At 44.8% G+C, this 72,089-nt stretch overlaps 1 protein-coding gene, 1 non-coding gene and 1 pseudogene across 3 annotated transcripts; all 3 read right to left on the bottom strand.

Moving 5' to 3' along the window:
* Window positions 1–14,986: 14,986 nt before the first annotated feature.
* On the bottom strand, window positions 14,987–15,742 carry LOC142790205 (uncharacterized; annotated as a pseudogene).
* Window positions 15,743–20,808: 5,066 nt separating this feature from the next.
* Window positions 20,809–21,585, bottom strand: LOC119169834 (uncharacterized). The gene has a single exon (XR_012889398.1). It is a non-coding gene; the product is annotated as an uncharacterized LOC119169834 (transcript).
* An 18,441-nt stretch (window positions 21,586–40,026) lies between these two features.
* Window positions 40,027–61,052, bottom strand: LOC119169455 (uncharacterized). 2 transcript variants are annotated; one of them, XM_037420519.2, is made up of 5 exons: window positions 60,430–61,052; window positions 57,829–57,966; window positions 47,399–47,617; window positions 45,549–45,686; window positions 40,027–40,330 (listed from the first exon to the last, which is right to left on the bottom strand). In XM_037420519.2, exons 1-5 carry the CDS (start codon window positions 60,793–60,795, stop codon window positions 40,226–40,228), a joined length of 966 nt encoding a protein of 321 aa, XP_037276416.2. In that variant the 5' UTR covers window positions 60,796–61,052; the 3' UTR covers window positions 40,027–40,225. The 2 variants fall into 2 exon arrangements, with proteins under 2 accessions (XP_037276416.2, XP_037276417.2); XM_037420520.2 differs by having other exon boundaries at window positions 45,617–45,686.
* Window positions 61,053–72,089: the final 11,037 nt, after the last annotated feature.

Genomic DNA, 72,089 nt, shown 5'->3' with positions numbered 1-72,089 from the left:
CCGTATTAATCACACTTGCGGTCACTCGCAGGTGGGTCAGCTGGGCGAAAGCCGCTTGTTTGTTTTTCAACTCGGCAACCCGTACGGCAGTAATAGCGACCGCCAACGTGTGCACGAAGGGTCCGCCTTCAGGGTACATCATCAAATCTGCGTGCTCACCTAATTTAGGTCCATTCGACAACGACGGCGTGGACTAGCGTCCTGTTTCTGCCGTCTCCACGAAGCTTCGCTTCTTTTTTTGCTCCTTATGCCGCTGTACAGGTGCTTGTTCAAGTGCAAAGTGGCATCGTTCCCAAAGGAGCAACAGTACCCAGAGTAATCTGAGCCAGGGATGCCTGTGAGGTGCTCCAGGGCGACACGGCTCAATCGGTGGCACTGAACGGACAACACAAGGTGAGCTTGGACCATTCGTAAAGCCTAAACCTATACGTGATCTTTCTTATCTAGAATGTGAATTCTGCTGGATTTCAATGACATAGCTCCCAGCGAACAGTGCGCAGCGGTTCGATCGTTCATCTGCCTCTTAATACCAGACCGATGGTGGTCGAGGCTGATTGCTAAGTGGGAACGATAATAGGGGTAGAGACATTGATTACATTCGACGTCACCCGTATGAGGGCTTGATTTTGCAATCTCTTGCCCATAAATTTGAAACCGATGCCAGAGTATTCTTCACATCTAGTTGATGACAGGCTTACAGCAAACACGTACTGTAAACCTCAAGATAGAAATAAAGGGCAAAGTGCCACATGTTTGCGGCAATATATTCGTTAACGTTTATCATTTTAACAGACGTATACCTCATTTACTTGCAAAATGATCGCATTGAGCACATATCTTAGAGTTATTGAAATAATCGCATAGGCTCTTGGTCATGCTGCTAAATTTTGTCGGCATAAATGCCCCATTTCTTTTCCCATGTTGTAATGCTCGCACTGTGAACTTGTTATTGCGACGAAGGCGGCTAATTCCAATGGCGTGTTAAAATGCGTTTTCCCACGCTTCTCCTACGCAAGACAGCGCGATTGCGCTTTGCTGCTTTTTTTGCCATGAATGAGGTGCAGCAATTAAAGGTTGGTCGTGGTTTACCAGCGACACTATGTATTTTTTTGCTGCCAGTCAGCTATCGTCGTGTTACAGAAATGAACATTGCGTTGGACGGCTTTATTTCTTCTTCGCTCTTGTTCTAAATGCGGCTAGTCTGATCCTCCCGATAAAGGCGGTGCGGTTGTCACCGGATACGATAATGCTTGTGTTTAGCTCCCTCTTATCCACAATGTGATTCGCGTTTGAAAATTTTCGAAACGAGCGTCCGTTCGCCACTGGTTTTGTCTGTAGGCAACAAAGAAACTATAGATTAGCTGCTTTTGATATGCGGGGTTTAACGTCCCAGAACCACCATATGATGAGCGACGCCATAGTGAAGGGCTCCGGAAATTTCGACCACCTGGGGTTGCTTTAACGTGCACGCACTTCTGAGTACACCAGCCCGCATTTCCGCCTCTATGAGAAATGCAGCCGCCGAAGCCGGGATTTCATCCCGCGACTTGCGGGTCAGCAGCCGAGTAGCTTAGCCACTAGGTGGTCGAAATTTCTGGAGCCCTCCACTAAGGCGTCTCTCATACTCATAAGGTGGTTTTGGGAAGCTAAACCCCACATGCCAAAAAATAAATTGCACTTCTGCCGAAAAGAACTGCCGACGTCCCTCTTCGGTTGACGGGACTAAAAATGAGATACAAGTACCCTTATTCGAGCATCTTGTGTCAAGGTAAAAACAAACAAGCTTCAGGCTGACCTCTCACATCTTAGGCAGGATTGCTTGCTACATGTTCTTTCGAAATAGTCAAATCGCGACTGAAGCTTATCGTCCTCACTCGGCGCCTCCTCTATTTTATCAATGCTAGCCAGATGCGCCTGATACTGATGTTCACCACTCTTTCCTCTTGCCCTTCCCTGTTCTTGTTGATAGCCTAGTCTGTGCGCGTGTGCTTTGCTGTCAAGGGGGAGGCAGCCCCTTTATGCAGTACCTCAGGCCGCAAATCATACGAAGTAATTTTCGTTTAGTTGGGTGCAGATGCGTGGGGTGGCGTCTTGCATTCCTCGTGCTCACTGTGTTGGCGGTCACGCTGCCTCTGTATGAGATAAGGTGTTCAAAGATAGCGCTATGCAGCCGATATTTAAAGCGCGACAATAGAACGACGATAAAGCGACAAGACGTCGTTCTGTTCTCGCACTATAGCTTTCTGTGACGACTGAAAATAGCGCAAAAAAACGGGGACACAAGACGAGGACACACGGCACAGGCGCTAATTTCCAACATAATGTTTAGTACCACCGCACGCTCGCCTATATCACCAAGAAAAATAACATCACATGACATGAATGATGCGCACAAAAAATTATTTCTTAGAAAATACAATTCTTTATCCCTGAGCGTAAGAAAGGGAGTGCTGACGCACTTAGACCCCAGTGAAGCGATAGCCTCAGCCTCAATAATCTCTCTAGTAAGCTTGTCAAACATTCTCTTGATAACTGTGCATCCATTGAATATCGGCGCGCAGCCGCAGGATTTACAATGTATGGCCAACCAACTCCCCTGGCCGTTTTTTACATTATTACAATGTTCTCTTAATCGATTATTAAGGCAACGGCCCGTCTGTCCAATTACTCTTTACCACAAGAAAGCGGGATACGATAAACAACGCATATGATACAGAGAACATAAACAGTTCGATGCTTCTTAGTACAACCTTTGGGTTTTCCGTCACGGTCATGAAGGCCAAAAAGGCTGACCAACTTCTTGGAAGCTGAAAAGACAACCCTAACTTCGGAGCGCTTAGCTAATTTCTTTAAGTTGTGCGATATCTTGCGATAGTATGGTATGACGACTAGGTGCTTCGGTTTCTCGGAATCACGACTCGCTGTACATCCTGGGTTGCGAAGCGTACGAAGCAAGCCTTCTGCAACTGAAGTTTGGACGTGCATAGGATAACCTGCTTTCAACAAACGGTCTGACTGATTGTGAAAACTATTGGCTATTTCGTGCTCACAAGATTTGCTTAAAGCATGACGAAAAGAATGACTGATGATGCCTCTTTTCACTAGTTTGGAGTGAGCTGATTGGTAAGAAAGGACCGGTTTGTTCATACGTGGTTGGTATGCCCAACATATGCCCCGCAGGGGCGCCTGTTAAAGCAGGCGTTTGGTGTGTAGCGACACCACGGACCCGAGCTAACGGGGGAGTTTCTACTCCCTCCCACGCCTAGTCGTGCGTGGCTTTGCCATGTCCGGGGAAAAGGGGATCCTGGGGGTTGAGCTGACACTGGGTGATTGGAACTTTAAGGCCCCCCGGCAGAGGCAACACACCCCTTTGGCCCCGGCTTCACGTAGACGGCTTCCCTGGGCTGACCCCCCCAGGGGAAATCGGTAGTCGCCTTTTCCTATTTCTCTCTCTCTCTACATCTTAGTCTTTTCTCGTCTTTAAATCTATCCTGTCTTCTTCTCTCTTCCATTTACTTCCGATTTTTCCTGGCGGCAAGTGTTGACCTTGTGTATGTGCTCTGTCTTGGGCACAATACATTTGGTTATAGCGGCTGTGTACAGCTGACGTTGACATGCCTCATATATATTTAGGACTTGTCACGTCCCCGTGTTGGGCTCCATGGTGGGCGGCTGGCATGGCTGCCGAACTCACATTTAGTTTATGGCTTTTTCTTCTCTCCCTCCATTGCATGATCGTCCTCTCCCGAAGAGAGGGCGCACCGAAGAATTTTGCAAGTATTTCAGCAAACCGAAAGAAACCTTTCCCCGCTAACATGTAATCCATTGTGAAACCGCTGAAAAGAACGCCAGAACTATTTCGCCTTTCGTTGTTTCCAAATGCCCCACCACTACACTTGGACCAGGTTACCAGGCTACAAGAATGGCCAGTGGGGATCTCCTCCTCGAGGTAAAAAGTCAGAGCCAGTACGAAAACCTTTCAAAACTAGAATCGTTTGGAAACATACCTATCTCAATTACACCACACCGCTCACTCAACACTTCCCGAGGCGTTGTATCTGATCAAGACTTGCTTGACCTGACTGAAGGTGAGCTCCTCGAGGGCTGGAAGGACCAGCAGGTGACACAAGTACAAAGAATCAAAATTAGGCGTGATAAGAAGGAAATCCCAACAAAACACATAATTGTGACATTTTGCACCAGCACCCTGCCTGAACATCTTGAAACAGGATACTTGAAGTTGAATGTGAGACCTTACATTCCCAACCCACGACGTTGCTTCAAATGCCAGCGTTTTGGTCACGGCTCTCAGAGTTGCCGCGGCCAACTCACCTGCGGAAAGTGTGCCACCACAGGACACGCTACAGACGAGTGTAAGGTGGAGGATGGGGCCCACTGCGCAAACTGCGATGGTGCCCATCCCGCATACTCCCGAACCTGTCCAACATGGAAAAAGGAAAAAGAAATTGTTACAATCAAAGTCACACAAAACATTACTTTCCGAGAAGCCCGTCAACAAGTATCTGGGCTTTTCACAAACAAACCATCGTTTTCCGATGTAGTGCAACAGGGGGCAGCACTACAACGGCCTGCGGCAACTGGCCATGCCAGGCACAGTGTGCCCAGGCGGTCGCCAATGCCCCCACCTACGGCGGGAACAGCCAAGGCTGCCCTGCCCCTCGTCCCCACGGCGAAAACCAAGACCGCTGCAAGCTCTTGCAGCGGCCAGGGTATCCCAGCACCAAAGGAGGTTCCTTCGACCTCTAGCCCAAGAGGACCGAAGGTTTCGCCCCCCGAGGTGAAGGAGACCCCAGGGTCGGCCGATATGAAGGCCTCGTCTTACCAGGCGAGGTCCCAAGCCCAAAACATCAGCTCGCAAATGCGGGCATGCAGTGCCTCTGAGGAGGCAATGGACACCACGGCACCCCTGGTGCAGAAAGATCGGCGTAGCTCCCTGGAGCGCGCCAAACGAAATAAAAAGCCAATAACTGGGCCCGGCGACGGCCCTGTTCTTTGAGTCTTAACGCTTAGCTTAAGAAGCAGACACACCCATTGTTCCTTACACACAGCACTACGTTACCTCCAATATGGCAACACAAATAATACATTGGAACGTCAGAGGACTCCTCAGAAACCTCGATGATGTTCAAGAGCTCTTTTGCAAACATTCGCCGAAAGTGCTGTGTGTACAGGAAACTCATTTAAAATCTAAAAACACGAATTTTTTGCGTCGGTATGTTCTCTTCCGAAAGAACAAAGATGATGCTGCGGCATCATCCGGCGGTGTAGCCATTATTGTTAATCAAAAAGTAGCATGCACACATTTACCACTGCAAACAACACTAGAGGCAGTGGCTGTTCGAGCAGTTCTTTTCAACAAGCTCGTCACCATCTGCTCTCTGTACATACCCCCACACCACCGTCTTAGAAAACGAGAATTCGAGTCCTTAATAGACCAACTACCCGAGCCTTATCTGGTCCTTGGTGACCTGAATGCTCATAGCAGTCTATGGGGTGATTCTCGCTGCGACGCACAAGGTCGTCTCATTGAACAGTTCCTTTTTTCCTCCGGCGCCTGTCTGTTGAATAGGAAAGAGGCAACATATTATAACCTTGCCAACAAAACCTACTCTTCCATAGATCTCAGCATCGCATCTCCGTCACTTGTACCATTACTCCAATGGAAAGTTCTAAATAATCCCTACAGAAGCGACCATTTTCCTGTCGTTTTGAGTACACAAACATCATACGAATATCCTCCACGAGTTCCCAAAGGCTTATACACAAAGCCGACTGGGAACAGTTTCATAACAAAGCTCACTTATCTTGGACTGACATATGTACGCTAAGCATAGATGAAGCTGTGCAGTACTTCACAGCTCTCCTTATTAACACAGCAGCCAAATGCATCCCACAAACATCTGGACAGCCCGGCAAGCGACACGTCCTATGGTGGAACACAGAGTGTCGTAATGCGCGAAAGGAACAGAACAGGGCATGGAGGTTGCTGCGCAACTCGCCGACAGCGGAAAACCTTGAGAACTTTAAGAAAATAAAGTCTCAAGGCAGGAGAACGCGTCGGCAGGCCAAAAGAGAAAGCTGGCAGAAGTTTTTGTCAGGGATCACTTCATACACACAGGAGGCTAAAGTCTGGAACATGATCGGTAGGATAGCAGGAAAACAAGTACACACTATTCCACTCGTAAACACTCAGGGTGATACCTTGGAAAATCAAGCAAACTTCCTCGGTGCACACTTTGAACGGGTATCCAGCTCGTCCCACTATACTGACACTTTCCAAAAATACAGAACAAGAATAGAAAAGCAGAAACTAGAACATAAATCTACTAAATACGAGGCATATAACCAAGCTTTAGGTCTAGCTGAGCTCCGAACATCTCTAAACTCCTGCAGTACTTCTGCCCCAGGTTCTGACCGTGTGGTGTATGAAATGTTAAAAAACCTACCAGCCGAAACACGAAAAACCTTACTTTGTTTATACAATGCTCTCTGGTTAACTGGCACTATCCCTACCTCCTGGAAAGAGGCTATTATTATTCCCATTTTGAAAGAGGGCAAGGACCCTTCTTTAGCTTCAAGTTATAGGCCTATTGCACTTACAAGCTGCTTGTGCAAAGTATTCGAAAAAAATGATAAACTGCTGACTTCTACATATTCTTGAAACAAACAATTTGCTCAAACCATTTCAGTGCGGGTTTCGAGAAAGTAGATCCACGACAGACCACCTCGTTCGTATCGAGGCACAGATAAGAGACGCCTTCGTCCATAAACAATATTTTCTCTCTGTGGTCCTCGATATCGAAAAGGCGTATGATACAACATGGCGTTTCGGAATTCTAAGAGACCTGTCCCACCTTGGTGTGCGCGGAAGAATGTTTCATATAATCGAAAGTTACCTGTCAAACCGGACATTCCGTGTCCGTCTAGGCAGTGTGCTCTCCCAAACATTTGTTCAGGAAACAGGCGTGCCACAAGGTGGTGTGCTTCGTTGCACACTTTTTATCATCAAAATGAATTCTTTGCACTTGTCCATTCCCCGCATGATGTTCTATTGTACATATGTCGACGACGTTCAGCTTGGCTTCAAGTCATGCAACTTAGCCTTGTGTGAGCGGCAGGTTCAGATGGGTTTAAATAAGGTCTCCAAATGGGCAGACGAAAACGGATTTGGACTTAACGCACAAAAAAGCACGTGTGTCTTGTTCTCTCGAAAGAGAGGCATGCACTCGGAACCTGACATTCGGCTGAACGGGCAACGTCTGTCCGTCAAAGCCGAGCATAAATTCTTAGGCTTAATCTTGGACAACAAGTGGACCTTCGTACCGCACATGAAGTATTTAAAAACAAAATGTTTAAAAGCCATGAATGTTATGAAGGTGTTGTCACGTACTACGTGAGGTAGTGATAGGCAATGCCTCATGAACCTCTATAGAAGCCTTATTCGTACCCGCTTAGATTATGGGGCCGTTGTCTATCAGTCTGCCACTCAAAGTGCCTTGAAGATGCTTGACCCCGTGCACCATTTGGGCATCCGCCTTTCAACGGGTGCTTTTCGCACCAGCCCCGTAGAAAGCCTTTACGTTGAGTCAATTGAGTGGTCGCTTCATCTGCAGAGAACTTACATGTCCTTTGTTTATTTCCTTAAGGTGAAAGCAGACAAGAAGCGCCCCTCATACTCTACAATGATTTGTCGAGCACAACTCTGTTTCAAAACAGGCCTTCGATGAGGCAGCCCTTCTCAATTCGCCTGAAGTGTCCAGCTGAAGAAACTGAAGTGTCACTTGAACACAGTTTAATGGCTCCTGTAGCATACCCGCCACCGTGGCAGTGGCAGACTAGAGTGCGATGTGTCTTTCCTAGAGGTTACAAAACATGCACCTATTGCCCATATCCGAACATACTTTCTGGAACTTCAACACAAATACACATGTCCTGAGTTTTTCACAGATGCCTCCAAGACTGACTCCTCTGTGTCCTACGCTGCTGTCGGCCCATCCTTTTCGGATGCTGGCCCTCTACATCCACGCACAAGTATCTTCACAGCGGAAGCTTACGCGATACTGGTGGCAGCTAAACACATCAAACAATTACAAATACAAAAAGCAGTAATTTATACAGACTCCCTCAGTGTGGTAACGGCTCTGCACAGTCTTAAAAAACAAAAAAACCCAGTCCTTGTCTCACTTTACTCCATTTTGTGCACACTCTACACGCACAAACAACATGTTGTAGTGTGCTGGGTGCCAGGGCACCGTGAGATCCAAGGCAACGTGAGGGCGGATCAGCTCACTGCATCCGTCCATGAGAGCACCACCATTACATCCATATCAATCCCGGCCCTTGATCTTAAGCCGTCTCTCAAACTAAACCTCAGGGACTACTGGCTGAGCGAGTGGGATACACACACACAAAACAAACTACACGTTATCAAGCCACACCTCGACCATTGGCCACCAGTATCAAAATCACGTCTAACAGAGGTAACACTAACAAGACTCAGGATAGGGCACACATACACGACACACACACATCTTTTATCCGGTGGTGATCCACCATTGTGTGATAAATGTGGTGAGGTTTTAACAGTTCTTCACGTTTTAATCCAATGTAAACAGTAAGACACTCTAAGAAGACAACACTTCCCATTACCCGACCGACAACATATACCTTTACACCCTGCAATGTTTGTCGGTAGGGAAACACGTTTCACCCATAAATCATTGTTAGCTTTTTTAAGAGATGTTAATTTTTACCATGTATTATACCCAGGCATTGCGTAGCGTGACCTCTCAAGAGAGGTCGCTGCTGCTGTGATTACATTTAAAAGCACTTGCCTCGCAGCCCTTGGACACAAGGGCACTGATGAGGCAAGTGTGCTAGTGCCAAATATTTTTACATGTTTTTATTATCAAAACCTTTGTCACCATTTTTAATATGCATATCACGCCACTGTCATGTCTTTACTACTTATGTTTTTACCCGCATTATCGCGAGGAATTTTAAGGCCCCTATACAGCCACGCAACATATCAATGTCCGCATCTCTATACTCATTGAAATGGCGCTCTTTGGCCATCAATTGGCCCTTGCGCCATAAAACACCACACATCATCATCATCATGCCCAACATATGCGGTTAGGATGAAAGGTGAAGAGGACATCGAGGAATTTTATGACATTGCTCTCAGGCAGTTTGTGTGTGAGAGTTAAGGGTTTAAAACACTTAGAAAAATGTGAAATTATTTTTGCCATGGTGATGGTGCTTCCGACTCAACATAAGCTAGCTGAACAGTGCACCACCGATAGTCTTCAGACCATTTATTCTTTGTTTTTTTATTTATTAGGTACAACAAGAAATATATACATATATGTAAAACGTGCCCGCTCTACTGCAGGCCAGGTGGTGAAGAGGGGGGCACAGTGGCAATGGTGTTGTCAAGGCTCTGGCCACTGTGGCTGGGCAGGAAGCCAGCTGCCGCGAGCAGCCGATAATCTCCACTCTCAGAGAGGGGATCATCGGGCTGATCGACAACAAATTCTTCCCTGAACCGCTGCATCCTGCCCCATAGCGGTCACCAGACCCTGGCAGCCGCCTTTTTATGAAGTTGAGGGCCTTCACCTGGTCGCACCCTGCCTTGTGGCAGATGACAACTGCATACAAGAACATAAACACCTCAGTACACATGAAGCGCTGCAGTACAGAGAATACACAAAGATACACTCACATAAAACAATAAACAAGTCTAACCTGTCACTAATTTGCAGAGCCTCAGGTTCACAAAGGCCCTTGCCTTTTCTGCCATAAAGACTGTACGGCACTTGTACGTCATGTGCCAATACATCCTTCATGGCATTGGTGCCAACTTCTCGGAGGCCTTGTCCCCCAATTCGCAGGGGGTGCTTGCGCTGTAAAAAAATGCAAGAAGCATAGATGGGGTAAACACAACAGCACATCGACCACATCGAAATGTTTTCATGATAAAAATCTGTAACAAGAGGAAACTGAAAACAACTTGAATTTTAGGGCGTCGTAGCATTTTAATGTTGTTACGCTAACTTCAACTCACTTAACCTAAAATGATTTCCACATCATCCCTTTCACACTCAGTGTGAGAACCTTTCAGAGTCCTTCTCTGTTATGCATACTTTAGCTGTTATGAAATCAAATACAACACCGTTATAACCCTCAATAAATATTAATTCTAGCTATGAATTAGTATAATTACTTTGTACGCTGCTCAAATTCCAATGCACTTTTCTTCGAGGTTTACAATGTCTTTGCCTGAATGTTGACCAGGAATAGCTTCTACAGGTGAAAAACGATAAAATATGTTGACTTCAAAAAGAAGCTTGCAGATGTTCTTAATCAATGCATTGTAAGCAGAGCGCGACAAGATAAATGAACATGATCAAGGCGTTTTAAAAGGCAACCTTAGAGCGACCACATCTTGGTCATAGATGAAACTGATAGAAAAATAACGGCCGCACTAGATGGGGACTTCCATTTGTTGTTTATAATTTTCTGTGATAGCCAACAAAGAGGCATGTTGCAATAAAAATGTCATCACATTAAACAAAGGTGCATTTTTCTTCACCCCGCAAAACTTGGTGTATGTTAGATTTTAAAAAGTAAGAAATCACCTAACACAAGGTAGCGTGAACTGCAGCTCAAAGTAGAGAGAGCCGCAGCGGACACGAAATAGGGTGATAAATGAACAAAATTACTGAATGTCTGTTTTAAGGAGGCTATTGCTAGTCACTGCCCATCAAACACACGATGCTGCCTACATCGTCTGCTAGCTTAGGACAGTTCACTTGGTCTTCACAGACCATAGTAAATACCGTCCAATCTCATTTTTTACAACACGCCTAATTCGAACTTTTGGTTAATTCGAACTGACGCTGTGGTCTTATCAAAGCTATGTGTATTTCAATGGGCGAAAACACCCTGTAATTCGAATGCGCAAGCGCTTGTGACCATCAATTCAAACATACCGTGCTCCGAAAATGCTCTCAACACCACACCCAATCCTGAGGCGGCACTTCAGACACCTTATCACTGCGCTTGAAGAAGAAAATGAAGAAAAGGAAATAAAAACTGCGGTGAAATGTTTGCCGTCTCTCAAATGCCGATCTGCGATGTGCCTGTGCCACGCTTCGGCTTTTTCCGTCCCTGCCACATAGAGACCCTTCTCCTGTTAACGCCACGCACGAAGAGAGAGAGGGAAAAAAGCTGTCACAGAGAGTTGGCTCTCTCTATTACCGATTTGCGATGCGCCGGTGCCACGCTTCCCTGTTTTCCGTCCCTGCTATGTAGAGACCCTTCTCCTTTCAACACCGCGCATGAAGAGAAAAAAAAAGGCTGCCGCGGAGTGTTGCTTCTCTCTCGAATGCCGATCTGCTTTTCTCCGGGTAGAGACGTTCCTCCTTTCTCATCATGTGCTGGTCACGCCCCGGCTGCAGCGCAGATGGTAACAGTGGAAACACAGTTGTCGTCTTCGAAAATTGTCAGCACTGCACATTGCCCCGCGCAACTATACTGAAGCCGAAGTACAAATGCTTTGCTAACTGCACGCAAAACTGGTTGACTCGTTGCAAGGCCAGCGTGTACAGACATGTATTGATTACTTTAAACAAAGATGGATGTCCTGTGATTTGTAAATCAAACTTCGCCACGCACATGCACCACTGCATAGTGAGCCCATCGCTCATTTAGCTTTCATTATTTTGAACTTCTTTTAATTTGAACAAATTTTCTGGCCTCTTTGAGTACGAATTATTCATATTCGACTTTAGTGCAGTGACTCGTGAGATTACCTGACTAGTTTGTTTCCCGAAACACAGTATCTTAAAGCAGTACCGAATTTCTGCATGTTACTTAGGCATAATAAAAATCAAGAAATACACACCAAAGCCGCAGCCACAGCTTCACTCTGCACAGCTGCCTCTGCTGCCTCTGCTGCCTCCATTTCTCCAAATGTACCAGCAGGCAGACTGGGAAGGTCAGAAGGGGGCTATGCCGTGCTGAGGCACGAAACAGCTCCCATTGAGAGTCGATAAAACACCCACTCTCTCAGAAAAGAGCCGTAACTCGTGCCTCAGCAGTCCCACCTATTGCTGAACCTCTCTTTGTTGCTGCCGGACGCCGAGTTGGACTCTCAGAATCCGCATCAACACAGCTGAAACATACAAGAGTACATACCATATTTATTCGCACAATTTGCATCCTCACATATTTGCTCACCAATATATATAGCAAGCCAGCTTTACTACAAGAAACCTTTTGCTCACATACTTTGCCTTCCCCAACCAGCCAGAGCCACTTTGCCAGCACACACGCAGAGACATTTGACTTCATCATGCTCTGGTCAGGCACATCTCTTGTCGAGCAGGCGAGTGCAGTCATACACAACATGGGCTCAGTGCAAGGTCCCATCTCCCATTAATATTTATGCTTTCCCCAGAATATCGAACTTGAAAACCGAAACCTGTTTATATGTAGTCCGAAATGCTTGAAGGTTTGCCTCCTATCTTCCCACCTCTTCCAAGGCAAGAATGTATTACTCAGACACAGCACAGAAGTTGGACACGTGCAAGGACCTGTCACATCAACTAGATGAGGCAGGTTCTTTGACTAATTTTCTTTTTTTTCGGTTTTGCCATGTGTGCATAGCGTTTTTACCGTTCCTTTGTGCTAGGCTACAATATTTATATAAGAGGCAGATTGCTCTTAAAAAGCTGACCGAAGAAAACTGAAACCATGCCACCGCCAAGCACATTAGCGTGGAGTTCTTCGACATGCAATACTCAGTATGAGAGCCAGCAGAAGAGTGCTTTGAATAAGACTTAGCATAGAAGCTCGGGTGTGTTGGTTAGATATCGGAGGGAACACAACGCAAGAGAAGATTGGGACAAGGAATGTGGACACACACACATGAAGGGCGACACACACAGCACTGTGTTTGCATCGCGCTTCCTTGTCTGCCTCTTACTTTGCGTTGGGTTCCCTACAATTATTAGAGAATACTTATGTTCTCTGGTATAACCCTGTCGTGGGAACAGGTTTTAGTGAGCAATGTTCGGAATAACTTCAAGAAAATGGGGGCATTTGACCAGGCTTAACAAACAAATGACAATATACTTTGAGACAGCTGTGACAGAGCCTGCAACATATATTCCCTGTTGGGCTTTTTGACCAACGATTCCTACTAGCTTTGCACATAACCGGATCGACAAAAAAGTACGCATAATATGCGAGTATATACCGCATTTGACTCTGTATGACACTTTTATATCGAAGAATGTGCAAAATCTTTTCTCAATCACTCGCAGGTCGCGGGATCGGATTCCGGCTGCGGCGGCTACATTTCCGATGGAGGCGGAAATGTTGTAGGCCCGTGTACTCAGATTTGGGTGCACGTTAAAGAACCCCAGGTGGTTGAAATTTCTGAAGCCCTCCACTACGGCGTCTCTCATATTGATATGGTAGTTTTGGGACGTTAAATCCCACATATCAATCAATCAATTTGATGCACCAGGCAGATACACAAATTTATCCAAAACTTTGTTGATTCCGTTGCAAAAGTATTCAACAAAACAAATTGAGATTTTATTCATGTTACTATATGATTGTGGCAGTTTACTATAGCAGCGTCCCAGGAGGCACACATAGTGCAGCGTCAGTTCACCACTGACTTGTTCACAGTTAATTGCATGCAGTCGGTTGCTCATAGCACCTGACTGCATGCAATGGTGAACATCTCGCATGCTTGCACCACTGTTTCATCATGCTGGCTTCCCCATACGCCTATCAATTGATGTTGATAAAATTGGGAAGATCAAGAAAGATTACACAGTACCCTCTGGCCACCCTACACTCCAAACCTCCAGCCAACAAACAAACAAAACAAACGAAAGTACGCAGATGAATATTAATCCTAATGCAGCTGGAATAAAGTGTAGTTTTCATCAATTGTGTGTGTTAAATCACTGGGAAGTGAGTTAACTCTATAACGTAGCTTTTCTCATAACAGTGTTCACTCTATTGTAACTCAAGGAGTGACTTTATAGCATCTATAAAGAAAAATAGAATCTTCAGTATTTGATTGAAATGTGAGGCTCCACCTTAAGACAACATTGATCTGGAAAAAGAACTCATTACATTAAAAAAAAGGTAGCACAGTGATCCCCTTTAGAAGAGACAGTGATGTAACAGACAAACGGGGATAAGAGGCACCAGTGTGCCTAATGTAAAATACAGGTTGATAAGAAAATGCATATGTAGTACCCTGCTGATGAGATGCCTCATCTAATAGAAAAGAATCGCTCCCCGGTGCATATCTCGGTGTATCGCTCTCAAGTGCAATACCAACTTTGCTGGCTGTCTCGCAGCTACAGCAGGAGCAATAAGTTTTTATGCACAGCAGCAGTATACAACTGGTGATGCTTTGGTACAGTCAAGTTTAACATATCATCAACAATGAAAATGCTTTATTTTTAACTTGCCTGCAAAGATATCACCATGCAAATTATAAATGGCTAAAAATGAATTTTTCCAGCTCTTATTCTACTCAAATATCTAAGGACGGCATTTCAAAAATGGGAACAGACGTTAACATACTTCTCTAAAATACCAGAGTATTGAACTCGGAGCTGCATGGCCAATATATAAGGAACCCCACCTAGATTCTCTCTTTGTTTTTTTGTCATGGCTACAACTGTTTAGGCCATCAGAGGTGCTGCCGACGGTGTAGCAAAACCACAAAAAAATCACTGCATTTCAAGCTGCTTGAAGATAATTATGGGGCGAAGCTTTCGGAGGTGATTATTGTAATTAAATTCGAGATACCTTCACCTGGAGCTATGTCAAAAGTATGCGTACCGTCTACCAATCCACGCTGTGCGCCTTCGTCGTGCAGCATGGTGTGACTCATGGGGTTGAGAGCAATGGCCATTTGCAGTGGGTCCTAGATATCTGTGATTTCGGGTGTTAGTTTGATGTCCTCGGCGCAAGGTATGCCGTCATCGTTATGTTGAGCGAGACGACGCCAATCAGTCTTTATATTTAGGTACTTGTAGAGCGGTGATTCTTCCAGATACTTTAACCACGCATACAGGTTTCGTTTCTTGACCAAGCCGGACTTGTAAGATGGCTTGCTCATCAACTTTCTTTTTATATGCACGTCGATGCCTACGTCGTCTGGTATGTTTCTGGGAAGGTTTTGCACAGTTTCCTGCACGTCTATCGGAACATTAACCACTTGACCTTTGATCCCGTACTGTTCACTACCGTGTGTTAAACGCCTGATGCTCGTCAAGGGGAGCCGCGGAGCAATCAATCTTTCTTCAACGACATTCAAGGCTGCTAAGTCCCTTGGTTTGGGTGGGTATCGATATCCGTGCGTTACACTCATTGCAGGAACCGTCCCGGCTATCAAAAAGTTTTTGCACGTCGAGCAAACCATATACTCACCGTTATCGTCATCTCCAGGGAAATCTTTCTGCAGTAATTCGAGTGCCATTGTGCGCGACTCTTCGCTTCGCACGTTGCTGATCTTGGTTAAAGCGTTGTCGAACCAAATGCAATCACATACTTAGCAGCTGTGCTCGAAACTCCTGTCGAGGAAATCGCGCTGGAACCGAGCGTCAAGCAAAGAGGAGGTTAGAATAATAACCCCTCCGCAGCCCTGTTTCGCCACGCATACCGAAGGACACTGGTGCATGCTAAAGTGGCGTCTTCAAGAAATTCCAATGTGTTGCCACAAGTGCAAGGAATTTGCCTGCCAAGAAACCATGAAAGCATAACCTGCACACAAGCTGAAACGGCTGACTGTGAAGAGTCGAGGTCTGCAAGCACACTTTCCCTGCTAGAGCATGACTTTGCAGATATCAGTGTGTTCTTAACTTAGGTAGTTTGCTACATTGCAGGCTTCATTGTAAGAGGGGTTGTGAGACACCCGCACTGTGATAACTGTGCCGAGCTACTTGTGTCTGACACAAAAGGCACTCTTCTTTTAAACCCGAAGAACAATGGTGGGCTCATTGAGGCATGTGCTTCGTGCAGGCTGCGTTGTATGCAGCTGAGAGATTAGTGCGCCAGGGCACCACAACAGGCCACGTAGAAGTAGAGAAACTTACACTAACAAACTTCCAGACATTCGTGACAAGGCATGTTACCATGGTTAACAACATGAATCACTACCGTGAAGAGCCACAACGTGTAATAGACCTCACTAAGGTTATCCAGAAAAGGTTTGTTGTGCTTCGACTTCGAGTGCTTGCTCGGCGAATCACAGTAACCAACAGAGGCTCGTATGTTTGGCACACACTCACGAAGCGGGTATTGTTTGCACATCAGTTGGCCGAATTGTCCAAGACATGTATTTAACCTTTTGTGCAGCCAAAGTTCTTGCAAGTGCCCGGATGTTTTAGCTCAACAATGTTTTGACAGCTATTGCCAGCACAGAGAGAAAAACTTGAGCATTTTGACTATGAACAAGGTGATTGCTTGGTACCTGACAATGCACTGCTACCGCCATGTTGAGTCAGTGACAGCTACGGACAATGGGCCACAAAGTGTTGAAAGGGATGCCACTTGTAAATATCACCTCATCTTAATTTTTGTTTTCATCTTTTGGCAGCTGCAGCACATAATTGTTGTGGACTTTTTTGTTTATTTAGGTGTGATTGTGCTTCAAATGATGTGTTACTTGAGCAGTTTTTCACACTGCATTCGCTTCATGAGTACGATGCCGCTGCGCAACCATTGTTCAGAACCTCAGCTTATTTTCTTCTACATGTTGTGTCGGTGAATGTCAGCAGTTTCTTACAGAGCATTTGTTTTCTGGGCACAATGTGAATGTGCACTTCTATTTCAAAACATATGTGCGGTTTGTATTTGCTCTTATTTTTTCAAGTGCGTTCACCCTCGGTGCTTCTACGTGTGACTAGTCTATCACATGGATTTGTATTTTGCGCACAAAAGTACTGCTCATGTCTTGCTCCTTTCTGATAACTCAGGCTATGGTATCCGCTGTGCAAACAATGCCATAACAAAGCAGGCAGGTCTTCAGTATTATGCTTGTATCGAAATGTTACAGTTGCCACCTGTGCTCCCTGTCGTTGGTTTTCTCCCTGTGGCACTCTCGGCACTTGGCTCTTACGCTCTCTGCTGTTGTTTCCCTCCCTGTGGCACTCTCGGTAGTTGGCTCTCTTGCGCCTCCCTGCTGTTAATCCCCTCCCTGTGGCACCGTCAGCAGTTGACTCACGCGCTCGAAGCAAAATGCTATGGCCTTTATATTGAAGCCTACAATGAACTCTTTTATGCACATGCATAGTTCGTATGTATAATTGAGCCGAATTTTTAGTCTACTGCTAAATGTTGCTAGACCAATTTGCGTATCGACTCACAAAAAGACACAATAGGAAACGTGCGGCACCTACGGCGCGCTAATGCAGTGCGCCAGCGCGCCGTCAGCGTCACGAGTAACCACTGAGTTGTTAACTGACGTGATACGCATTCTCGTCTCTCCTTCTGCTGCGCCCGCGTTCTGCGGACGTGCGTGCGCGCGATGGCTACTGGTATTATAAAGCGCACCGGCTCCAAGAAAGTAAAGAGCGCAGGTTTTTTCAGAGCCTCGAACGAAATGAAAGGAGGCAAATTATGCCGCAGCAGGCACGTTTTCGACGTGGCTGAAGAGACCACAGTCGGACAGAGTATATTGAAAGGGCGGTGTGTGCGACAAGCCAACGTGAACAAGGAAGCATACGCCGTCATCATCGTGGTTTGTGCGAACGCTTTTTCAAAATTTTCCCTACTGATTACCGAGCAAACGATGACATTAACGTGAGACGTGTGCTGTAGCATGATGTTGTCTTGAAGGCAACCGAGTGCGATCGGCGCTAGTACGTACAATCGCCTACCGTCTCGCATTTAGTGATGCCCTAACAATTGTTCAAACCTTACTATGCTGCAGTTCTGTTTGTAGACGTTGCCCGGGCTGCTTGAGTGATTGAGTAAATCTGTTACGTGTCATCTTTGCAAGTGATATCTTAGCCGTCACGTAGCATAAATAAAAACAGCGTGGCGTGGCACCGCTTGCATGCGCAGCACTGTCAAGGCGCAAATGAAATACAGGTGCATTAAAGATTCGCGTGGTCCCCTGTGCATTGTGCCACACATCCGGCTCTTCTTCTTTACCGTTGCCGTTTACGAACTACGCTGTTTGCTTGTACGCAGGGCGTGTGAGTAACATTTTTTACCTGCAAATGAGCCTGAATGAGTAATGCTCGCCTATAGGCACGTATTAAACTGTCTGAACTACGGTCCGCGTAACAGTAACGCACGTACAGCCAAGCGACGGCGTCCAGTATATTGTATGGTCATCGCCGTGAACTGCGAGATAACTGTTGGTTGATGTACCTTTAAATGCATGCGCTCTGTAATATGCATGTGTGTACTTTTCAGCATTAGTTACTTAAGACAGGTAACACCAAAAACGCGTCTTTTTCAATCGCACTGCCCGTAGACTGGGTGTAACTTGAGTATTCTCTTTTTCAGCTTGATGCAACTAGGCTGATCACCAGAGCTCACTGCAACTGTAGGGGTGGTGTTGAAGGCCACTGCAAACATGCAGCAGCAGTTGTAGTTTTTGTTAACAGTGAAGAGTCTGTCACAAAGACGTCACAACCAAACAAATGGAAGGCGCCCTCAAACAAGCAACTAAAGCTTTACACAAAAGGCGCGTCATTTAAGAAAATGTTCCAACCAAAAGCATCTCCCGCAGTTCTCGCATCATACATACCACAAGATGTCGTGAAAATGAACAGTTCACAAGGACTTATGCTTAGAGCATTTCTAGATTTGAAAGAAAATGCAAAGAGGCTCGAAGAGCTGCTTCCAAAGATTTTGTGTCCATCAGTTTGTTATTATTCACGAGAATGTGAAATAGAAGATGTTACAAACATGGAACACATCATGATTGGCGAGGACAATTGCAGTGCTATAGCTGCTAGGACTATTCAGCAAAGCTTGTGCTCAGAGTGGCACAAACTCAGGAAAGAAAGACTTGCTGCGAGCTCCAAAACACACAGGGTTCGCGTGCGGGAAAAGGATTTTGAGAAGCTCGCGTATGACCTTGTGCACCAGAAGCACTTCTACAATGAATCTTGCAGGTATGAAACTGCAATGGAACCCACTGCAAGAAAGACCTATGAGGCAGAAACAGGCCACACAGTCACCCGCATCGGTCTTGTCATCAGCAAAGTGCAGAGCTGGCTTTTTTGTAGCCTGGATGGCCTATCACAGGATGACGGTGTCATATTAATTGAGATCAAGTGCCCATTTAGATGTCGGGATAAGCCAATTCTTGAAAGTGCAACTCTAGCTGTGGACGACTTGCATGTGGTAAATGAGAATCTGCAACTGAAAGAAAATCATGCATACTATACACAAGTTCAGCTGTCACTGTACGTTTTGAAGCTTGAAATATTTCACTTTGTTGTGTACTCACCACTCCAGCTTGTTCTGATCAAAGTGAAGCGAAATGAAGAATTCTTGAAGTTCATCATTCCTAAGATGGAATGGTTTTATTTTAAATTTTACAAGAATGAGGTAATGAACATTCATTCCCAAGTGTGCTAAATACCTGCAAAGCTAGCTAAACTAATTTGTTACACAATACTGCATTCCCATATCGCTGGGACATGTTTTTTATGCAGCATGGTATTCATGTTACTTCTCTCACTCTAAGTCATTAGTTTTTGCTCACAGTGCAATAAACATATATTGTGTACTCTTGCTTGTGATAACTTACAAAGAATTGATTTGTTGAATTGATTTTATTTCATATTTTACAAAACTGACATAATGAACATTCCGTTCCAAGTATGCCAAAAACCAAGGCCAACCACGCTATTCTGTGATACACCGTTGTGTTCCAATATTTTGACATGTTTTCATGCAGTGTGTTATGTTTTTCCTCTGATTTTAAGTCATTCTTCTCAAAGTTAAATAAACATATATGATGCAGTGCAAATACAATCAGTCTTTTTTTCTATGATGTTGCATGACCAGATGGCCTTGTTGCTCAGTCATCCTCTGTCTTCATCACTACAGTACACGGTGAAGCTCTCACAAGCTCCTACAATTGTTATTATACGATGATGCACTGTTTCTGCAATCAAGACAGCTTTTTAATGTGATAGGTCAATACTTGTGCATTTAAAAACACTAATGAAAAGTTCTAAAATCCAGAAGAGTAAACTGGCTGCTTGACCTAAGTCAAGATTGCTAGGAGTACTAGCGAAGGCCTTTGTTGGTTTGTTAACATGGCATCTTTAAGTAAAGTAAAGAAAGAACCCCCAATGAATGACATAAAAGCAGAAAACTGTGAAACTGTGAATGAACACTATTCCTTGTGTGTACGTCCTACTCTGTATGCTTCACAAGCACAGACAGACCAGCACGTGACCAATTTACAGCTTCATTTCACGCATGCCTGCATTCATATAAGCAGTTACTTTTGTTATAGCTTCCCCAGTGAGACTACAAACATGAATGAATGCATGAAATGCACGAACATTTGACAACAGAAACCATTCTTCCAATCTGTACACACACTATTTAGTTTACAGTAGGACGCAGAAATAGCCCAATAAAAGAAGCAAAAAACATATGCTCCCAAAATTATACGCACGAAAGTACATTTTTGCAGCCTGCAATGTTTCAAATAGGATCAAAAGTGTTGAATATGGTGGCTTTTAGTACCATTGCAAACTCTATATTCCATCACTGCTGAATTTTGAATATTGGCTTTTGCACGTTTGCGAGTCGGCAACAGATGGATACTATCTTGTCAACATGGCTTATAAGTTCTTGTGGTAGCCTTCCTGACAGAATCTTAAACATCTTGATCCTTCAAATACATCTTTCCACTTGAATTCGGTGGCAAGCTATTTTATATGTGCGTGCAACTTCTGGAGCAGTGAACTGTTCATTCATGTGAGCGAAAAGGGGAATACCTAGTCTAACCTTACGATATTCTAAGTCATAGCGAATGTGGGGGAAGCCCTTGTCAACCAACACCAGGTCGTCTTCCTCGAGCAGATCAAGCAGACCACAGTTTGCCGTAATGTAAGTATCGCTAGCGTGGCCACCAAACACTTCAGAAACATATGAAATGAGTTCTGAAGGAGCTACACCAACAACAAACTTGAGTGTGAAGTTGCTCTTGTAACTGCTCCAGCAGTTCACTTGTTCGCTGACCTCTGGTGGCATTTCGATAGGCACCTCCGTTCAGTCTATGATAACCCTACACATCGGGTACTTGTCCTTAAAAGACGGGGGCATTGTTTCCTGTACAACCTCGCGCGGACACCAAACAAGCCAACCTTCAGTCTTGGCATGCAGCAGATCAAGCACAGCATAAAACACACGAGAAGCGGTGGTTCGGTGAACACTGAAGAGGGCACCAAGAGCAGCAAATGTGAGTCCATGCTTCATCTTCATCAAAAAAAGGAGGAGACGGCTTGCAACGGTGATGTCTGTTGCCCCACGAGTCCTCATTTGCATTATACACAAAGTGAATTAACCCGTATTCACTATTACATCCAAAACTCCGCGGAAAGTTTACTTACTACCATAATCATGTTAATTTTTTTCTGCATGACACTGAAGTTGGCAGTGCAGGTTTTTAGACTTGTTTGCTCTTGGCTGTAAATGATGCTATAGTGCTGGAAGAATAGAGAATGTCCTGTTGTCTTTCATGTATTGTTTTTTCAGTGCTGTGGCGTAATTTATGCCTGTAGTTGAGAACTTTATACATGGAAACTTCAGTTATCAACAAACAATGAGCAAGTGTGATGGGCTATGACACTATTTTGAGGTTACCATGTCAGCCCAGGAGATTCACATTTTGTAAAAATAAAAGGGGTTAGACTTACACACTATCAAACAGTCAACATGGTAGCTTTAGTAAACACCTTATTTGACAAGGCCTAAACTGCAAGATGAACAACATATTTGTGCACAAGGCTGATACAAACCATACCTGAGTTAGCATTCCAAGAAGGATGGAAAAGCAGGTAGCTGAGACGCCAGTCAGGTCCTTCAAGACTTAACCATTTTCCTCGCAAGGAGAGAGAGATTTATAGCCACAGAATGCCTTCGGGGAGAACTCGTGCACATTTACAGTACCGGTGCTCTTGTCACAAGATTCACTTTGAGGGACAGGGATGTGACTGCACTGAACACAAGCCTCACAGGCACGACTGTCAAGCAAGCAGCTTAGCGTAACAAACGATGCTGTTATGTGAGAGCAGCTGACCCGCCGCGGTGGTCTAGTGGCTAAGGTACTCGGCTGCTGACCCGCTGGTCGCGGGTTCAAATCCCGGCTGCGGCGGCTGCATTTCCGATGGAGGCGGAAATGTTGTAGGCCCGTGTGCTCAGATTTGGGTGCACGTTAAAGAACCCTAGGTGGTCTAAATTTCCGGAGCCCTCCACTACGGCGTCTCTCATAATCATATAGTGGTTTTGGGACGTTAAACCCCACATATCAAAAAAAATGTGAGAGCAGCTTTCTTCCGTCTGTGTTGAAACCTGAACAAATTGGTGGTTCAGACACACACATTCATCAGGGCAAAACTTAGAGACACACTGTGAAGAAAAAATTACGCTACATACCTTATGCCTCGACAGTTCATTTTCGTCACACTGGGGTGGGACATCTGGTAGTAATTCGACCACTCCGCAATCATCATTTGATGAAATGGAGCTGTCTACAGGCTCAACTTCACTAACATCCTCATGTGAACTGACCTTGCTTGGGTCTGAAATGGCAGGTAAAGCGCGAGTCCTTTTTCTCCACCTGGGGATGGAAAACATCAGGATACACGTTTTGCATCTTCCAAAGACAAGTACCATTTGTAGCACATATGAGATCAAAAGCAGCCAATTGTTATTCATTATGATACAGCACAAGTGGCTGTTGTTGCTACGATACTTTTGGGTCTGCTAAACGTACCAGCCGCATTCAATGCCTATTTCAATGGATGTGGTGTAAGCATCGATTCTATGTACCGTACACATTTCAGTGCAATTTACAAGGCAGTTTCACAAAAGTTTAGTGGTCCCTTTAGAATCATGATTCCTGCTCAGCTGCATAATTCATAACCCAGCAGCAGATAGTGATAGGTGAGTGAAAAGCAAAAGCAGAAAGCACGTAAACACTTCAAATTTATTTCTGCTACACTTCTTAACATGCGCAATACACGGCGGACAAATATATATACAAAAAGCGAGTACTGTTCCTTTATAGTTCTGTTGTTTCATACTCAACCTGTTGGAGACGTGCTGATATAATTCAATACCCAACGCGTGTCGCTTTTGAAAGATACAGGGAAGAAATCCTGCCAATTATTTAACCATGTGACCATTCCCGTTCTACAGAGCCAAACGAGTGACAGTTTCAAAAAAAAGTTATCGCTCTCGAAGCATTCGCGGCGCGCGATATCCACGACGTTGCACAAATCGCGCGGCTTTCCAGCTGCCTGTGCAACAGGCTGAAAGCTTCGCACCTTGTACTTATTGTTGAACGCGGGAAAAGCCTACTGACCTCTCATAGCGCGACCTCTTGTCCTCAGCGATCGCCGAAGTTTAGCGGTACGTTGGCGGAAAAACCGCAGGAGCGTACGAAGGAGAAGCTGGATCCGTTGATCACTTTCCGCCAACAAAATGTGCACTGCAGACCCGAGACAACTTTGCCGGCTGCCACTCGGTTCCGTTTCCACTGTAAAAACTCTGATTCGCTAGCGTGGGGCGTAAATTCAAATCGAACTAGCGACAACACGTACTCCATAACCATGCACAGGATCACTTACTTCACACGGCGTACGCTTCGAATCCACCGTTCCCGCTGGTTTACGAGGCATTGTTGCCCGGAAATCGGAAGAACTTTGTTCCAGGAGGGCATATCTCGTAGCTATTAGCGCAGTTGACGACGCAGCAATTCATGCGCGACATTGGAAAGCTCCTTGACCAGCGTGACACGGCTCGGCTCGTGGAGCGGCTGCTGCACGTATCACGCCACTTCGTTTCGTTCCTTCCCGCGCAGTGGCGCCAATATAACAGCGGTGGTTACATACATGCTGAAAAAAATTACATGGTCAGACACACACAAAGCCCAGTATATTAAGACTGTGTAGTCGAAAGACAACATAACATACACTGATTAATCAAAACAAAGCTAAGCGGCTTTCGGTTTGCATAAACATAAATATAACACACGAGTTTTCAAGTTAGATTATGTGTTTCCTTACCAATTCCTTTGTCGTGCGGTTATTTTTATACCGTCAACATGTTCTCCTGTTCTTCGCGGTCCTGATGGCCTACTGTTTACAATAGTCACTACCGCTTGGCCATTCGTTAATCTACACACGTTAATCTACACTGGCGACGAGAATGAAAGGAAGTTTCATGTAAGTCTTAGTTCCCGCACCATTCTGCCATCTGTTCACCATGCCAAGTTTCGGCAACCTCGAGCCGTTCGAGGGGGGAGGAGACGACTGGCCCTGTTACGTGGACCGGCTCCAAACATTTTTCCTGGTGAATGATGTCGCCCCAGACAGGCGTACTGCTGTGTTCATCAGCTGCTGCGGGCAGAAAACGTACGCTTTGCTCCGCAATTCGGTCAAACCCGCCACGCCCAGTCACAAGACGATGGACGAGATTCTTCAAGTTCTTGGAAGCCATTATTGTTCGAAGCCCTCTGCCGTCGTGCGCGTTTTCGCTTCAACTCGCGCGTTCGCGCGGGAGGGGAATCCGTCAGCAATTTCATCGCAGCACTAAAAAGCTTGTCCGAGCACTGCAACTTCGGGAATGAACTCAAAAACATGCTCCGCGACAGCGTCGTGTGTGGCATAAACAACGTGGATGTCCAGACAAGACGTCTGGCGAAACCAGACCTCTCCTTCAACGACGCCGTTTAGACCGCCCTGGCAATGGAAGCAGCACAAAAAGGACGCATGTGAGATAGCGCAAGCGAACACAAGCAGCACTTTTTCGATTCACCGTGTCTCCTCAGGTTCTGCGGGTGTCACTTGCTGCCGCTGCGGGGACGGACATCTTGCATCAAAATGCAAGCATGTGAAGACAATCTGCAATTACTGCCACAAACGAGGTCATTTGGCGAAGGTGTGCAATTCGAGACGAAGGGACAGCCAAGCCCAAAGCAACAGCCCTACCAAGGCACGTTCATTCTCGGCTTGCAGATCACCGTCGTCGAGTTCACCATCGTCGAGTAACCATGATCGTGTTATTACGGTACGGAAGGAGGACGCCGCTACCACTTCATCTTATGAAGTTTATGACATGTGGCCGGTCGACTACGCCACTCCGCATCCGCCTTTCACCGTCACTGTTGACGTTTGCAGCACGCCGCTCCGCATGTAAGGGGACACGGGGGCAAGTGCCTCTGGATAAGTCGCGTATTCTTCAACTTTTGCCTTCGGTTCCTGTGCAGCCGTCGCAAGTGATCTTGCGAAGCTATTCCGGGGAACTAAAAAAGGTTCAGGGCAAAGCTGACGTCAGTATGAAGTTTCATGGCAGAGAGGCCGACCTACCCATTTTACAAGTATGAATTTGTATACAAACCTGGCAAAGAGCTCGGCCACACTGATGCTTTTAGTAGACTGCCACTATTAACTGACACTACTGCATTACCACGACCTGCTGAAATCTTATTGCTAGAGGAGGCATATCCGAGACTCCTTTAACCAGGTGTTGTGGCCCAAGCCACACGAAATAACCCAGTTCTGGGCTATGTTATTCCTGCTGTTCTGAAAGGAGAAAGCCTCCCAGTAGGACAAGAATGGAACCCTTTCAATACCAGAAGCTCAAAACTCAGTCTCCATGAGGGTCGCCTACTCTGGGGATCAAGAGTAGTGATCCCAAAATCATTGCAGGCCCATGTTCTTGGTGTTCTTCATACTAGCCACCCGGGTATTGAGAAGAGCAAGATGATTGCCAGGAGTCATGTTTGGTGGCCAGGCATTGATAATGACATTGCCAACAGCGTGAAGAGCTGCGCTACGTGCCAGACTCAACATCGAGCTGCACAGCCAGTTCAGCAGACGTCGTGGCCTTTTCCACAGTGACCCTGGTAAGGCTTCACACCGATTGGGGGGGGGGGGAATTCCTAGGTCACACATTCTTGGTTATTGTGGATGCGTTCTCAAAGTGGATAAAAGTCTTTCCTGTGTCTTCTACATCTGCAGAAGCTACCATTTATGCATTGAGAATTGCATTCGCCCAGCATGGCCGGCCTTATGTCATAGTTTCCGACAACAGTCCTGCCTTCACCACTGCCCAGTACCTTTAGTTCTTAACTCGAAATGGAATACGCTGCATTGTTGTACCGTCGTATTACCCTGCCTCAAATGGTGCAGCTCAACGAGTTGTACAAACTGTAAAGAACAAACTCAAAAAGTCTGGTTCTGGGCACTTCCAAACGCAGATCTCCAGGTTTCTGTTCCACTATAGGACCACACCACATGAAGTGACAGGTCGGCCACCATGTGAACTCTTGACAGGAAGAATGTTGAAGACTCCGTTGGATGTCTTCAAGCCAAGCCTGCAGGCATCTGTATTCCTAAAACAACTCAAGCAGAAGTTGTATGCTGACAGCGGGTCCGGGCAGGCTTCATCACTGCAGCCAGGTGATGATGTGTACGCGCGAAACATTCGCAGGGGTACACCCTGGGTGCCTGCCAGTGCCGTGGACGTCACTCCGTCATCAGACAGTGTCTGTTTTGAAGAATGCACCTTGGTAAACCGACACAACAACCACTTGCGCCTTGTGCAGACAGAAACATTAGCCTCTCCGGAAACTGCTATCGCTGCAGCTCCACCACAGTTGGAGCCTCCGCTTCTTCATGCGCCAGCTGTTCCAGAAGTGCCTTATCAGGAACAGCTACCTGGAACTAGCTTCTCTAGGAGTAGCTGTGCCAGGGAGAGTGACGGGACTGCGCTCAACAGTGGTGTGCATGTGAACAGTGACTGTGTCGTGCCTACGCCTAGCACGCCGAAGTTGCGACGTGGCACAACAACTAGGAAACTGGTGAGTAGGTACTCCCCGTAGTCTTCCTCCTAAGATGGGAGGAGTGTAACAATGTTGGCTCAAATGCAGCGCCCCCACGCGGCGCTGATAGTTGTGTTGAGCTGTGCAAGCGTGGCACAGGAATGGTGGCCATTTTGGAAACAATAAAAGACAGTTCGTTCTGAGGCAAAGGGCTCAACATGTTCTTCTGTTCTTCGTGGGCCTAATGGCCTACTGTTTTACGGTAGTCACTAACGCCTGGCCATCCGTTAGTATACACATGTGACACATGCACTTCGTTTTTTATAGATTCCTTATTCCACGCTTATAACTTAATGTTCTTGCACTTCACCAAAGTGCATTCGTCAATTGTTGTTTTTTCCCAAATGAGCCTATAGCTACTGGTCCTCACAGTGACTGCATACTTTGCAAAAAAATGATAGATAAAATTCATTTCAATATATGCCATCTATATGAGACACAAAGTCCCAGCAGTGACTATTCGTACATGTCGTTCATGGCCACGAACCACATCTCACTCTCAGGTTGATATCAGGCCATGCTTATAATGGTTCAAGTACATGACTTTATATATATATATATATATATATATATATATATATATATATATATATATATATATATATATATATATATATATATATATATATATATATATATATATATATATATATATAACTCATCACCGCCATAACAAAATACATCCCGTACAGAGTGGACTGCCTGTTATTCATGATTGTCCTTTTTTTCTGATCTACACTCTACGAATTACACAGTGCTTCAAACAAGGTTCAAGCGCGTGCTTGTCTATTTTTCACCCGTTTGAGCCTAGTATCGCCACTGAACATCTGTGGTGATATTTATATTGTGACAATGGCCTCTGTGCGGCAGCCGACACGTTCGTACTGCAATAGAACAGATGTACCAACGGGTAAGAACCAGCGGAATAGAACGAGAACGATTTGTGCTGCTGTTGTGCTAGAGCCTGTGGCTTTTGCTGACTTTTCACTGCTTGACCGTGTGGTCGTCCTTCATGACTAAACAATCAAATCGCATCAATGAATCTCCATTAATTAACTTTAGTAGAGGCGTACGTCAGTAAACATCATTGTAAAGCCGTCACTCTTTCTTATTATTTTGCTGTGTCTGGACCCCTTCTTGTGGCAAGCTCCTGTTCTGAAAAAGGTGCACTCTTGTGATACCATTATCGGGTGATGCTGATGTTTTCAGAATTTTTTTTTGTGCTAGTCCTCTGAGCAACACCTCACATTTTCAGTGCTTGTTGTGTGTGTACAGGCGATATCTCCTAATGATTCAACTAGGAAAAAATAACAGTCTGAAGCAAAAGTACAAAAGGGCCTGATTTATAAAATAAATACAGCTCTTACAGTTGCCCGCACAAAAAACATGCAGTGCGTTTACTCGTTCTGCTGTCCACCAGATATCCAATTCTATGGCAAATCAAGCACAGGAACAACTCAGTGCAAGGTTACAAGGCATATCTACAGTTTGAGGCCACTTAGCCAATGCAATACTGCTTTACGTTGCAGTAAAATGACAGACAGGAAAATGACATTAGTATCACATTACTTCATGTTTTGTAACAAAGGCGTGCTCACCAACAACTGTTCCACTTCTTCCTGACACATGAAATGCCCCACCCATTGCATTGTTTTATGAGCCCTAACGCAAGGTTTGCAAGACAATGCCCCGCCTTTCTTAGCCATGAAAAAATGTTAAAGTCATCTTTTTATGCTTTCTTTTTCTTCCGATCTCATTGGCGTTGTGACGCTCATTTTACAACTTGTGTATTGCACCCCCTGTGGTGCAATTGCATCGGCTAGAAAGTGTAACCCTGTCATCAAGAGGCCTCTCTCGAGTCTCTCCAATCAGCCTTCATTGCACTAAGTGATTCCAGTCTATACTTGCAGATTTACGAGTTTATTACATTCAATTTAGTGCTCTAGCTGCCTATTCCCCTTTTCCTTTGGCACCTATCCTATGAATAACAAGCCAACAGTCACCTAACCCTGTCCAATACATTGTCCGCAAAGCTAGATAATATATCTGCCGTACAGCACATCACATACAATAATTTATTGTCTAATTTATGCCACTGTGTGCCTATCATTCCTCCTTTCATGATTATCTCAGTGGTATTTCCCTTATCTTCAGGTTTTTACTTTATGCTCTAGTTTCTGCTCTCATGACCACCAACAGAATGCAATGAGTGTATGCTTCCTTCCATGAGGATTTCAATACTTTGTTATTGTTTGCAAGAGCATATGCTTGGATGAGCAAGTGTATGCTTACCACTTGAAACAACGCAGCAAACTCAGTACACACGAAAAAAAAAAAACACGCACACAGCAGTTGTAACGCAGATACTTTATTTACACTTTCACTCTGTTTATCATTAGTATGCCTCGGTTATTGCTTTTGTTCTTTTTCATATTTTCACTATAAAGCAATCAATCTTTGATTGTCTTTTTCTACATCTTTTCATTAACGCCATCATCATTGCAATATTTTAAATGATCAATTTTCGCATACTTTTATGCGTGCCAAGAAAATGCCTTGCATTTAGATGCAAAAAAGAAGTACAGTTCTGTCACTACATCTTTCTGTGTGCTTTGTATTTTTTTGACTTTTAAACATTTAGAACATATTACTTTCTTGAGTTCCTTCTCATGCTTGCTTTGTCATTCCGGGGACGACCTCAGTAATTTAGTTTCGGATAGAGCCTAGACATCAACAATGAATCATGACTTCACGTATTTTGCAAGGTCCTTTAACGTCACTGTTTTTTATGCGGATTAATCTGAGGCTATACACACAGATAAATTAGCCTTTCATTACTTGTAGTTGTCGCGTGAAAAACACAGACTTCTATAAAAAAAACGATGCTTCTTGTCAAGCACTGCTGTTGCCTCACTGAACTGCCACTCATTGTTAGGGTTAACCACCACCCATAGCATTCCTTAGATCGTCTGAGGATTACGCAGTGCAGAAAGCACACATTTCAGAGTCATGCGCCGAATCGCTCACCAGGGCACATGGAACAACCGACCGAGATTGCTTACACACGCGGACATTAAGCCACATAGGGCTCGAACTAAGTTCACGAACGCGAGTCTCCTGCTAATGAAAACGAGGCGGTCTACATGCCGATCGGCCCTGTGCGATTTACGACTGGCTTCACAAAACAGAGTCGCAACCTTTTATAGAATCGGTAGCAAACAGGGTGACGGACTGGGCACCGATCGCAACTACTTTCCACAGGGATCGCGTTTCCCGTTCAACACAACCCCGTTCAGTTGCCTTGCGGGCATCTACAGCACGGTGGCAGTCCACTTCAATTACAAGTTTATGCATACACAGTTCGCTACAAAAAGCGGATCTCACCTCGGCACGCACGAAAACACAAGTTCGCTCGAATGGCTAACAATTCAGCGCACTGAATACAGCCCTTATAGCCGATGCATACAGCCGATGCAGCCGCCGTTTCACTCCCAAGGTTTTCCAAACGCGCAGCTGTTCCACACCCCCCTCTTCCGGTACCTAGGCTCACCTTCATCCAAAACAAAAGCCAAAACTAGGCTGAAACCCACGGAATAAACAAAGCCACAAGTGCGTTCGAAGCCCAAATACGAAGCCTAGGCAAATGTGTGTACTACCCATCATTCCCATTGTCGCTGAACGATCGCAGCGCCAGAGTGCCCTCTAGTTAACTTTGAGAAACTCTATGGCCCGTATTCACAAACGCTCCTTCACTCAAGGGCTCCCCTCGACTTGACGAAGTCAAGGTGGAGCGTGCTCCTCCACTCAAGGGGCCGCTGCGTTTCATGAACGCTCCTCCACACTTCCTTCGCCAAGGGAGGTCTTGGAAATGCTCCCTTCACTTGAGTGAACTGCATGCGCCGAGAAAAGCGCCTGATAACGAGAGTATTCGCAATTGTGGTTAAGAATTGCTTATCTATGTACATTAGGAGAACGCCTTTTCTAGTTATTCTTTTTTTCTAAATTGACATTACAGCAAAATATGTGCATTTAGAGTGGTAGTGTTGTTTCCCTAAGCCTTGTGCTGATAGAGTTAGCGAAACCCTCCTTCAAGTCTGGCAACAGTCGAACCCAGGCAGCTGAACGAACAGCTGATGGCATTTAGTCTGCTGCTGAACGTGTCTAGCTGCTTAGTTTATTTTGTCTTGTATGCGTCTATTAATTGCAGTTTATATTTACGGTAGTGTCTGCGTGTGTGTCGTTTGAGAGCCTACTTTCGCCGGGGTGACTAACGAACTACGTGAGTGATGACAGGAAGTGCAATAGATGGTTTGTTGCTTTGTTTACACACGCTTTACTGAGAGCCTTCTGATCACTAATGTAGCCACCGAATGTATAACCCAGTGGAATGAGTATTTTTTACTATATATCACAGTATGTTGGCGTGCTTTTAGCATTCACCACCGCATTATGTATAAGGATTACTCGTACGTAAATTCATTCTCGCTACGGAAGTACGTGCACAGTTCTTAATTTCAGGGGCCTGTGCAATGTTTATTTTTCTCATTTACTGCGAATTTCACCGTGACGCTTTCGTAGTTGTTCCTCTGCGTATAATAGAAAATTTGAAAGACATTGCTCGCAAGTGATAATCAAGGTTATAACAGGGTAGCGTTAAAAACTAGGCATGTTGTGGCTGAGCGTTCGAATTAGACTTCTACGCAAGTTAAAAAAAAGCGATCGTGTGCCTTTCTTTCACTATTGGCAAAAAATACATTTCAAAGTTGTTTTCTTCATTTAGTAACATATATAGTCGGTTAACAGGGACTGGTGTGTGTGTGTCAACTTTAACATTTTAAACTTCCAAGGAATAAGTTATTGTTTCTGCATTGTTTTTATATTTGCCCTGCATTTGTGGATGCGTCTAATTTGACAAATTCGCATAAAAGTAACCTTTATATTTGTGTAGCTTCTGTCTCCAAGTTCACACAGCGGCAACGTCTTAAATTTTTTTCCCGTCTCCTTCATCTGCATGCTCAGAAGCACAATCGTTAGTGCATGAATGACCTTCGCACTAATATTTTGGATTTGATTTGCAATATAACTTCTGGAAATACCTGTTGAAAAGGATCGTGGTGTCGGTACTGCATTCCAAAGCCCCGGGCACAACATAAATTATAGGGGATGTTTTATTTTTTTGGAAATAATAAAATTGAAGCCGCGTGTGACTTTTGGCGCTGTTCTGTTTTAAAAATTATCTTTTGGGTTCTCTCAACCCTTGAGAAAGTGTCGTCAAGAGCAGCGTATATTATTCTGCTGATTTATTGAAGACTAGTGCAACAAAGCGGTGAAAAATGCTCAAGAGTATCGCAGTCATCGCGGATGCATCTGGTCAGGACCCTGTAAATCAAATATCCGCTATTGCTGCATCATCAGCAAGTCTACAAGTTAGAACCACGCCATCTCAGTTCCGTGGAAGAGAAGTGGTGCTGCTTTATATAAAACAAGTTTAATTTTCCTAGAACTGCTTTCCTGTAGAATCGGAGAAGTGGTTCTTGCAGTCCTGTCTCATCATGAAAAGACAAACACGACAATAATTATGTATTGGTAAATGAACAAAACAGAAGTTTTGAATGGCAAATGAACCTTTATTACATGTGGCTGATGAGGAGCAACGTGGCAAACATAAAAATGCAAATGAAAAGTGTTCATCCATCAAACTTATGCAACCTACACACTGTAAAGATAAAGTACGAGCTCGGAGAACATCATAAATAAGATTAAGGAAGTAGACACCATAGCGCGCCTAATGCTGTGTAGCTGCACGCATTCACTGCTGTTTTTGCGCTTTTGTATACAGTCGTGCAAACTCTGCAATGCATTGATAGTACGGCAGATTCTAGGAGGCCTTTTCTCTGTGTTCTTCTGTCGACAGCTAGTCCCCTGCACAAAAGAGGCAAGAAATATTATTAGAAAAACATAATAGCTCGGGTACAAAAGCCGTATTTTTCTTTAATTCTAGCTGTGCACACATTCATTAGTATGTCTCGCATACAAGAACAGACTTGGTTGAAGTATTGAGCTTTGACTATTTTGACACATGTTTGGCTCAGGCACTTGGGCAGCTGACCAGGCATATGGGTATATAATTTCATTATCTAATTGCACGAATCAGTGCCATAACCGGCAATTCTTCTTCGGGGGGTAGGAATGGGGTTAAATTAAAAAAAAACAACCTCATCATGTATCTGCTGTATTTATATTTCATATGTTTGCGTTTTCATACGACACTCGACGCACTTTTGCGTACATGCAGGTTTCACAGAGCATGATCCTCTCCTTGATCCCCTAAATGTGTACTTGGTTGTTCATTGGTATTGTGAGCTGCATAGACACTGTATAAAGAAGCTATGTTTCACGCGTAGTAGCTACAGCAGCACAATCATTGCGCAAAATGTATTGTGGTGTGCTTTTCTTAAACTGTCTTTAATAGTAATCTGACCGAAGCAGGAAAAAAAAAAACACAGGAGAACTTACTTTCTCATTGGTACAGATGGTCGTCTAATGGAGGTGTGCTTCGTCGTAAATTTCGGCTAGGGCAGGAAAGGTTCACCGGAGAGGAAGCCGCTCTAAAGTACGGTGAACCCAGCGCATCAAAAGTTTGCTATGCCGCTTGCTTGTCAAGCTTTCGCACCACGCTTGAACTGATGCGGTGTGCGAGCTTCATCAAAACACTTCAAAGCACTGGAATCCGCAGTAAGTCATGGAGCACTCGCACGAAGAGTATACGCACACCCGAAGGCAGGTAATCCACTGGCTCATGCACGGAACGCAACACATCACGGCACTGGTGAGTGCTCCTTTTGACACCACGCCCGCTTGTCCCGGCGCCACAGTAGCCGTTGCTGAACCGTTCGAAGACAGCTCCGTAGTAAACGCGCACCGTCATTGTCGAAAGAACGCGGCGGTGGCAGCCTACTTGATCGAGAAACGCCGTCAAAGTGAGACGGGTTCCGCCATTGAAGCGACGGTGGCGCAAATATTTCACTCGAGGGACGATTTAAGGTAGCTCGATCGCTTCCTTGACAATCTCGAGGAAACGCTCAAGATTTTTTCAAGTGAAGGAGGCGTTTCAAGTGAAGGGTGGTTTGTGAGTAAGAAAACGCCACTTAAGGAGCGTTTCGAGTGAAGGGTCGAGTGGAGGAGCGTTTGTGAATACGGGCCTAAGGCAGTATCATTTCGTACCTTCGGCGTTGTGGCGAAACAACGCACTGTAAACGCAAAACTATCTTCGTGAAGACACGTTTCACTTTCGTGTTTTACTGATTTCTAGAAAGAGTGATTAACCCCATTTTTTGTTTACCTCGTCCTGTGGATTGGTCCTACCGGGTAGCACTTCTCCTGTTATTTAATAGCAGAAAAGGAACACAGACCCCTGTGGCTAGCATTTTTGATATCAAGGTGGCGTACAATACCGTGGTTCAAGAGGTCTTGTGGGGAATACTGGAAACACGAGGTGTGGAAGATGGAGTCACTAATATTTTAAAGGATATCTATAAAGGCAACAAGGTAGTTATAAAATGGGAAAAACAGATATTTAAGCCCGCAGAGGTAAAACGGGGGGCTTAGGCAGGGGTGTCTTCTGTCACCCCTGTTAATCATGATGTACCTACAAGGATTAGATTAGAGAGAAGTGAACTGGGCTTCAGCCTTTCTTTCGTCAAACAAGAAAAACTCATTGAACAGGCACTACCTAGATTGATGTATGCAGATGACATAGTGCTAATGGCCGACAACAAGGAAGATTTGCAGAGATTGATGGATATCTGCGGTAATGAGGGAGATACGTCAGATTTCAGATTCAGTAAGGAAAATGAGCAGTTATGAATTTTATTGATAATGAAGGTAGTGAGCTTACAATACAGCTGGTCACGCTGGAGATAACAGATAAGTGCAAATATGTGGGCGTATAGATAAGCAATGGGACCGAGTACCTAAGGGAACACGAAATATACATGACGACTAAAGGTAGCATGAATGCAGGAGTGATGAAAACCAGGGCACTGTGGAATTACAATAGGTATAATGTTGTGAGAGAAATATGGAAAGGGGTCATGCTTCCTGGTCTGACTTTCGGCAATGCGGTCTTGTTGTGCATGAGATCAGAAGTTCAAGCAAGATCAGAAATTAAGCAGCGCGGAATAGGTAGGCTTCCGTTAGGAGCTCTCGGGAATACACCAAATTAGAGAATACAAGGTGATATGGGATGGACATCATTTGAGCGCAGGGAAGCTAGCAGCAAGAGAAAATTTGAGAAGCGATTGAGAGAAATGGTGGAAGAGCGTTGGGCTAGCGAGGTATTCAGCTATTAGTACATAAAGAATGTCGATACGAAACGAAGGAAGCGAACCAGAAAATTGACCGGTAAATATTTAGAAAACAGCAGGGGGCCAAACCAAAAATAATTATCGGTTAAGAAGAAGGTGAAGGAAGCTGAGACCGATATGTGGAGAATTGACATGATTAAGAAATCTGCATTAGAGATCTATCAAACTTTTAAGCAAGAAATTGTTAAGGAAATGATCTATGATAATACCCGGGGTAGTTCTCTACTGTTTGAGGCGAGGACGGGAGTATTGCGAACCAAGGCATATGGTGCCAAATTTGAAGGGGTAGGCACGGTACGCAGCGCTTGTGGAGAGGAGAAGAAAAATCCTAAATACTTGATAATGTTCTGTAAAGGGCTTCACCCTACAGTACAGAATGATGGCGCAGAGTATTTCAAAGCACTGGGGTTTAGGGACAGGGAGGGCAAAATAGACTTTAAGCGGGTGAAATTAACTAGAAGGAGGTTATCTGATTGGTGCCTAAAGTCAAGGCACGAGTGAAAATTAAACCCTTCACTGCCAAGTACGAGTCCTCAACTCACTATTAAAAGGAAAAAATAAATCTAGTCTTTGGGTCACTAAGTATTACAACTTGGTGGTGATAAACACCGCCCGATCTAAAAGGTACAGCCACACCAATCCATCCATCCAGCCATTAAAGAGACCGTATAAGGAAATGGTGTAATGGAACAAAAAAAAAAAACACAAGTTCGCCAGGCTTGCGCAAAACGCGCAGCACAGTCACAGCGAAAGCATGAACAGCGGCCTTGCAGATATTTTTGCTAAACACTCTTTGCGTAAATGCTAGAAGCACACTTGCTGGATACCCACTACGCCATAAATAACCATAATTGCTTGGTTATTGCTGGGCCGGCATTTAATACGCTATCTTTTGATGTTCTTCGAAGAAACGTGGTACCCGCTGAACACTTGCAACGGATTTCGTGCGAATTTTGGGTTGAATTCAGTGGCTGACGACGATGAAGAGCCACGCCGGAGGTGGGCGCTTACAAGCGCTTCTACATGATATACTGTGAACAACCAGAGTTCAATGATGAAAAATGACTGTTTTTAGGTTAGACGAAGAAATAAGGGAACAAACGTTGTCAACATGTTTTTGTCGTGGCTATTCCTATCACCTCGGTCATTGGTATAAATAAATGAGTGAATAAAAGAACGGACCACCCGGCCTGAGCGGCACAGTCACAGCTAAAGCGAGAAGAGCGGCCTTTCAGAGCCTTTTATAAACAATCTTTGGGTAACTGCTACAAACACTTGAAGGGTAGCGAGTACACCATAAATAATCATAACTTTTGTGCAGTAGGCCGCCATTCACTCTGCTATCCTTCGTCATTCTTCGGAGAAGTGTGCTATCTGATACACACTTGCAAGAATTTTTCTGCGAAGTTTTCTTGCAGTGGCTGATGATGATAAGTAGTTATGTCTGAAATGGGTATGCGCCACTGTTAATAGGTGAATAAGAACAAGCTTTTGTAATAGCTTGAAGGCAAGGAGGCCTACAGGTCTGTAGGGATCGGCAGCCAGGAAAAGGTATGGGACGCCCTGACTATACTACAGAAGGACTCCACGGTGGCGGAGAAAGCTGCGATTGCTTTAGCTATGAGGAACACAAATAGTCATACATTTCAGTGGCTCTAAGGCAGCGATTACGAGCTCTGCCAAGGGTTATGTCGCGGAGACTGTGGTTAAACTTATGAACAAAGTCAATGCTATTGATACTGAAATCAGATGGTTTCCTGCGAATATGAGACAAGCGCGAGACCCGACGCTTAATACAGTTCCGTTGATCACAAAGACCATTTAATCACGTAGAACGATGCCACGAAATATTACTTGGGGCTTAGGCAATTCCCACTGCCTCACGTAATGTTGAACAGTGCTCAGGCAGCAACGCTACGTTTACAGTGAACCAGAACATACCTCACTCAGTATTTTCTGAAGAAAATTCAACCTGTAAGTCAATTTCAAGATAAGTGTGACGCGTGCGATGACATCGTTAGAATGGCAGACATGCTGGAGGTCTGTCCTGTGACTCTCGCTGACCTTCTACGAAGAATGGCTTTACTAGCAGTAGATGATGCAAAGCGCGTCTTATCGAGATCAGATGCCGGCAGTCCAGAAAGTGTGCAGTGACGCCATAGGGCTCGGTCTGAAAAGACCGGGCTCCGAGTCTTGTGAGTGAATCACTTGGATTTAGCCCCTCGTTACGCTATTCGCATTGTGTGACGCCTGGTTGTTCCTTTGGTGTTTCTAAAACGGTTTATTACTCAATAACGCGATGCATTTCCCGACATCAAGCCTGCCTAAGGCAAGTTTGCGCACGAGGCCGAAGCGATGACGTGGATCAGCGGTAATTGATTTGATTGATTTGCGGGGTTTAACGTCCTAAAACCGCCATATGATTATGAGAGACGCCATAGTGGAGGGCTCCGGAAATTTTGACCACCTGGGGTTCCTTAAGGTGCAGCCAAATCTGAGTACACGGGCCTACAACAGTGGATTAGTGGTAGAATACTGGGCTAACACACCGTGGACCCGGTTCGAATCCCACTATGTCAGCACTTGTCTTTAATGTTTTTATTTGAGTTTTCCTGCTTATATTGTGCGAGAGTGGTTACGGACAGCGGTGGCGGCGGACAACTGCGGTGTCGCGCGTGACCCATGTTGTCATCTCATAAGAGCTTTCGCTGTAAAGAAATATGGCAGATCTAACGTCTCTTGGGAAACGATGTTTTGCGAAGCATGTGGAGGGAAGGTGACAGCCTTGCAAGGTTTTTTTTTTATTGAGCGCAGCATTACGAAATGATGCTAAATATATATACAAATGTTGTATACACAGACATTAGTTTAACAGTCACATGTCTACGCTTGCGTAACAATATCATCAGCAACATGGGCATTAGCAACACCAGAAGCGGAAAGCTGATATGTGGCGCTTGTGACTGCGATGATGGCAGCCCTGGACACTAATAGTTATATCAGCCTTAGTCTATGTCGCTTCACTACAATTGTCGTTCACTGGATGTGACGGTTGTCTCTTAGGAGTACGTATGTTTTTTGTTTAAAAAGTTTTGTTTAAAACCACAATTGACGCTTGACCGACATTACGGCACACTTGAAAAGCAGTTGCGAGACCTGGCGTGGCTCTGTGGTAGAATACTTCGTAGCCATGCAGATCCATCCGTCCGTCCGACGAGTGCTATAGTGTTATAGGAGTAGACACATACATACATACATACATACATACATACATACATACATACATACATACATACATACATACATACATACATACATACACACATACATACATACATACATACATACATACATACATACAGAAGCACGGAAGAACGGATGGAAGCAATGACTCACAGACAGACCGATAGACAGACATAAGGATGAACGCACGCATGCACAAACATACATACGGGCAGGTACACAGAGACGAATGAACGCATGGATGGATGGAAGCACTCATCATAATTCACTCTATCAATATGCTGCGATTTCTTTTTCTTAACGATCACGCATTAAAGCTGAAATGGTGGCGTCTCACCATTTCTTGGTATGTAATATCTGAAGTGACAACCACCTGTAGGGCACATGCCCGCATAGCAGTGACACATATTCACCCGCGAGTTTGTTACTGTCTGGCGGAAAGTGTTGAACGATGTACGCGACGGGTTCCTCACGTTACTAGGCTCATGATTAGGGAGTCCTATTCGTCCAACTATCTTACCCTTCTATACTAATTTTGGTTTACCTCTACTTAAGGTGGTGATCACGAGAGCATCCAGGCATAGGCGGCTAGATAGATAAATATATAAGACGCCAAAAGCGCATGCAGTGCGAGAAGAAATGCTTCGCATTTAGAAACCTTATAGAAAACAACATCAGATATGCATACATGAACGGAAGACAAGAGAAAAAGCCTACGCAACCCACACACTCTTGCTTCCGCGAATGCGTGGATACCTTTTAGTGTGGCATGAACTTTTGGCCGAGGCTGGAAATTCACAATGAATCGAAATAGTGCGAAGAAACGTGGGACGACAAAGAAAGCTAGAAGAGAAGCAGACCACGCGCTTCCCTCGCAGCCTTCTTCGTCCTACTTCTCGTGCTATTTGATCAATCATAACGTTCGTTGCGTGGAAATATTTCAAACTAAAGTGTCACTCTGTTGTTTTGGAGTCATTATAAAAGGTTTCTCATTTTATTCACCCAGGCTGCTAGCACGAAATGGCAGCGCAGCGCCAGATACGAATGCTAACAGTATTCTTAAGAATTTTTGTGATGAAAATCTAACGCACCTTGCCATCTTTACAACTAAAATAAGCACAAAAAGGAGACGCATTAGGTTAAGAGAATAGTCGCAGATCTTGGCGGACAGACACCCTGCTGGAAAGAACAGCACAAATCATCCGGCAGAATGATGTTCACTTAAGGAAGGCCACAGTGCGGCCAATACAGACGGAACAAAAGTTGGGTAAGCCACTGGTGTTCAATGTTCACTGCTTTTTTTACTTCCAGTGTAACCTGCAGCAGCTGTACAGAATACGTTTATTAACAATATTATCTGTAACACCCTGAAGTACAGCATCCCGGCTCACTGAAGCAATGAAATTTGGTTTCCCTACTCTCCCTTGATTGCAATCAAAGCATGCTGATCACAAAGGAGGCACTATTCTTCGTTGAGGTCTTCGACGGCGTCCAATGCGGGGTCTTCGAGAGAGACAGTCGACGCGTTCGACGGTGTTGGAGACTGGAACATATCGTCTTGAAGTTCCTGGAAGACAACAAAGCGCATGAGCCAATACCAAATGAAAATTATAAAAATTACTTTACTACATTCCGAATCATCAAAACAATAGAAAAACTGCCAGAGACTCTGGAACGAGAGACTTAAATTTATGCTACCTACCTGCGGTGTATTACTCGACCATTCTTGCTTTCCACCCTAACGAAATTTGGCTATGATGACCTGCCGTAAGCTCAATAATAGATTTTGTTGTACTGTCTATAAGATTTCTCCTTCCCAATCCCGATGATGTAAAGAAACTCTGACACCAAATCTGGAAACTCGAGAGACTCATGTTCGAGGGCGCTGCATGCTAGGGCATGTCTGACCGATTATTGGAGACGAGCGTTGCCTGTAAGATATTTTAGGTTTGCTGTAAAGGTGCGTGCTCATAGGAGTATTCAGCTGCAAATGACATTTTAGGTGGTTTGTCGTAGACAGGAGGCCCCCTCGTGACGTTGCAGAGGTCACAAGGGGGCCTTTTTCAGGAATATTTGCGGGGTGCACGCAATACCCCAACTGGCACCTGGGAAGTACTATTAACGTGATAGCGTTAGAGAGCTAGTTTCGCTGAAATTCCGGCATCGGTGTCAGCGCCGTTGGTTGTGAGCGAAAAATTGTCTTATGCGTGAGAGAAAAGTTCAACCCTGGTGAAAATAATATAAACGACAAAAAACTTTTCGGACAGACCAAGAAGTCGGCTTCTCTGAGCAGCCTCCAGTAGCTGCACCCAGGAAAATGTGTACCGTAAGCTTGACCGCAGAGAAAGCGTGGTGCGAGCATTGCGAAGGCGAAGTGGTACTTCCGAAGCAGTTATTTCTACTATTTTGTTGTAGCGAACCAAGAAGTCGGCTTCACTGGGCAGCCTCCAGTAGCTGCACCCAGGCAAATGTGTACTGTAAGCTTTACCGCAGAGAAAGCGTGGTGCGAGCATTGCGAAGGTGACGTGGTACTTCCGAAGCAGTTATTTCTACTAGTTTGTTGTAGCGGACCAAGAAGCCGGCTTCACTGGGCAGCCTCCCGTAGCTGCACCCAGGCAAATGTCTACCGTAAGCTTGACCTCAGAGAAAGCGTGGTGCGAGCATTGCGAAGGCGAAGTGGTACTTCCGAAGCAGTTATTTCTACTATTTTGTTGTAGCGAACCAAGAAGTCGGCTTCACTGGGCAGCCTCCAGTAGCTGCACCCAGGCAAATGTGTACTGTAAGCTTTACCGCAGAGAAAGCGTGGTGCGAGCATTGCGAAGGTGACGTGGTACTTCCGAAGCAGTTATTTCTACTAGTTTGTTGTAGCGGACCAAGAAGCCGGCTTCACTGGGCAGCCTCCCGTAGCTGCACCCAGGCAAATGTCTACCGTAAGCTTGACCGCAGAGAAAGCGTGGTGCGAGCATTGCGAAGGCGAAGTGGTACTTCCGAAGCAGTTATTTCTACTATTTTGTTGTAGCGAACCAAGAAGTCGGCTTCACTGGGCAGCCTCCAGTAGCTGCACCCAGGCAAATGTGTACTGTAAGCTTTACCGCAGAGAAAGCGTGGTGCGAGCATTGCGAAGGTGACGTGGTACTTCCGAAGCAGTTATTTCTACTAGTTTGTTGTAGCGGACCAAGAAGCCGGCTTCACTGGGCAGCCTCCCGTAGCTGCACCCAGGCAAATGTCTACCGTAAGCTTGACCTCAGAGAAAGCGTGGTGCGAGCATTGCAAAGGTGACGTGGTACTTCCAAAGCGGTTATTTCCAATATTTTGTTGCAGTGCTGCTTCGCTCTGTATTCATCTCAAGTGAAACCAAATCCGCCGCAAGCTTTCAGTATGAGGCGCTAGTATTCTGGATCGCTGTTTGTGTATGCTGTTTCTCAGCGCTCACCACAGTAGCTATCAGGATTCTGACACTTCCGACATCAAATTCCGAAGCCAAAATAGTCTTTCCTCATGCAACTGACTAACAAGGAACTTCACAATAAGATGACGCTGGATCTTTTGAATTACATCTAAGGGATTCAATGTGGCTTTCGTCTGCATTGAAACGCTTCGACAAACGACATTCTTTCGGGGGAAGTTTTTCGCCGATAGAAGGCAAATTATCCAGGGGCTTCCACCATTTACCAGTCGTGTCCATTCCACGATGCTAGGGAATTGCGTCGTGGTCAAATACCTAGACATACTTATGGCCGATAGGTGGATGCATGGCATGTGTGTATTAAATAATCGGGTATTTTTATTGTTTTCAGCGAGCGTGTGCAGTAAAAAACAATAGCGATGAACCATATTATATTCTCTGTCATACATAGGGTACTATAAGGCAACTATACATATATATAGGCAACTGTAAAAAAATGGGCAGTGGCACTCGATCATAAAATAGTTCGTACTCAAAACTTGTAAGAACCATTAATTAATTATTGGTGCATCTAAGACGTAATATTTAAATAAAGTTTTTCATTTAACCATGGGACATCATGAGCGTTCTATTTATAAAAAAACGGTATCCCTTGCACCAAAAGCTCATCTCACCGCTAGTCGGCAAACTAGACGCCGCCAAGCACTTCCCATAGTGAAGCTGCGATTCCATTGGCACTAAAAAACGACAGTTTAAATTACGCTTTGTGCACGATACTGATTTGAAAGGTTCTATACATAATTTTTAATATTTATGAGTAGGCATACCGCACGAATATAGAGAGTCGACATTTTTGGTGAAATGTGAGGAAAAAGGGCGAAATTGAAGACTTTTTGCTCGCCGTTTGGCGACATTGGCTGGAAAGTCAGTAGTAGCCCTGAACGGTGGCCGCTCATAGAGCCTAAAGTCACTGTATAAGGGAACCCCAACGTGCATTCACATACATTTCTACTCTCAAAATAACGTAATCAAAGACGTGTAATGAAGTCACTATGCATTACAAAAAATGATGAGGTAAACAGGACAAGTGCAGCACCGCTGTTTTTTCAGATTTCGCATCGGATGGAACTGCGGCACCTTTTCGTCGTTGATTCTAACTAAAAAAATTAAGTATAGCAACTTTGTGACCTCTGCCCAGCCTTAATTTATCGATTATGTTGTCGGATAGAAAATAGGAAGACAGAAGAAGCCCCGCCCAGACAACTGATGTGCGGTGACCGATCACCTTCGCTCATGCACTGGGCACTGGTCCTGTACGCACTACTTCCGCTCACGCACTTGGCGATATTCTCTGAAAGCAACGTGACCAGCAGCCCAACAGCCTAGAGTGGGCGCCCACTGATGCGTGCCTCTCTGCATCCAGGACGAAATGCCGCAGAATTCTAAAGCTGAATGCGAATATTTGCAATTTTCGTAGACTGCATGTCGTGCCGCCTAGCGGAATTAAGGAGCGCCCTCTCAAGAATGATCAGTAGGCAAACGCTCCTAATGCTGTCTTGTTTGGCGGTGCTAGCCGCAGTGTAAACGCGTTAGCAAGAAACAAACACAAATTACTTTGTATGTTTCATGCATCAGTGAAAATAGCGGACCCTTCGTGACATGATAAATCTGATTTAATCTTGCGAGACGCGAAGTTTTCGTGAAGATACGAGGCAACTCGCGCTTTCAATTAGAGCCCGCAGAGTTTACATGAGTGTATAGAGTACATATAGTGCAATCGGGTTTTGCGAGATATTTCGCAGTCAGTTAAGATAGTTAAATGTTAACGCCCAACCATTTTAGTCGAAACTCGCCTTGTTGCACGGGCGTGTAGCATTCGTCATTGCTTTTGTAGTGCATGAATCCCATAATATTCATTGTACGGGGAAACTAGCGCAGGCTCGAGATTTACGCTTCCAAACCTTGGTCAACGCTGCGCCACTTGTATTTTACGTTCGTTGATAAATGGCAGCACACTGAAAGCGATCCCTTCTTTGCCGGGTATCGGAGCGAAATGATCTCCGCACCCTGAAATAAACGTGTTGAGGAATGCCGTGTGGGTGTTGTGCGTGGTGAATGATGCCTTGCTGGTGCTATCGAAGTCGTTTGGCAGGGATACTTCCTCAGGTTACTTTCAGAAGTGATGTTGAAAGAAACTGTCTTGACGTCGAGGATTTTTGACTAAACGTAGATGGTTGTGGACGCGCAGAGAGTAACAGCGACGGTGAACGATCAGCTGCTAGCTCACGAGCGGAGACTTGCTCTTCACGTCCAGTCATGCGTTGATGTTTTTCCACTCTCGTAAGTCAGTTCGATTGTATTTATTGTATAATATCCTTCAGCGAGCTTGAAATGAAAGCATACTTTTTCTTGTGCATTTGATGTATCCCATTTGCAGTGGATATTACAAAGCGCACATGCCGCCAACACGCTCGAGCTCGACCAGCAAAGCGAAATGGTTAGAGCAGTGAAATATGCATTTACGACTACAGTCAACGCTAACTTCTCCTGCACTTCACTGGCTTCGTGCGAACGGCGTTGTTCGACAAATTTTCGCAATTTTGACGTTGCGAAAAGGGTACTCGTGTATTGGTTTAGATATCCTTGTGTCGATCGCGCTGATGAAACCTGCAACATCAAAGTGTGGGGAATCGCGCAATGTTAGAGTCTGACATTGGCTGTGACACAAGTGCTATTTAATGGGAAATTAAATGCTTGTGTTCTGTCTAAGCAGCAGCTACATGACGCTTACAGCACAAATAACGACGGTGTAATGTGTTTCCAAACCATTCCTACGTTAAACAGTCGTTCCTGGGCAGCCGCGATGGCACGCTATTCGCTATTGGCCTACTCATGCGGCAAATCCGCCAGACAGGCTCTGAACAAATGATTTCGGAGTGCCATTCAGTTCATACGTGGTACATCAGCTGACACTACCACCCTTTGCACTATGGTGACAAATGAGGTTGCGAACATTCAGCAGTCCCTATTGATTGGGAAAGTACTTTGCTTCGATACACATTCGTTTGACGATCAAGATTTCATCCGGTGAAAGCGGCACAGGGAGTACGTCCGTGTGTCCAATCTTTTCTTATGAGTGTTCATGGGTTGATGATCCTTCCGCAGCCATCTTGGGAGGCACGAAGCGCCACCTGTTGGCCGTGGGCATTGCGAATAGCTGTCGTCAATTTGTCTCCGGTATCCAGACTCTCTTTATTACTATGATGAGTAAGCTTACAAGCGGCTTTGAGACTGTCAGCGTATAGCGTTTACGTCACTGGCCTCAACTGTTAGACATCCACTGGTCAGTTAGAGAGAGTAGTGAAAAATGGTTACTTACAGGAAGCGTAACCATGAACTGGTAGAATCCGAAAACATGGCGGTAGGTACGGCGAAAGATGAACTCACCTCTGTCGGCCACAAACAGCAAGACTAGAAAGGCATGCTCCACTGCGCCCAGAGTTAGATCATATAGCGTCTGTAACAAGTGAAACAACGTGAAGGAGCTGCGCTGTGCTATCAGATTCGCAACGGCTGTGTACCGTATGTGCACTGTTTCGTACATGCAGCAAAATTCCACCAGATGGGGAGTGCAAGGCAATTATTGTTTTAATAACAAAATATATTCTGCATTATTAAAGTCTTACCCCCACATCAGCACCAAAAAACACTGTTAAACGATAATGAAATAATAAATCTAGATGTTTACGTGATATACGGGCTGGAAATTTACTGTGCTATTGTAAACTTCGATGACACGCTAATTTGTCGCGTTGTGTCCATCACAGCCCAATGGATACTTTCGCATGCATTTCTGAAAGTGAATACGCCAATATCCTTGCTTCAGCTTGTACCCACAACGAGCGTGACTATCTGGAGTTTCCGTGAGTGAGAGGCAACGCTCATCTGCTTGGGCACCGATCACTGCCTAAGCAGCAATCACACCATCGTGTGGCAAACGGCTGCCATGTTTTTTTTTCCTAATCTGTCCCTCTTGCTAAGTTTGTACGCTTTGACAAGAAAATCAAAACCAAGCGTCTCAAGCTTCTACAATTGGTTAACATCAATGACGATTAGTATATTTGCGGGACACTTATTCTATTAATCGCTAATCGGTATTATAAGCACCCTGCTACCGCTTTTTCTAAGTGATCCATATCATAACATGAATTACATTGTTTAAAGCGGTTATCAAAGTGCAGTGAACGTTACCGACTGAAGTATGTAACCTAAACCAAGCAAACCCTCTTGATCGAAAATAAAATTTCATGTTTTTTTCGAACACATATTTCAGGCGTAGTAAATTTTTAAACTGCCCTACCTGCGCCATCTGCGGCGTTTTGAAACTATGGCGGAGTGTAGCTACACAGTGCCGCGTACCCTGCATGCTCACTTTCCCTACTAAGATTCTTAAAACACATTGGAGCACTCTTGAGCATCGCCTTTAAGTCGCGATAGTCAAATCGGGATCATGCGCAACGGCTTCTGAACTGTTAAACTGCTTCGGCCTTCGGTGCATGCCTCTACAGTGCGGTTAAAAAAACGAACAGTTGTGGGCGGACCATTTGCCGTTTCAAAGTATCACTGAATGGCAATTGCAAAAACAGTAGGTAAGTATCCGCTAAGCCATAATTATGCCTTTTGTGAATCAGCGAAGTGCTGACTACACGTCCGTAGGGCAACCCGCGAACGTGTTCACTTTGTTGTCGATTATGTTGCTGATATTTCTGATAGCTTTACAATGGGTAGGCCATTGGGACGCCCACTCGTTACTCCATACACATCTTTCGACACCTCGCGGAATTCTATGCTGCTCCCACGCAATATGTCATGCGTTAAGGAGACGGCTGAATACATACTCCTCGTCAAAACATAAATACAACGCCGGCACGCAGCTGCATTGACAGCTGTAAAAAGAAACTCTTCATGCCTATGCGACAGCTCGTAGTGTTTACGTTGGCTATAGCATCATTCGTGCGAAGATATTGTTTCGTATTGTAAAAGGACTTCAGATGCTGGCATGAAGAATCACGCAACCTTGTAGAGACGCGGACGCAAAAAAAAAAAAAAAAAACCCAGGGTGAAGCCCCTTTTCGTTGTGCCTTTTAAACGAAAGCCTTGGAAACATAATGACCGTACCTCTAAACTGAGAGGAGTGGTGGAGTCCCGGATCTTTCACATTAGACCTACCTGAGGAAAGACGTCTGAAGAATTCTGGTAGTGCAGGTTGTTAAACACGACAGACCATTTCATAAGCTGTGCGTCCAGCAGGAATTTGGCCCTGTGCCAAAATATTAACTCGGTGAGAGTCCTCAGTTTGCGAAGAACTGTTCGAATACGGCCGCTCAACGGTAGTACATCACCACCGTTGTGGCTGGGATCATGGCGAGCTTCGTAGTCGACAATAAGCTGAAAAAAGATACATCCACGTGAGACGGTCATGATGAGACAGAAGTCTTCGGCGCGAGGGCGAAGCGTGGACAAAGAGCGCCAGCTATATCGTTCAATGAGTTGCCACGCACCAGTGAAGAAAATGCACAGGTGGGGGCCTATTTATTATTCGAAAACGGGAAATTGATGGCTCTACAAGCGTAACTACGGTTTTTTAGGTTAACTGTGACGAGAAGTAAGGTTGAGTAAAATAAAAATCTTGGTCAGTTTGTAGTGGTTCATGATAACTCAGGGTGGCGCGCTGCCGTGAGTCCTTTTTCTTCTGTGTGTGCTTATTTTTCGTGTCGGCCAAGATATTATAAATTCAAGATTTTTCAAGAAGATGAGGCAGGCAAACTGGAGGCATACATAAGTAGCACTAACACCCAAAATGGGTTCATGAGCGCAAAGCCCACGTGGTTTTTGTGGCAGATAAGGTTTGCTGAAGCAGGAGCTGGTCGGTTTATGTGGCGTAACGTGCTAAATGATAAGGTTATATGAGAGTCGTCATATTGGAGGTCTTATTAACTTCAATCGTCTAAAATTATTTCATGTCCGCTGGAATAGCGCCGCACATGGGACCCTGGCAGTTAGCTTCTATCGAAGTGTAACTATTGCGGTAGCGACTTAACCTGCGCCTATCGGTTCTGCAGCGGACCATCATAAAGCCATCGTGATGGCTCGACATGTGGGTTTCTGCTAAGTGATGTAACACAGATTGGTCGGTTTTATAAACGCGGTAACTTCGAATTGCTTGAGAAAGCTAGGAATAATGAAATCACGATAAAATGGTGACGCAAGAAAACATTGGCTGCATGTGCAACGGCATATTAGCATGGTGGTTCGGTCTTCTTTGTTCACTCACTCTGTTTAACGACTGATTTTATTTATTTATTTATTTTCAATACTGCCAGTCTCATTCCGAGACCACAGCAGGTGGGCGTACAGATTGTACATGCAGGTGGTACATTAACAGCGCAGAAAACAGAAACAGGAATGTAGTGAATAGACAGTCATCACAAAGTATAAGAGCGAAAAATATACAAAATGTTTACATCTTCAAAGACAAAGAAACCATCAGCAAAAAAAAGAGAAATTTTGCATGAAGTGCAGTGGTACACAGGCAAACAAATAGCAAACTTCTAAACACTCCAGTTAACACTTGTACACTCCACTAATACGCTTTCACTGGTGGCGCAATGCTTTTGGTAGTGCGAGTATTGCCGCATTAAGAGAACGAGTATTGCCACATTAAGAGAATGTATATTTGGGGTTTAACCACATGACTATCAGAAACGCCGTAGAGCAGGGCTCCGGTAATTTCGACCACCTAGTGTTCTTAACGTATACCCAAATCTCAACATATTGGCCTAGAGCATATTCGACTTCATCGAAAATGCAGCCGCTGCAGCCAGGATTCGATCCCGTCACTTGTCTGTTTAACGACGTTAGGCTAATACTTGAAATCCTTTTCTGATGCTCCTTACATAGACAGGTGGTTTTTCACGAATAAAGTGTTGAAAGGGACTGCAATATGCGTGTCCTTTTCAGGGACGAAAAAAATAACTTCAGAACGGCGCACTTTACTCAAGGGTGGCGGATCTTTCAGTTCTTAATAGCATAGTTCGCAGGGACTACGGTAACAATTAGCTTACTCAACGCAGTTTGTAGACGCTACCAGTACGCCCTCAGATGTTTTTGATCTCTGGAAAGATTTAGGTCTATGCAAGAGTAGGTAGCAAGGAGTTCCTTTGAAATTTTCTTTTTGCAAGGTTTGGTACTAAGAATATTGAAGCAATCAAGCCGACAAGACACGCGTACTACGCACGCTGATGAACAAACGTTGTGTATGACGTATTTATTGTATTTGCTAAAGGACCTTAAACACCTGATGACACCAAGCAAGAATCAGTCAACTTGATTACCACGTGTAGAGGTCTCGACCACAAAGACACTACCTTCAGTGTTCAGGAGGTCAAATTGCCCGTGCAGCGTAGGAGGCCGCGGCATATGTGATTTTGAGTTCTCATTGTTGCACTGTATGCAAGAATAATTCTTCTGAAGCTTCAGATAATGAAAGTGGATGTGCGCTTCCATGGCGTGCTTCGTACTATCGACAATCAATGTGCCCATTCTACTGGATATTACTGAAACGGCACCGACAGTTTCTGCGGAAGCGCTAGAAAATGTTTCACGAGTAAAACACAATCTCTTTATGAAGACTTCATACCCACTGTGGTAGAGTTCCACAGCTGAATAGCTAACAATGACGTGATAGCTGAGCAAATAATTTATAGCAGAATGTAGGAGTGTTCATTGTATTGGCTTTCAGGGGAAAAAAGCAGCAGCACATGCCGTGAAGGTGAAATGACGTTTCATTCGGCGCAGTGGTACTCAGCACCGGTCTTTCTAAGGGTAATGGAAGCTAGGCGGATACTACCATCTAGTCTACCATCCTAAAAGCGTGTGGTAAACTCATAAAACTATGGTCTGTAGCAATAGCGTCTGCGTAATAGTGCACGTGTCACTTTTTATTGCTACCCCAATTGATGCGTGACAGCGCTTTCGGAATGTTCGCTGTGTTTATGCACACAAGTTTAAGATATATCGTGAGCAGTAAAAAACTTGCACGTGCCTAGGGTAACAGCTAAACAGTTTGTCTTTTTACTAGAGAACGACGACTGTCCTAAATAAACATCGTTGGGATCAAGTGAAGACCGATCAAGCCTCGCATTTTAGGCGAAAACTCGCAGGTGCTCTTTCGTGCATTTAGGAAGGGCCCATTCATTCTCTTATCGGCGTTTGCTCACTTGGTTGAGTTCAATCTTAACTATGCAACCGCTCAGTGTTCACAAGCCTTATCCGCTACAGAGCTATATACGGATAAGGCAATCCACGTGTATGTGTGCGACAACCCCTGGTGCCCACGTGTGTGCACCAGGGGTTGTCACAACGCCAATATTCACCACTGACCCACTAAATATGCAGGGAAACACATGGCCACCCAAATGCCTAGAATACACGTATACTCCAGGCCTCATAGGATTTAGCTCGACGCCCCATACATGCTGTCTGACTTACGGACTACACTGGCAAAAATACGGTTGGGCACGGGCCTTTCGCGGGACGATAACACAGTCTCGTTCCAGGACAACCTTTTCAACCAGGCAGACTTGCCGCTACTTTACTTGATCAGTTTCGCGTGGGATGTCTCTGCGCCTTCATCGGAATGAAAGAACGACATCGCTTGTTACATTCATAACCTAATTAGACGAACTGGCGAATTTAAGCTTCGAAAGCTTGAGACCCATCTCACCTACCTGCTGCGCCGGCAAGCCCATGGAAATCACAGTATGCGAAAGCATTTCGTGCGCCTGGAGGCCAAGGGGACCTTTCCCGACACGATGTTTGGCTGTCGCCCGCATGTGTAGGCGCTCAACCTTCCACACGGTAATATAAAACCGACCACGGTGTAACATAACAATAAAGTCGGCTTACTCTGAATCTTCGAGTGATTTTCGATAACATTGGACACAGCGGTATTCTTTCTAACCTCCCTACCCTACCACAAACGGCACACAGAACCCTTTCAACCACATTCACGCTTTTCCGTATCATCGCGCCGTGTTTTTACGCCTCGATTCTGTTGAACCCGAGCCGTACTTATAAAGCAGACGGGGTACACCTCAAAGGGTATCCCTGGCACGCCTCTTTAACCTGGCCTGAAGCACGTCTCTCTATTGTGCACGAGCTCTACGGAGTAAAAGACGTGACCGCAGGTCAGCACAATTACCGATACGGAAATTTTGAATTGAGTTGTAAGTGTTGTTGTTGTTTTGTTCTTTTGAAATTCTATACTTTGTTTTGTAATTTCACCTCTCCTGTCTGGGCCCCGTGGGCCTGAAGTATGTTGTAAATTACTTAAAAAATGAAGATATTCCGGTGATAGTAAAATGTGTACTAACACCGACTCACCAGCGCAAATTGAAGAACGTCTACAAAAGCTTGCCTTTGTGGTGGCTACCTACGCTGCTTCTTGCAACCTGGAGCGCTCTCCAGCTAAATCTGCTTGGCTCTCTGCCTCCCGCGTACCTCCTCCTTAGATTTATTTTGTGTTCGTCCTGTGCCATCTGTAGAAAACGGTTGGATTTTCAGTCTTTACCTCACATCATCCTTGGATCTCAAGGGCACAATAGTACGCCTCCCACCCAACAGCTAGCAGGTGAGCCGAGTGATACGTCGGGTTTCTGGTAACCACGCCGGCCTTCGCGGGTCCTTGTCCGGCCTATGATCTTGTGACAAGTCGCGTACGTCCTTCACGTCTCGTCTTGTAATAAACTGCGTTGTGGACCAGGTGGACACCCAGGTGGACATCTAGGCAGACATAATCCTTCATTTAGTGTACAAAGTGCACTCGACCTACCCATTGCCGCCTCCAACATCTGATTCGCGGTAATGGACATGTAAAACTATTTCGCAGAGCTGGAGGAAGTTCATCGGATTGGTCGAATCAATCGTCTCCTGCAGACGCCTTGAGGGTTGCTTTCGCTATATAGGCTCGCCCTTAACACGATCTCTGAGCAGGACACTCCGACTCCGGTGCCGGAACGTTGGTGTCAAAAATGTGTGCAGCCACTACCCTGCATTCTGGCCGCAGACAAACACGCTCTATCACCCTTAAGGCGTGACACTAAGATCGTTCTGGCATTTTCTACATGGACATCCTGGTCGCCTCCTGCGACTATTTTACGGTCGCCGTGATCACATAGCAAGATCACGTCGATGGCCTCTCCTCAAAAAACAACACTGTAACGCAGTGTTGTTTTTTGAGGAGAGGTTGTCATTGCTTTTGCAATGCTTTTTTTTGAACGGTTGTCATTGCTTTTGCCACCTCGCATCTCACCTCACGCACGATCCTGGCAGACTCACGCTCAGCCCATTCCCAATAAATTTATAGTTTAATCCGCCGCTGGCAGCTCGGCTTCTTTGGGCATAGGCCTCTCGGGCCTGCTCAGCAACAAGGCAGTGACCGCCATCACTACGGGGCCGTTGCCACTCCATGTCGGGAAATGCAGTCTGGGACTACCAACCTAATGCGCTTCCACGAAATTTCAGTCTATTGCCCGTCTTCACGGCACCTCTACCCAGATGCCGCACATGGTCTAGAGAAAGCAAAGAACGATTGCTATATATGTGTACACCGCCCCCCGACGAACACCTAGCCCAGTCCGGTGGTCACCAAGCACCTTTTGCGAAAATCTATGGCACCTGCTCGAGCTGTCAGGTTCTCTGGCCAACACGTACCGCGCCGTCTCTTCCCGCCAACCTAATTTCCTTTTCATCCCTTTCCCCACTAGGAAAGAGTACCTTCCCGGCTGCTTCATCGTGGATACTCAACTCCACTCGTCCGGGTAGCGACTAGCTCCACTGGGGTCCTGAAATATGGTCTGGCCACTCAAGCATGCAGCATTACGCAGCAACTCAATGACTTAATTTTCTAAAATAGTGTGTTCTACCACCACCGCCATCGAACTAAATATTGTGCAGAGAGCGCCAACTGCATGCGGCAAAACAGACAAGGCGACCTATGTCGAGCAACGTAGAATGTGTAAGAAAAACCCGCGCTGCTCAAACAGCTTCTCAAAACTGTGCATGGAACGCCAAGCGTATTCATCAAAGCAGAGAGACGACGCGTGTCATAAAACTCATGGAAAAAAGGCAACCTTAAGGAGCATAAGCTAAATACAAAGAGAGCCTCCGGGACAGATGCCTCAAATTTGCATACAGGAATCGTGACGGGCAAAATGTTCAAAATTCTGTGAGTGGATTGGCGCGTGGCGATTGCGGGTTCGGTGCATGTTGCATTCGGACACCGCAAACTCAGCGAACTGTGTTGACTCGGTGCTTCGCCGTGGTAGTCTAGTTGCTAAGGCACTCGGCTGCTGCCCCGCAGGTCGCGTGATCGAATCCAGGCTGCGGCGGCTGCATTTCCGATGGAGGCGGAAATGTTGTAGGCCCGCATGCGCAAGTTTGGGTACACGTTAAAGTATCCCGGGTTGTAGAAATTTCCGGAGCCTTCCACTACGGCGTCTCTCATGATCATATAGTGGTTATGGGATGGTAAACCCCACATGTCAATAAACTGTGTTTACCCGGCATCATAATGTCCATTACTGCAGATTTGGCCTGCACCTACTGCTAGACAAAAATGTTAAAATCAAAATTAAATATCTTACAAAAGTTACGGAGCTTCGGTGTGTGGAGGCGTTAAAACTGCATAGCAAACAAATGAAAAAGAATAATTGCGCGATGAATAAAAATTGTAAATGTACTCCTTATTTATTTTATTTACTTATTAAATACTGCAGACCAAGAACTTGTCTAAGCAGAACAGGTACAAGAGGCAGGATATGAACAGAAACACGTGTAAAAATATATCGAAAGAAATGGAATAGAAAGCCCTTACTAAGAGAACACATAAAGGTTAACACACGAAAACATTATCACCTAGAAACAGAACACAAACTGACACTGCACTAAAAAGTTCTACTCTGACACACTACACGGAATTTAAACGCGTTGGTTGTATAAAAATACGTGGTTCGAGAATGGGCGTGATGATGGCCTGTATGCCTAGCGAACAGGGGAGATACGTATGCCCTCGGAAGGGGCAAATTGTGGTTAACAAGAAGATAGAGAAAGTTAAGGCGGTTCCTTTTTTTGTCGTTATGAAAGTGTTTTAGTGTTGTTAGGAGCCACGAGTTCGGTCGGCGAGTGCGTTATATTGAACTTAGAAATAAGCAAACCTAACAGCCTTTACTTGTACTGCTTCGAGTTTCTTAGTGTTAGACATAGTAAAATATTAAGTTAGTAAATGCGTCATAACCTTTGATATTGGTCCATAACAACGTGAACATCGCGCGAACACTTACGTTACGAACAAAATAGGGTACACCACAAGCGCTTACTCACAAGTTAAAGCTTTATTGCTTCAACCAAAAATATATAACACTTACACTAAATGTCCAACAAATGCCCGTGCATGCGCATCGTACACGAAACAAAAGGCACTAATACAAACCAAGGACACACCTCCTGCACCCCCCTCCACACCGGTCCCTTTTGAAGAGTAGCGCGACTTCTTTTCCCGATAAGGCCAAAGAAGGATTGCTAACGCACATGGGAGCCCTCGCGTTATTGTGGTAGGCCTCGACAAGTTCTCGTGTCGTGCGATTGTGGTGGTAAAGACCACGATGTCGCGCTACATTTACGTTATTACGAATCAGTACTGAGTCGCTCGCCTTTCCTTTTTGCTTCGATATTGGAACTGGCTCGTCAGTATAAGCAGATGCAACCAATTTAATGCCGTAGTTGCAGAACGAGTTGCTTTTACGGGCACAGGTTTAAGCAAATCCGTTTGGTAGTGACCAGCTAAGGATCTGCGAACGATTCCTTAGCTTGCTCGAAATTTTTCGCTGGAGTCAGTTGTCTACGAGGCTGGTTGCCGTAAAAGGTAGGTTGTTTGGCTACTCGGTAATTCAAATTTGTTAAAGAAACCGAGAGCGTAGAAACAAGAACGGCAGGCGAGGTCAGACAGACCATGCAGCACGAGAGCTTGTGTCGTGTATCCCATTATCGTCCTGCTTGACGTGCTCACAGTTTTTCGGATACGGGCTTCCCGTTCATAGCAGGAACTGGCGTTAATTTGGATAATTAGCAATGAGTGGCGTATTGAATTTTCATGCCATATAGGGCGCTCGACGTTGGTGCAACTTGCCACTTTGTCAATGACTGTTTCGATGAACACACACAAGAGGTGCAAAAGCTATAGACGCTAAGAATGCGCATGTAGTTGCGCATGTTGGTAAGTGTATGTGGCAAGTGTACAGGATGTCTGGCCCGAGATCTGAAGGCAAAATCAGATCACGTGTGTGTTGTGGTCATTCTTTGGTTGGCTTTTTTTTGCGTTGTTGAAGCTGTGCGTTGGAACAAATTATTGTTTTCTTTAGTCCGTGTTTTTGATGACGTGACACTTTGGATGAGCCCAATAGCCCACTGAGTGTGTAGATCCTGTGACCGCTCCTGTGACTGAGAACTACTTTCGCTGGCACACGACCCTCGTCTTTTGTGACGGCAAGTGCGACACGCAAAACGAACAAACACTCCTCTGTAAACTGGCCACTGTGACAATTTCAAGATTCCTGTCTCGCTCCAGCATATTCCTTCGATTGGGCAGCGTCAGTTTTCAAACTAATGTGCTCGGTAGCTGTTGTACTACGATTTGTTGACCTACAAAGTATGTTGGCGTATCTAGCAAGTGCACTCTTTTGCTAATGAAACCAGGTTGTTTCCCCATTTATTTGTGTGTTCACCTCCTTTTTCTGACGCACGGGCGATTAGTGGGCAAAAAAGACGTAGTAAACTATTTATTTATTTAATCCTTTGGTTTGAGTACATAGTGAACATGAAGATAGAAAATAGGGAGGGAATAGGCTGACAACTTCCACCTGTAGGGGCACCACAAAGCCTGCCTGCTCCTTCAGGAAGGGGAGGCACAGAGGAAATAAGGGAACAAAGAAGGAGAGAGAAGAGAAGAAGTTTTAAATTAAAGGGGGGAAGGAAACACGGACACGCAAAAAAATAAATAGTCAAATGAAAAACGTCTATAAAGGTAATGATCGCACATTCCACTGCAGCACGAAGGAGCGCGGGTTTTGACCGTTCATACTGTTTTTCGAGAAGGTCGTCGAGAACTGGGACGCGTGCCTCTAAAAGCCGTTCTGCGGCTAGTGCTGCTGGTGTCTGGCGACCAGCAATCAGTGATTTAATGAGATTGATGAGCATCTTAAGCAGGTTGATAAGCTGGGCTGGTCTTCACAAAGTCCATTTTGTTTGCAAACTTTTACACTGTAAGCGGGCTCTTAGTAGAAGCTGCTTCCGACGCTTTGCGAGAAGCGATCTTTTCAGAGATTGTCTCGGACATTTTCTGTGGAAGCGCCGGCCACGATGTTGCCGAGAGCGAGAAGTTCCGCTTCTTCTCTTTCCTCTCAGGTATGTTTTTAGTACTACACATCGAAAGTGCAGGTACATCAGTTTCGCCTTCTATAGCAGCGGGTAGACGCGTACTGCGGTTGAGAGTCTTCACTCCCGATGCTTTATCTTTGGCTCTTTTTTTCAGAACCTTCAATTCTTTTTCTTCAGGATGGGACATTCTTTGTCTGTTGCGAAGTGCTCGCCGTCACAGTTAGGACACTGAAATGTCAAGCTGTCACAAAACTTTACGTTGTGCTTTCCGCCACATTTGGCACAAACCAAAACACTTGTGCAGAGACTCTGCACATTTCCAAGCTTCAGGCGTTTACGACACTGTAAGATCCTTGGTACAAATGGTCGAACAGGTATCACACTAAACTCGCTTTTATGTGATTCGGAAGCTTTTTTCCATTCGAAAACAATCTTTACACGCTTTGACGAGCCTAGTCTGCGGACGCTGGTGATTTTGCATGGAGGCGTGCAAACGATAAAGCTCTTCAAAACTTCATCTTGAAGTTCTATGTCGACGTCAGATATAACACCAGCTGTTACATTTGGGCCCTGGGGTAAAAAAGCCCGCGTGTTGACACCAAAGAGATGCGATAGACCTAGTAGGGTTTACCGTCTTTGCAGTTATCAAATACAAGCCAAATTTACAAAAAATCATGATTCGTGCCTTGTAGTTCAAATTCAAGACATCGCTACCGCTTCCGGTTGGGACGTCATGTATTGGCTATTAGCTTGCTGTTAGTCGTCCCCGCAGTATATAGATGACGACGGCAGCAACGAGCCGCAAATTGTTTGGCACGCAACACTTATGGCACTTTAGCTCACGGTGTTTATATACATTGTGTTTATCTCTGTTTCATCCAATTCATTAGTCAGTCAGCGCTTCTGTCCGTGTCGTCGCTCTTGTGTGTGTTCCCGCTGGTCACCGTCACTTCACTAGTTATTTCTGTTTCTAAAATCCCAGTATGGCAGATATGCGCAGATGCGCGCATATTCAAGATGCGGCAACTGCAACGTAACAGTATTGCGTCATTTGTGGGCCTGGTTTTCATGCGGCGCAAAGGCTCCACCATAAGCCGCTATTAGTGCGCGGTCTTCTCACAGTAAAAACATAAGGAGGCAACAATCAACCGCACTTAGGTACGTACCGCATCGATATAGTGGTCGGCCGCATCCAAGGCGCTGCGAAAACCAGCTTGAAGCAGACGAACTATGGCCGTAGAATATGCTGTCAGACGAATGAGAAGAGCCACGGCAGCAATGATCCAACCACAAAGTATCGTCATCTGCGAAGACGTGTGCACAGGTGGTGAGAATGGGTTGAACGCCGCCATACGGTAATTACGTTATGCAAGAGTTAAGTGCGGATATCTCATAACAAGTGCCCCGTGCAAATGTACATACGGCATAGTTAATGCCAGAAGTATGTATGTTATAGCTGTGGTAAAAATTTTGATTTTGCTTTTTAACTAGCAGTGAGCGCAATTGCATCTGTATTATCCAATAAATAATTAGTCAGCTTTCGGACATGAAAACGAGCATATCCACTTTTTCACTTGCCGGAACACTGATCAATTGAATATAGAACGCGCAAGCGCTTAGCAATAGTTCAGAGTAGCCTCGATGTGTGCACTACGCCGCCTATACAACAAGAAGTTCACAAATGGCGGTTCGGCATTGTTTAAATTTTTTCCGTGACTCTTTTGTTACAGTGGTTGCTCAAAGGACGCATACTTTCGTGTTAAAGCGTACACAGCCGGCGATCGAGCGTATAGGGTCGCTCGTTCTTACTCGGAGTTCGCTCTGAAGAGCCCGCGGGCCGAATTCTACTGTCGCCGAAACACAGCGTCGTTCGCAGTGGACGCACCCCGCACCGCCTAATATACCATTCCCCACGGGGCAAATGCCGGAAGCATGCTCTGTCATCCGGCAGTTAACACGGCTCGCAAACGCCGCTACACTGCACGGTCGTGTAGGCTTCAATGATTCTCGCACGCAGGAAGCTGAGAGAACCAGTACTGCTAACTTCACTGGTAAGTCACTGTCTTGTAATGCATGAAGAGCAGGGAAAAAAAACGCGACGACAGTGGCGTGGGCGGGTTCGTCTTGCTCTACAAAACCGCGACAAGCTCGGTCATGCCAACTCTTCCACGAAATTGGCGCGTAAGTAGGCTACTGCATAGAGTAGGTCAGACTCGTGCTGGTTACAACATTCAGTTACGCGCACTGCGAAACGACAACCGAGTCGGGCTCGGCCGCCAGTTTTTAAAATACTTGACAAGTGGTCGTATTAGTTCGCGGTGACCGATCCGGGGGCAGACACCACGAAGATAGGCCCGAGAACCATGGCCCCGAAGACGAGCCTCTCGGCTCATCTCTCCTTTCGGCGGTCCGAATGCTCAGTGTGAACGAGCCTATTAGTACGAACACTGCACAGCGCCGTCGTGATAGGCGAAGAACCAGCGCGCACTCTGCGGACGCGATGGAAGCCAAGTCGCGCAGGTGCGGCAGCTTTTGCTGTGAAGAATGCATGTCAACATGCCTAAAGGAACTGAGCGCTCAGCAACGGTTTAGCGGGAAAGTGCACTTCGTTTGTTGCAGCATGTTATATAATTATAATAGTCATTAGCCGTCGATTGCATGAAGACGCACATGCTGAACGCGCTTTCGAAGCCATTACCGAAATCGTCCGCAAACAGGCTACTTGGCGTAGTAACAGAGGTGCAGTAGCTCCGCCCTCGTAGATTCGGCTGTGCTGCTACAGAAAATTGTCAGCAGGCACGGCTTTGTAGTGCGTATTCATCATTCCGATCACAGCTCGCAGGTCTGGATGAAACCCACTGCCTTTCTGGCAGACAACCCTTTATTGTAATGAGAGGGAATCTTTGGAGCACTTCTTTTTGTCATGCCGAAAATTGAAATCTCGAAGGGAAAATCTTCTAGAATAGCCCCTACGAAAGTTGGGCTTAAACTTGACACTTCCGGTGATTTTTTCATTTGGCGCAGTCGCATTTGGATTCAGCCACAGGAGCGTTTTTACCGCTGTTACAAATTTTTTACGAGAATCTAAAAGAATGGAATGCTAAAAATCAGTAGCTTCAGTTGTTTTATGTATAATTTTTTTCTGTTTTGTATGTTTATTATGTTTTCTTTTCAACGTTTTTTTGGAAGTTTAACATCTTTTTAATATTACCTATATTACCTAAGTATTTCCACTCTCTCTTTCAAGAAGTGAATTAATTTAAAAAGCAAGGCACCGTCCTATTCATGGCCTATCCCCCTAGGTGGGTTGCGCCAAGGTGTTGAGGAACCAACCAACCAACCATCACGACATGAAAGAAGCTTAGTACTTCGCAGAAAGAAGCAAATTCACAAAAATGGTTGCGTCTAAAGGGCCTTTTAAAGACGTACACGCCTCTGCCCACAAAATGCGATGCTAGGGCATCACACCCTGTGCAACGTGGCTGAAATCCTATGAAATTGTTATCGCCGCACTGCTTTTACTCTTCAGGAACCATGTTCATGAACAGCGGCACACATCGTAGCGATTAGGCGACGAAGCACACAGATTTCTACCTATAACACAACTTCAGCGTGAGTACTTTTTCAAGACGAATCAGTTAAATAGGTGTGCGGTGAACCACACGTCGCCTAAATTTGTCACACTGGCGTAAGCGTCACCTCGTCTCATATGTTTGGTCTCTGCGTTACAATATAAAAACGTATGCTAGCGATGGCGTTGTACTAACCTTTGTCATTGCACACAGCATCAGTTGGGCGACCAATATGACGACATGGGCGACGATCTCGTCGGTTCGGAAAAAAACTTCGGCCAAGCGTTGCTGCAAATTATCAAAGACACGACACGCCATTGCTTCGACGTACAGTAGCGGCCGCGACAGCACCGGCATGAGCAGAGCTCTGCAAACCAACACGGTCTTCCTAATAGTCGTTTCGACGGCTGTCATGGGTACAGAAATAAAGACAGAACGATTCTTGACCTTTTCGTATAACCGAGAGGCTCGACTGAGAAGTCTTGCCACCAAGGGCACGGCAAGGAGCCGCCCCACGAAATCTAACTCTTGTTCATGGTACCTCTCGGCTGCTACATTCATGACAGTGCCGGGCGTGTTATTTCAGAGTCTACTCAAACCGACGAATCCCCCTGTTGTTGGCTACACGCTGCTCCACATGCCGCAACTAACGCGCCTTACTTCAGCTTCAACGCTGTGACGCTGGCTCCTACACGATAAGCAGAAAATTGTTTTAAACATTTGCACATGCGCGTGCACGCTATCTGTAGCTACATAACACCGAGTAATCGCCTATGTGGATTCAATCAGCATGAAAGGTTCTCTGACCTCGTGCACCGTTTTACTACACTTTGTTTCTATTTGCTTGCGCGAAGAGAAACAGTTATGCCGCAAAGGCTAAACATTGAGCGGAACAACCAAAAATTGGAATTTCACGCAAAGAAGGCAACCGCATCAAAACATGCATCGTGCTGCTCACGGTGAATGAGCTCGCAAAAAGAACACACGCAAAACAAGAGCGAACTAACAACGTTCTCAGCTCAACACTATACTTAATTTCAAACTTAAAAGACGCACAAAACGTATGCGCACTCGTATACACAGCATGAGTGCGAACTAACAGTGTCACAGCCTTACTTCACTGCGTTTGAAAAAAAATTGCCCCATCTTCACGAAGGGGATTTGGAGGAAATGCGAATGCATTTCATGCACCGAGAATAAACGGCGTGGTAATTTTAATGGCGCAAATAATGACGCAACGAGGATTTATAATATAACCATTTTATTTATTTATACATTCATCAGCCAGTCAGCGTTCGAGTGAGGCGGGCGCTTCAGTCCATTTATATATACGTAGGTGCGAGCGGACGGGAGGGGGGGTTGCAGGGACGAGAGAGAAAGAGAGCGAATGGCGACAGGAGCGGCGAAGCTCTGCGACACGCGGGAGCTGGGCTGAGCTGCCGCAATGAGAGCGCGCCCAAGCCCGCCAGAGCTCGCTCCTTCTCTACATTCACTCTCTGCTACTCCACGCGCACCATCTGTTTCGGTTGCTAAGGGTGAGGATAAGCGTGCGCACCCACAGATGTTGTGAAGGAGGAGGAATTGAGAGCGAAGAGATAACACCTGCCATCGCGCGGACCCCGCCAGACACGTGACATAGCTCAACTAAGGACATAGCCCAACTAAGCATTATCTTAAAAAAAAAAACTGCACCCGCATCTTCCCACAGGGGAAACTCGAATAAATGCGTCGCAAAGTGGTCGGGGTATCGCGTGAATGTTGAGTAATTTGGTACAGTTTGCTAATGCTTAAATGTTATTTCGTCCTGATTTTTCTTATTGAATGAAGGAGGAGCGTTGGCTTCAACGTCAAGCAAAAGGCAAGCAAAGACGCCCTTGACTGGATTACAAACGAGCGATCCAGTACCTACACATAAAGGGTGGCTAGTGAACGGCTGTGCAGTGCGAGCACAGGTTTTTTTACTAGTAGACGCCATAGAGAAAGGGAAATTTAGGCAAGAGCGGACAGCTAAAGAGGATAAAGCTCTATCCATCACCTACTCGGAGTAAACAGCCTTAGAGATTTTAGCGTCAAATCACTGTGACCTTGGTTCCGGGGAACACATCCTGTCATAAGCGACGTTCATGTGGTGCAAGCACTACAAAAAAAAAACAAAAAAAACAGAGGCATGCAGGATAATTGTGCAGCTTGTTCATTTCTTTTATCTTTTTTCTTTACATGCGAAGATAATTTTTTCGTCAGAAACTGAAAATGTTTGTAACAACATTCAACCGACTTCTGCGATACGACGTTGACAACGTCATAGCCAAATCAGCAACGGCGCCAAGTGAAACAGGGCAGCTCTCATACGTGTTCCGGCGGCCCTTCTTTTAGATTTTTCGCTACGACAAGTTGTAGTATTGAGCGATATTTTTTGTGACAGTTTTGTCAGCTGCTGATGATGATAGCAAGGAGAGCACTCACTTTATTTGTTCCTTCTCGAAGTACTGCGCAGTAAATGCATAGTTCAGCTTAGACTATGGTGGTTGGTAGTGACAGCTGCGCCATAGCATTGCGTCCTAGAATAGATGCCTGGCGCATGAGCACAAAAACAGCTGCCAGACCATCTCCGTCTTTCATTTTCGATTAGTGTATATAAGTCGCTAGCGCCACGGTGCAACAACTCGTGCAGCCTTTGAAATAGTCGTGTGCAGTTGCAGGTCTCGAATAACTCTCGACTGGCGCAACGCATGGCCCACAGGTTAAAAACGCTTAGCATAAGACGTTCATGCAGCGCGCACAGAAGAATGCGCGCAGTGTGTGGTTTTGTTTGATAATTACTGCAGACAAACATACAAATAACTCGTATTATCGTAAAAGTGGACGCGAAAATGACAAATAATAGGCTTTAAGAGGTATCTTACATCGTCTTTTAAATAAATCATCAGACCTAGCAGATGTAACTGCAGTGCGAGTGCTAGTGGTGTGCACGCTTACATTGCTGCTAGTGCTTGCTTTTTTATATTTTGAAAGGTTTGTACTATACTTCTTGCATTGTGCGTGCGTCCGGTGCAACCACCTACAATCGGACATGCACTGTTTTTGCATGCCAAAGTGCAGGTCTAGTCTGCGGCGAAAACAACATGGTGTATCTTTTCATGAGATACTGACTGGGCTCACTTCACATGAGCTTACGGCCATCTCAAGAGAAGAGTAGGTACCAAACTGTACCTCGAACTAACTATGTGGTATGTAGTCTGCACATTCTTCTATTGTACTTCAGAGACGGTTGCACAAGACAACTTCTTAAACCGGGGGCTGTTCCAAGCGTGTTTGACGACCTGACAGGAGACACTGTGGACATGGAAAGGGTCGCAGTAAAGCGGGACAAAAGAATACGGAAACGAAAGTGTGAGCCATGGAGGAAGGAAACGTTGTGCAAGCCTTCACCGAACAATGACGGCAGAAGAGAGCGAGATCGAGGCAATTGGTCCTAAAGTTGACAAGCCACGAACCAGCGAGAACGCAAGCCTGAGCGAATCCGTGCAGGAAAGAACCAGTTTATTGAGTGGCAATCACCGTGTAGGTTTCTTCGCCATGACAGGGCGTGCAGTGGTGACAAATGTAGGAACAAGTGCCCAAATTGCAAACAAGCAAGGTGTGCTTGTTGTGGTTGGTCTAAGCGAGAGTGCCAGAAAGAAGGGGACCTTGCCCTACCAGCGCTCTTTGAAAACATAGACAGCCGCAAGCGCGTCTTCCTCGCTATTTTTTTGTTCAGCACGAGCGATGGCGCGAAAAGAACCGCACTGTGAAAGCTAGAAATGAAAGGCTGCGAAGAACTGTGGACACCTACAAAAACGAGCTCAAAAAACTTAAAAAAGAGTGCTCTGTAGGCGCATTTTTAAAGTTGTAGCCGATGCTCAAGAGGCAAGCACAAAAGATCCGTAACTGTATATCAAATGAAATATTATAAGAAATGGCCAACGTAAGAAGAGGCCGACTATAAGAAGAGCTGAACTATAAGAAAAAACACTCCATTTCATTCGACATTTATCTACCACCAAAGCGTGTGAATACCTTAGGTGCGAGAAATTACTAACTTTGCCATGTCACACTATTCTGCAAGAACACATTGGTAGCATCTCCGGAGAAGTAGGTTTTAGCGAGCTCGTTCGCCGACGCTTCCAAACCTAGGACTTGAAATTTAGACACGCCCCAGTCTAAGGTTTGCGGCCTTATGGTCGATGAGCTGAGGGTACAGGAAAAACTGGTGCACCTAAACCAGCGGGATGCCTTTGCTGGTGACGTAAACATGGGTCCTGAATTGGAACAACCTGCTCCCAAATCAGGAGAGTATCTGGCGAACTCGCTTTGTGTTTCCTCCTGTGTGGCTTAGGCGCGCGGTCCAAGACGCCGGTCAGGTATTTTTTTTTTTACAAAGGACTGCACCGGTTAGCAACTTGCTCTGGTCATGCATGACCCACGTGCGAAAAAAGACAGCAGACGCCTGTTTTGACGTTGTCTGCCTTGTGACTGATAATCACAAGATAAACGAAGCAGGCATGAACATCATGTGCAATTGGCGAAGTAGCTCTAAGAGGCCCACATCTCGCTGAATCTTGTGAAGAAATTCAACTTTTCTGTGATTAGAACCATATCGTTAAAAATGTCCGATCTTGGCAAAGGAATTCGGTAGAAATAACCAGGTGCCATCAATGTATGTTAAACAGTTGTGTAGGATGCAGAAGCATTCTACAAAGAGGTCGGTGAGATTTCTAACCCGCAGGTATGTGCACCCTTCAAATATATAGACAATGAGCGTCAAGCCAGCCGTGGTTCTTGGCAAGAGCGACAACAGCTATTATTAGCTACCTTAAAGACCAGGCCTCACATACCAGTGATTTGGAGTACACGTCAGCGGGGCCTATCATCGAGTTCATAAAAATTATGTAAAAATTGTTCAAGCTCATGAACGTGAGTAACTTCCAATAGTATATTCACTGCAACAACAAAGACGCTCGATTCTTCACAGAAGTCGAAGATCTGAGGCTCCAATAATTGGAAACTTTCTTCCTTGATTACATCGAAAACTTGAAGAATGAAAGCTTGGCAGGAAACTTTTTCTGTAAGGCGACGTATTACGCAATTTTTTTCCGGTTGAAGCGACATGCTGCACGTGAAGAGCGCTGTGTGTGTGTGGTCTAGAGAAAATTGAATACCGTCAGCGTCGTTTGTCTAGAGATTACTATTCCCTTCTCATCTAAGCCCTATTACTAACCCGGCACTGTTTGCATTTAGCCGTCAGCTCCCTAGCCTCATCAACTTTAGCTCGTTCGCATTACCTGGTTCTATTTCTCATCAATTTTCCTTTCCTTCTTTTATTCAAAATTATCATGCACTCAAGCTACTGAGCAACCTCCTCGACGATAAGACCACTCTGTGGAGCCCCACCTAAGGCGTAAGTGTTCCATGTTCATGAATTCTAGCAATCACTTTTTTGAATCTTTTATAGAGTATTAACACAGTAATGAAGGCATTACCAATGATTGGTGGGGCTCTACATGCCGAAATCATGAAATGATCATAAGAAATGGTGGATAGGAAAATAAGATTTCACAGAACGTGACTTGCATTAAAATAACAAAATAAAAAACAGCCTCTTTGAAATTTGCAAAAACTTTTGCTTCTACTTTGTGCAAAAAGCGCTCAAAGGAAAGCGAGTAACATGGGGTAAGAGTCGACTACTGATGATAAGTAAGTTCCTGAACTCCTAGTGCTGTTTTCCCGCAGGCACGTTTGAACCTATTATGGATTTCAACGAAGGGCCGATGCTGTCAGATTCATGTCTGCAGTGATCTCACTACTTCCCCAGATGTTCTTGCGTACAGATGAGAGTAAGTTACAATTCATTAGTTTTCGAAATGGTGTGTTTCTCATTTGGGTTATGTTGTGATACGCAGCGGCATTTGTTTGTTGTCCAGTTGAGGAAACTCGATGACCATGCTCTAGTTGTGCAAGCTGCCTTACATGGGTTTCACGAGCTGATGGTGGGTATGGAAGAGTGACAGCTTGACCTATGCGAGAGTTCCGCATTGTTTTGTGCATTTGCATTCCATCTTCATCCTTCTGAGGTGGATTCCCAGCGCGTGCTACCTCGTGGCGCCGTAGTCTGCAATGACGCCTTATATGAAAACACAGCACTGAAGGGAAAGCATGTTTGCTTTGTAACTGCCACCTCTGTTGTTGCGCTACCGCCAGCGCGTGAAGGAGACGTGCAGGAGAAATGACCTAGTATGCAAGCGTTCGACCTTGTATACTGGGTAAGATGTAACCTGAGTGGCAGATTTGAAATCAATATTGCATAATAATGGGCAATTAGGTTGGACGTATTCCTTGAGGAGAAATAATAAAGGTGGCATGACCTTCAAGATGTGTGTTTTCCTAAGCTGTTTTGACAACTTGACATTCATTTTGACTTCTACATGCACATTTCACAGTATTTCAAATGAGGTAATTAATCTGCGTGGTACCTGGAATTCCTTTGTTATACCACACTACCTTAAGAATGGCTCATTACGGTATAAAATTAAAGTGTAATCTTTCATCTCATTATTGACACCACCGAAACACCATGTGGTCACCCATTGTTTGCCCTTCTGGTGCAAAAGAGAATTGCCCGCCATGTGCACAAACTGAAGTTTTTAACTATTCAGCACTGTGCAACTGTGAGTGAACAAGGGTGTCTATGCAGGCTAATTGGTATTGCATTGAAATATTGTGCGTAGTGTCGTGTACAAAATTGTAATAAAAAAGTAATTGACAGAAGAAAGGCTCTGGGCAGTGCCTCTTTCCTGTGAATTACAATTTCGTACGTGTCGCTACAAACAATATTGCAATGTAATGTAATGTATATATGGGGGCATTCCGGCAAGTGGAAAGGCAGTGGAGTAATCAGGAGTTACTAATAAATGTTCGCCTTTGCGGCACCTGTCTTACGTTGTTTTACTTGCTGATGTGCAGCACAATTTCCAGGTACACAGCCAGAAATTGATTTTGCAGTTGTTGCACCCCCCGATTACTTTAGTTACATTTTTGTATATGTGTGTCGCATGCACGAAAGAGCAAATGAAACTTGGACAAGGAAGCCAATGCCATGAAAGTTTTCAATGAAGTAACAGTGCCAACTATCTATCTTTACGAAACAGTGGAATTACATTGTCCTTTTACATGAACTCCAGGAGAGGGCCACGCACATGTGGAGTATTACAGACAAGTTAGGCATGCTTACCGTGCTTAAAAGACATGATTGTGTAATGTACACATTTGTTGTGCACATCGAAAAAGATGTAATACATTCCGTTTTACTGCTTGCAGATTATGAAAGTCAAGCTCGCAGGGCAGACTTTCAGTTCTTCTGTAAGCAAGGCACTCATTTTCACAATGGAACTTGGTGAACCTGGTTTTGACGGATGCTCCGGCACTGCAGCATTCATCGCCTTTGGACATCAGTGAGAACTGCTTTTTTGCACCTATGCTAACTAACAAACTGGTATTACATTGGTGCAGTAACACACAGAATGCTAAACTTCAAGGTAACAAATGAGGGGTCGATGTAGTTATAGTTAGATATTTAAGAAACAGCTGCTATAAAGCAAAACATTTGACCTACTTACAGCATTTGTAAAGGGTATCTAAAGCGGCATTTAATGAAGCGCAAACCGATAACGAGAAAGAAATGGCTTAATGAACAGCGTATCCAGCTAAATACACCTTTCTGGCCTAGCAAGCATTCTAGACTAGCGAGGATGCTGGGATATGCTTTGACGCAGTATTACATTTTGCACATCACATTATACACAAAATAATACAAGGACTGATAGTGCAAGCTTTCTGTCATTTAAAACATTCTTCAACATTTCATCAACTTAGTGTTTGATGCACTTCAAAGGCACTTAATACAACCTGCTCATTAGGGCAAATACCGATCACACATTTCACCTGTGCATGCCAGAAAATGCTGTCAGCTGCTTCATTTTCCTATAGCTGAGTATTTTTTTTATCACTAGCAAGCACACGTAAAGTTAACTGGCCGCCGATGAAACAGCCAAATTAGGTAAACCTAAATCACAGACATTCATACATTCACAGTGCATGCCAGAAAAAAAATCAGAGGTAGTTATATGCAGCACGGCCATTTTGCAGTCGCATTATCCACAGCTGATGCTTAAATAATTTGTCCCGATATATATATATATATATATATATATATATATATATATATATATATATATATATATACCCGATATATATATACCCGATATATATATATATATATATATATATATATATATATATATATATATATATATATATATATATATATATATATATATATATATATATATATATATATATATATATATATATATATATATATATATATATATATAAGCAAAGCCATGCTTCAATTGGTGATGCACAATGCAAAAGCTGTGGTAAACAGTCTTAATCAATTATACATCTTTTATTCAGTATGACAGTGGGTTATAACAGTGACATTAAAACCTAAACTTTAGGCTTTAGAGCAACAGCGCACACAGTCTCTCAAATGACACAACAAACGTACTGCCTCAGTTACAGAACATCTTAGGTAGACTTTGAGGAGCGCAATAAGCACATTCTTTCTTACAGGACACTTGAAGTCCTCAACTCAAGGAATTCTGTTGCCAAACGTTTCAAAGCTCCTTTGCATCAGCAACATGGCAGCAATTGCGACATCGTCGAAAGATGCGGATATCAAACATCGGTCGCAATCCCGCACCATTAACTGGGGTGACGACGAGACGTTCCAGCAAATCAAAGTGTGGAAGTCGCTTCCGACCTGCAGCAGACAAAGACGCGCAAGCCCTTCTTCGAGCAGATGAGCTGAATGATGCACTGGATGGGCTACAAGAGAGACGCTAACGAGATATAGGGGAGAATCACCAACCTTTCCTATTTGTACAGGCGTGAAGGCAGGCTTCGCCTTGAACACCCATCGCTTTGACGGTTTGGACTTGAAGAACCATCGCGACCTCTTAGGAGGTTCTGGGACAAAGTCCATAAAGTGCTTCGCGAGGCATTTCGACGTCATACACCAACTAAAGCACGCTCGATGTTACGAATGTCGTACCAGAGAGACCTCATGGTATCAACTGGAACAGAAATAATGGGCTTGCAACTAGGACGAAGCAGAGCTGTGATGGAGTACGGACGAAGAATGCCTGTCATTGCGCTGGCATTTACACTGAGAAATGTATCCCAGCTAGCAATGACACTTTTTGGCAAAAAGCTATACAAGAAAGAGAACTTTAGAATGTCAGAATATTGTAATACAATGTGCAACCTGAGGGAGAAGACATAGTGCAGTTTACTTGTTATTGCTGCAATACCTCCACGAACAATGTTCTTCACTGGTGTTATATCAGTAGAGATACTACAGATGTGCACAATAATGCATATCTTTAAAGTGAAAATTGTGCACATAATTTTAAACTCTTGTTTATACTAATACAACTAAAACATTTGTGCACTTTTTGAGAAAATATTTTGTTTCAATTCAACCAGTTAGGTTATAAACCTACGGCGATGTGTTCGAAAGTCTGTTCGTAACCCAACAAACTTTCACTTTCGTGAATTTTCTGTGCTATTTCTTTCTTGGTTTTGTCTATTTTCTATTTCTTTCTTGGAGAAATGCCACACGCAACACTGCTTTGCAGTAATGCTCTAATGCTTGACTATGTTAGTTTGAAATAGTTCGTGTTAACGTAGATAGCACAAAGGAACAATGACCCAAGCGAGGAACAAGTACATGAGACGAGCGCTAACTTTGATCAGTTTTCGCTTGTCTCGTGTACTTATTCTTTGCTTGTGTCGCTGTTCTTTCGCGCTTCCTGCCTTGAACTGCTTCTATAAAAGTTCAGTATTTCCCAAGTACCTTTTGGCCTCCTCAAGAACGTGCAAAAACACAGAGATGTGCACTCATACACACATCCACACACATTCACATGAAGTGCCTCCAATGTTTTCGGAATAAAAACATTACTACACCTTTTTGTTTAGTGCTTAAAAAAAGATCTTTATTCATGCCTGACATTACTCGACGGCTCCTGACTGACGCCACATGGCAGATGGAGCCAGAAGTTACGTTGTTGTTATTGGTATTTTAGTTCCACATGCAGTTACCGGTGTATGCACACCTTTTTTTAAGTTTGCTAAAAACTACTAGGAAACAGGGAAGCAGCAATCTTTACAATACCTGAAAAGCCACAGCTGCTGCGTTCTTGCACTGTTCTGTTAGGCACACCTCAGAGCGCACTTCATAGCCTCCAGTGAAAGGCCCACATGGGGTCTCTAGCTATTAGTGTGGTGCTTCTCAAGAAAACCTGTTCGAACAGTAGTTGTAGGCTATTCGAGTAAAAAAAGGGTATGGGTGGAGGGAGAGACTATGTAGGTCATAAAAGGTGGTCTCTCACTATGCACATCCTCATTTTACCTTTCAAAATGCTCCACTTAGCATTTTAGCACCTATCAAACATATTTATCACACAATATCATTTATCTACTTAACAGCGCTGATGCATTGATTTGTATTCGTAGTATTTATACACCAACCATACATAATTGAAAGGTGGCAGCCCGTTTTTCTACTCCTATGTTTCAGAAAGAGACAAGCACAGAGGCACCTTTGTCATTGCAAATAGATGGAAGGTTGTCCTAATAGTTGTCAAAGGTCACGAGAATTAAGTTAAGTAAATGGTGACCACTACAGGACGTATTCAGGCTGCACAGGGAGGAATGAGCTGTGCAACATTATTGTTACGCACTGCCCCTAAATAACGAATTTCTTCTCCTACAACGCTTTAGCGTGCACGGTGCCTTCAGTGTGCAATCATATTTCTCAAAAGTTAAAGCGTGCTTCATTTACATACCGAAGGGAACATCAAGGAGGAAAAATTTCAAGTAGTAACAGTGCGCAGAAATGCATGCTAAAGACAATTGCTTGGGAAGCACTTGCTAATGTCAATGCATATATGCTCATCTGAATGTCTGTTCGCCTGCAGAACAGAATGTAGCTTTGTTTTGTAGAAGTGCTTTTATTCCATCACCCGAGAAACCCATGATGGTTTAGGTAATGCAATGGTGGTGAGGAAAGAGAAGGTTCTTGTTCCTGGAATATATATATATATATATATATATATATATATATATATATATATATATATATATATATATGATTAGTAGAGTTCATTGGCGCAAGGCCTGATATGGCCAAAGAGCGCTAGAGCGATGATAATGAACTGTGAGATGTGCAGTGTGGATAAAACATATGTGATGTGGCTGTAAATAGGCCAAAAACAGTCACTGTAGGTGCGTAAATATACATATAGTAAAATTATGGCAATTACAAGTGATGTGTGCTATGGAGACACAAAATGCTTTAAAAGTGATACGTATGTGAAATAATAACTTGGCGTGGAGCACCAGTGCCTCAGCAGAGCCCTTAAAACAAGAGCATGGAGGCCTGGGCTCATTGAAAGCTGCTATCACAGCAGCATCCTCTGAACAGAGGATGCGCTATGAATTTGTTGGGCTAAAAACATTCAATACTACATCCTTTAAAAAGCTTAGAACTAATTTTGCATCAGAAAGCGGCTCTTCGCCGAGAAACATAATCGGATGTAAAGAAAGATGATAGCGGTATGCAAAAGGAAAGTATTTCTTACTTTCTCTTTCAGATTCCGGACACTCCAGGAGGACGTGGAGGACGGTTAGCCTCTCGCTACATCTACCACAAGTAGGAGGTTCATCGCCAGTCAGCAGAAAGCTATGGGTAC

The sequence above is a fragment of the Rhipicephalus microplus genome, chromosome 2 (assembly GCF_043290135.1).
Source record: "Rhipicephalus microplus isolate Deutch F79 chromosome 2, USDA_Rmic, whole genome shotgun sequence".
Lineage (NCBI taxonomy): Eukaryota > Metazoa > Arthropoda > Arachnida > Ixodida > Ixodidae > Rhipicephalus > Rhipicephalus microplus.
This window is presented reverse-complemented; position numbering and strand designations above follow the sequence as displayed.

Coding starts and splice junctions, on each gene's coding strand:
- LOC119169455 (XM_037420519.2), bottom strand. CDS start 60,795: ATGAATGTAGCAGCCGAGAGGTACCATGAACAAGAGTTAGATTTCGTG. Junction 57,967..60,429: donor TGCTGTGTGCAATGACAAAG/GTTAGTACAACG, acceptor ACGTCTTCGCAG/ATGACGATACTTTGTGGTTG. Junction 40,331..45,548: donor AGTTCATGGTTACGCTTCCT/GTAAGTAACCAT, acceptor GTTGTCTTCCAG/GAACTTCAAGACGATATGTT.